At 45.0% G+C, this 62,000-nt stretch overlaps 1 protein-coding gene and 1 long non-coding RNA gene across 2 annotated transcripts; both read right to left on the bottom strand.

Moving 5' to 3' along the window:
• Positions 1 to 4,230: 4,230 nt before the first annotated feature.
• Positions 4,231 to 6,534, bottom strand: LOC147033440 (uncharacterized). The gene is made up of 2 exons (XR_015052324.1): positions 4,739 to 6,534; positions 4,231 to 4,607 (listed from the first exon to the last, which is right to left on the bottom strand). It is a non-coding gene; the product is annotated as an uncharacterized LOC147033440 (long non-coding RNA).
• A 5,730-nt stretch (positions 6,535 to 12,264) lies between these two features.
• Positions 12,265 to 54,296, bottom strand: LOC147033439 (dynein axonemal intermediate chain 1-like). Its single transcript, XM_085871615.1, has 15 exons — positions 54,159 to 54,296; positions 49,104 to 49,163; positions 48,716 to 48,832; positions 44,236 to 44,326; positions 41,529 to 41,646; positions 41,261 to 41,304; positions 34,803 to 35,041; positions 33,976 to 34,065; positions 29,243 to 29,324; positions 27,557 to 27,642; positions 24,847 to 24,995; positions 24,451 to 24,550; positions 23,989 to 24,174; positions 12,773 to 12,891; positions 12,265 to 12,641 (listed from the first exon to the last, which is right to left on the bottom strand). The coding sequence occupies exons 3-14, from the start codon at positions 48,800 to 48,802 to the stop codon at positions 12,784 to 12,786; spliced, it is 1,380 nt and encodes a 459-aa protein (XP_085727741.1). The 5' UTR covers positions 48,803 to 48,832; positions 49,104 to 49,163; positions 54,159 to 54,296; the 3' UTR covers positions 12,265 to 12,641; positions 12,773 to 12,783.
• Between the last annotated feature and the right edge of the window lie 7,704 nt (positions 54,297 to 62,000).

The raw sequence follows: 62,000 nt of genomic DNA, 5'->3' as shown, positions 1-62,000 counted from the left end.
GCAAGCTTAATCCACCATAAAACTTCGACTTTACAAAGCCTGCTGGGTGGCCCTGCTGGAAAGAGCAGTTTCATAGATACTCCAAAGCCAGGAAGCTAACTAGAGAAACGTCGGAGGTCCAAGTGAGTACCCTTGTTTATGCAATGGGTCCGTTGGCAGAAGATGTCGTGAGCACCTGTACTTATACTTCTGCTGATGATGGTGACCATCCTGGTGAAAACGAGAATGGCTTACAGAGACGGTGTTGGGAAAATGTGATTCATGAAAGAGCTCTTTTCAGATCAATGACACAGCAAGCCAACGAGTCTATGTAAAAATCTGCGAGGTGCCTGTGTACTGGTGCTGAGCACTTTTGGTTTCCATGACACCAAGGAGTAAATCCGGGATCAACTCGTCTTGAGACTTGCTAAGATGAAACTCACTCTGGAATTACAACTGATGGCAGCTCTTAGTCTGCAAAAGGCAAGAGAAAGAGAACTCATTATAGATCAGATGGGTCTTCAAGAGGACCACTCAACTGCCGTGGAAGAGTTGAGCAGACAAAAGGAAGAAAAAAAATCAGAAAAAACGTTTCAACCTCCTCCGAGGACCAAGTGTACCAGCTCCGGAGGTTTTGCACATCAGGACAGTCAGACGTGTCCTGCTGCCAAGGCAAAATGCTCGAGGTGCATGAACATGGGACACTATAGAAGGTGTTGTAACGTAAGGGGCAATTGAGGTCGTAACTCGTCACCATGAGGAAGATACCACATTTCTTGGAGTTGTGAATGCACCAGGTTCCTAAGACCATCCGTGGTCTGTGACGGTTGACTTGAGCAACCGTTCAGTGTGTTTTAAAATAGACACTGGGGCAGATATGACCATTATCAATAAAAGCATGTTCAACAACCTTGCTCCAAAGCCATAATGGGAACCTGCGAAATCAGCATTTCGAGGTGTCAGTGGGAAAATCCATTGTGATGGCATGTGTGTGCATGACCGATACTGTGCACAAGCAGAAATCCTATCATGTGAAAATATATGTGGTCAAGAACTGCAGCAATAATTTGCTGAGTGGACCAACAGCAAGTGCCATGGGACGAGTTTTGTGTCCTGGTGAGGAGAGAAACAGGGTACTGAGCATTTTTGTTGAGCAATTGCTGATGCGGGTTACCTGTGGTGCAGCGCTGTAAAACTTCAGCTCCAAGACAATTCTGTACCTAAAAGCGTTTCTACACCCAGGTGTGTATCAGCTTCTCTTTTGCCCAAGATAGAGGCTGAGCTTTAACGAATGGAAGACAAGGGTGTCATCCATAGAGTGCCTGGTGTTGGCTTAATGGTTCGGGTGGCAGCCTTGCGATCCTAGTGTCCTGAGTTCAAATCCCACTCAGCTGTTGAATTAATACCAGGTCGGGTTGATTCAGCCTTGGCAAAATCAGTACCAGCTTGCTCGGATGATTGAGCCATTCGAGTATCCTGCGTTGGAGTGGCGACCCGTCCAGGATTGTGCCCAATAGCCAAGGAGATTGCTTAGACAGCACCAATGCTCTGCATCCAGTATGGTCCCAAAGGATGGATGGATCCAGGGAGTGATGGAGCGTGGTGTGCCCCCATGACGCCTGTGCTGAATAATTTGTGTTGACCTGAACCAGTTGAACAAAAGAGGTTGGCGTGAGAAGTTTCCAATACTTAAAATGGACGAGATACTTCCCAAATTGGCTGGTGTTAGATGCTGTTTTTCAAAACTCGATGCTTCGAGTGGGTTTTAGTCGGTTCCACTCTATCCTGATTCGTGCAACTACCCGACGTTCATCACTCCTTTTGGCAGGTATGCCTTTGATAGGTTACCTTTTGGCATCACATCAGCACCAGAAATCTTTCAACAAAAGATGATGCAATTGCTGGAGGGTCACAGTGGAATCATGACCTACGTTGATGATACTCTTGTCTTTGGAAGGACTCTCAAAGAACACAATGAAAATCTTGAGCAGGTGCTCAAAACCCAGAAGAAATGTGGTCTCAAACTACCACAAAAAGTGTGGATATTGGAGGAACCAAGCCGAATTTCTGGGTCACATGATTGACCACTATTGTGTCAGAGATTTATGAGCTAAAGTTCAGGCGATTGTGGACATGCAGCCGCCTGAAAAAAAAAACCAGCTCTACAGGGTCCTGGGTATGACTAATCATGTGGGCCGCTATGTCAGTAACCTATCATCAATAATTAATGATTTAATTTGAGAGGATGCTTCCTTCATGGGTTTGGGACCAAAGCCAAATTCAGGCCTTTAAGATGGTGAAAGAACTGTTGTCCTCTTCAAGGGCCTTAGCATTATTTGATACAAACAAGGAGACAACCATGAGTGTGGATGCTAGCAGCTACGGCATTGGAGCCATCTTACCACAAAAGCAGCCCAATGGGGAGTTGAGATCTGTCTGTTTTGCATCATGCACCAGGTATGCACAGATCCAAAAAGAATGTCTTGCTTCAGTCTGGGAATTTGAAAAAAAAATTGTCATGACCTGTGGGGGCTGCAAACCATAAGGTTGGTCACTGACTACAAGCCTTCAGTGCCAGTAATCAACAACAAGGACTCCGATCAAGTGTCTTTGAGATGCCAACGCTTTCTCATGCGTTTATTGCGGTAACAGAACACATACCAAGCAAATCCATGGTTACTACCGATCAAATCCTCTCTCTCTCTCTCACCCTGGAGGCACTCCTCACTACCCCCACCCCACTCACACCTTCTTCTCTTCCTCCCCACAACCCCTCCCTTCCGTTATGTCTTGCTCTCCCCGCTCTCCTCAATTCATTAAATTTGTGCTTATTCAGCTTACAAGAAGTAAATGCTTTTCACAAAAATCACAGTTCAAAAACAAATGAACAAACAAAAAAATTCAACCACCATTCAAACAGCCAATCTACTTCACCGTATTGGGGGGCGGGGGTGGGGGTGGCTGAAGAAGATTGTCGGGTGACGATAATCAAACACAGACAGCACATTCACTTTCAGACTGGACCCTCTCACAGACATCACAATCATGACACAGGGAGATACAGTACAATCACCCACTCATACTCAGCAACCTACCAGTCCTTCCAATGTCCATGTACCCCTCTATCCCCAATGCTTCGATGTACCTATCTGATTCCAGTTTAAACCTATCTTCCATTTTGGTGAAACGACCTATTCGAGGAGATTATTCCATGCATTAACTACTGTCTGAGTGAAAGTCTTTTCGAGTCTAAGTGCAAGGTCTTCCCTCAGCCTTAAGCAAACATAATCATGACCATCGAGTTACCTGTACCATTGCACTACAGGTGCTGCCAAAGCAGATTCCTATGCAAGGAAATACATGGTTCGCCATTGCCTTCCCCATGGGATCTTGGTGACATCAGGGCAGCCAGGGTGAGGCACACAGTGGCCTACTCACGATGATAGCCAAGGTGATATCATTAATGGCCACCAGATAATGCTATCAGATGGGACAGCCTCCAGGTTAACATCCAGGTTGGAAGTGGGGGCATCCTCTTGAACGCAACATCCCACATTCGGGCCTTCGTGGGCCTTCATTAACAAAATAGGACCACTGAACCTGTAGCTTATGTGGGCCCTGGTGTAATGTCGTAACACAAATTAGGGAGCATTCTGACAGGTGGGTCTGGACAAAAAGTTTTATAACGGAATTAATGCGATTTTCCCAAAAGTTGACCAAGTCTGCCATTTTGACACACTTCCGGTCACGTGATCAGCATGACTACCGCAATTTAATTAACATCCCTACCCTGGCCTAATGCTGCAACCCAAGTTTGGTAGCATTCTGACTGGTGGGTCCTGAGAAGAAGATTTTGGAAGGAATTTGAGCGAACGCCATTTTGACACACTTCCCGTCACGTGATCGGCATGACCTCTGCAATTTAACATCACAACTCCGTCATAATGTTGTAACCCAAATTTGGGGGCATTCTGACTGGTGGATCTGGAGAAGATTTTTGAAGAAAGTTACTAAGTCGGCCATTTGGACGTACTTAAAGTCACGTGACCGGAATGAGCTTTGCAATCCCTGTTTACCAGTCAGGAGAGGAATGTTGCTGCCAAATTTCAGCCGGATCGGCCCAGCAGTTTGGCCGGAGAAGTCAAAATAGGAGATGGACAGACAGACGGTGCGCGATGACAATACCTTGTCTGGAATTTAAATTCCGGATAAGCTAATAATGAACAAAGCAATAAGGTGCGACTCATCCTCTCAAATTTTCCTTGTTTGTTTATCCAATGGGAATAAGTTTTTTAAAGTTGTCTGAGTAGGAATGCCCTGTTATGTGCAAGTGTCCAAACTTCCAAAGATATTCAAAATTAAGATTAAATAAATAATTCGTGGATTTGATACAACATTGTAAGTTTTATTCAATCTAACAACATGAGCAAGGATACATGGTCTTCGTCTGTTTAGGGCCTCCTGGTAGGACAGATGATAATTTTTAGAATAGGTTGCAATCTGTAAGGATCCCATTCGGATTTCTGTTAGGGTTCCATTAGGTCCGTTTGTTATGATTCTGTGAAGTCCTCCTGTCAGGATCTGTTCGATCCTTTGCTAGCTCCAACATGCAAGGCCCTCTCCAAAATCTGTGGGATGACACAAAGGACGATTGAAATTGAAAATAAATAAATAGCAAACCATCTCATCATTTGATCCACCTTCTGTGGTTGCATCACTTTTTAAATACCGATTGATTTTCTGTAAATGATTATCTCACCCTTTGGTTCTCTACTCTGTATATGGTGGAGTCATGGTTTTTGCAATTCTGAGGAGCTCTTCCATCTTTTCCTTTTCTGCCGTAGGCCTGTGCACCATTTGAAGCTGTCCTCTTGATGGCTACAGCACAGGAGGAGAGCAGGAAGATGGAGAGGAGTGTGGGAGGAAAGAGTGGAGAAGGGAGAGGAGGTCAGATGAAAGATAAGAGAAAAGTGGGATTCATCCAAGAAGCTTATGAATCACAGTAGCCTGCAAAAGTATTCACCCCCGACCAATAATGCCACAATTAGATGAATTTCGAATTATGTGGAAACAATTTTTCCAAATGAACTTTTTTTATTCATAACTGAAGAGATCAAACTCATCGCTGTTGTAGTTGAATGTTACATGTCAGGAATACCTGTTAAAACACATGTACAAATCAAAATTCACTGGTTGAAAAAGTATTCAGCCCCTTAGGACAGAACTTGGTGGAAGCACTTTTTGCAACAATGACTGCTATGAGTATTTTTGGGAAGGTCTCCAGTAGCCTTGCACAGTAAGATGGTGAAATATTTGTCCATTCTTCATGTGAAAATTTCTCTAGTTCTGACAAGTTTGATGGGGATCGTCGATGGACTGCAATCTTCAAGTCTCACCATAAATGTTCAATTGGGTTCAAGTTAGGAGTTTGACTGGGCCACTCAAGAACATTTATTTTCTTCCTATTCAGCCACTCCAGTGTGGCTTTAGCTTTGTGCTTCGCATCATTGTCCTGCCAAAATGTGAATCTCCTTCCCAGTTTCAGATTCATGGCTGACTCGATCAGATTTTCATCGAGGATTCTCCGATGGTTTGCACTGTCCATTGTCCCTTCTATCCTGACAAGCTTTCCAGTCCCTGCTGATGAAGAGCAGCCCCATAACATGATGGTGCCACAACAACACTTGGCAGGAGGAATGGTTATGTGCAGTGTTACCGCAGGCACCTGACGTAACGCTTTGAATCTAGACCAAAAAGTTCAATTTTCATCTCGTCTGACCACAAAACGTTTCTCCACATGCCTGTAGTATCATTAATATGATTCTTCCACAAACTCTTTACGAGCTTGTAGATGCGTCTCTTTTAGTAATGGCATATTTCTTTCTGCCTGTCCATAGACACCAGCTTTGTGAAGGGAACAGGATATTGTTGATTGATGAATACTCACCCCCATTTTGGACATTGAGCCTTGCAAATATTTCCAACTCACTATTGGATTTACAGTGACATCCTAAACCAGTTTCCTGATTGCCCAGCCGCTGAGTTTAGATGGGCAACCTGATCTGGGTAGAGACTGGGTCTTATTCTTCTTTGTGTGCAGCCAGTGGCTGCTGGTTGCATCATTGGTTGAGAGCATGGCTATGCCACTGATGCAATGCCCCTATTACCAGTACACTGGTACTCATTTCGCTGACCTCAGAAGGACGATAGGCTGAGTGAATCCCACCTGGTGTTACTTCAATGTCTGACAGGGGCTCAAATTCAGAACCCTAAGATCCCAAGCCAGCCACTCCAACCGCTAAGTCATCACCAAGCTTAGAGTCTGGGTGGTTTTATACGTCTCCACTTCTTAGTGATGGATTTCACCATACTCAAAGGCAGAATGAGTGTCTGAAATCTTCCAATAACCCGCTCCTGCATGGTGCTTCTCCGTCACTTTATGTCTGACTTATTTGGAAAGCTCCTTGGTCTTCATGTTTGCCTTGTTGGTTGAACAAGTGAGTTTTGACTTTGACAAAAAAGTTTGTAAAGACTCCACCCCTCTCTCTCTCTCTCTCTCTCTCTCTCTCTCTCTCTCTCTCTCTCTCTCTCTCTCTCTTGCAAAGTCTCCCAGCGCCCCCAGTAGAGGTTTATATCGGGGTTACACACACAATTCCTTAACCATAATCCCCAATTAATTATTACCACGCACCAGCCCCTGTATGGTGCACCTTCAAACAAGATGATTTTTAAGCTGACATTTCCTAACTTACAACATCGAGATTGGCTAACTATTCGTATAAGGACCATGCTATTCTCTACATTTCTATCTGTTGTTTGGGAATGTCGAACCCCCCTCCCCCAACACAAACGTAACATTATGTTTGATCTGAAAGCATCATGAAATAAGCTCAGGTGGCATAAAAATGTGAAAACTTTGGAGGGGGGATGAATATTTTTGCAGGCCAGGTTAAACAAGAAGGCCATAAACCTACTATTCATTTGCAATCGGTCACTGACTTTGACACCAATATAAATTTTTATTACGCACTCGAGACATCAAACAGCGAGATATATCGAACAAACAGTTTCAAATGGAGCACCTCGCCATTAGAGCATTTAAAATGCATCAGATATGGCAATAAATGTGAATTGTTGCTCTCAGCTTGCCGGCTCAATGACAGAAGACGCCATTTGTATTTCTGCCTCGTTCATCCCTACCCTATTCTAAAAGAATTCTAAAAGAATAGGGTAGGGAATAGGGATCTACCCTGTTTAGAATCCCATGCGAGTACGGGCCACTTGCTATTATCGGAATAATGATGGAAGACTTCAGGTAATGAGGCACATGTCTGACCTTGGTTCTCTCTTAGTTCAGATCCAGTCACGAAATGCTACACCAACTTAAAAGTCTACAATACAGACAGAACAAGACAGAGAGAGACGAAGAGAGAGTGGGACAGAGAGCCTCACTGGCGTTCATAGATTACGGGAGATCTGAGAACCAATGTGGACTCACTCATTCACTCACCGACACACTGCAGCTAACCTGTACATACTCTAAGTTCAGGGTTTCAGTGGGGCATCCCATTTAAATCTGACATCCTTCAGTGAAAGAGAGATCAGGGGTTTTCTGCATGTGGACCTGTGAAGGTTTAATGACTCAACGATCCCGATGCCATGATGGCTCAATTTTAACCCGCTGTGGGCTGGTCCGTGGAGGATATTCAGCTTGTCGTCTTATATCTATCTACACTTTGAGGTATTCTTTTTGCTGAACTCCCTCAGATATTCATTGGACCTGTCCGTTGGACATTGCCCTTCTCCTGTTACGTGGGAGACGATATCATCGCTGATCATTGTATTAATTTGGTGGCGCTATTTTGGTGATTCACGCGCCATCTCGAGAAGGTTATCGGTGTGTTGACCGGTGCTTACTTTCAGAGCTCATCGTCCCTCAAATCCCTCCTGCGTTTCAAGCAAATCGTCCTTTTCAGCTTGGAGTCCCCATCTTAGTAATCTGTGCTACGGCTGTAATGGTTGAAACGGGTTCTTTGTGCTTTGGTGATTTAGGAAGTCACCTTCTGAGGACTTGTTGAACGTGACTGTGTCGGCTTCACTACCGTATTTGTGCGCACCCTCCGGACTTGGACCAGAGCAAGTGGGTTCACAGCCGACCTTTCGCCCTATTATGACCTGCTGTGGTTAATGTGCAAACTCTGTGATTCGGCTGAGTTGGCACGTCGAGAGAAGTGAGTTAACTTATAGTTGGCTGATCGTATAACATTTATACTCCTTAGCCCATGCTGGTGAAGCGAAAATTGGGGGGGGGGGAGGTTGAGCAATCGGTCGCGTACATATGTATGTGTCTGCATTTTGCTCAGGATATACATCGGAAACCGTTCAAAGGAGGAAATTGAAACTTTACGATACGTTTCATGAATGACCATTTGTTATCACTCATATTGAGCAGACATCGAAAACTTCCGGTTCCGGTTTTGGAGCAGCAAGAGGTCTCCTTCGGGGCTCCCTGCTGACGTTCTCAAAGATGGGTCTTCAAGAGGACCACTCAACTGCCGTGGAAGAGTTGAGCAGACAAAAGGAAGAAAAAAATCAGAAAAAACGTTTCAACCTCCTCCGAGGACCAAGTGTACCAGCTCCGGAGGTTTTGCACATCAGGACAGTCAGACGTGTCCTGCTTCCAAGGCAAAATGCTCGAGGTGCATGAACACGGGACACTATAGAAGGTGTTGTAACGTAAGGGGCAGTTGAGGTCGTAACTCGTCACCATGAGGAAGATACCACATTTCTTGAAGTTGTGAATGCACCAGGCTCCTGAGACCATCCGTGGTCTGTGACGGTTGACTTGAGCAACCGTTCAGTGTGTTTTAAAATAGACACTGGGGCAGATATGACCATTATCAATAAAAGCATGTTCAACAACCTTGCTCCAAAGCCATAATGGGAACCTGCGAAATCAGCATTTCGAGGTGTCAGTGGGAAAATCCATTGTGATGGCATGTGTGTGCATGACCGATACTGTGCACAAGCAGAAATCCTATCATGTGAAAATATATGTGGTCAAGAACTGCAGCAATAATTTGCTGAGTGGACCAACAGCAAGTGCCATGGGACGAGTTTTGTGTCCTGGTGAGGAGAGAAACAGGGTACTGAGCATTTTTGTTGAGCAATTGCTGATGCGGGTTACCTGTGGTGCAGCGCTGTAAAACTTCAGCTCCAAGACAATGCTGTACCTAAAAGCGTTTCTACACCCAGGTGTGTATCAGCTTCTCTTTTGCCCAAGATAGAGGCTGAGCTTTAACGAATGGAAGACAAGGGTGTCATCCATAGAGTGCCTGGTGTTGGCTTAATGGTTCGGGTGGCAGCCTTGCGATCCTAGTGTCCTGAGTTCAAATCCCACTCAGCTGTTGAATTAATACCAGGTCGGGTTGATTCAGCCTTGGCAAAATCAGTACCAGCTTGCTCGGATGATTGAGCCATTCGAGTATCCTGCGTTGGAGTGGCGACCCGTCCAGGATTGTGCCCAATAGCCAAGGAGATTGCTTAGACAGCACCAATGCTCTGCATCCAGTATGGTCCCAAAGGATGGATGGATCCAGGGAGTGATGGAGCGTGGTGTGCCCCCATGACGCCTGTGCTGAATAATTTGTGTTGACCTGAACCAGCTGAACAAAAGAGGTTGTCGTGAGAAGTTTCCAATACTTAAAATGGACGAGATACTTCCCAAATTGGCTGGTGTTAGATGCTGTTTTAACAAAACTCGATGCTTCGAGTGGGTTTTAGTCGGTTCCACTCTATCCTGATTCGTGCAACTACCCGACGTTCATTACTCCTTTTGGCAGGTATGCCTTTGATAGGTTACCTTTTGGCATCACATCAGCACCAGAAATCTTTCAATAAAAGATGATGCAATTGCTGGAGGGTCACAGTGGAATCATGACCCACGTTGATGATACTCTTGTCTTTGGAAGGACTCTCAAAGAACACAATGAAAATCTTGAGCAGGTGCTCAAAACCCAGAAGAAATGTGGTCTCAAACTACCACAAAAGTGTGGATATTGGAGGAACCAAGCCGAATTTCTGGGTCACATGATTGACCACTATTGTGTCAGAGATTTATGAGCTAAAGTTCAGGCGATCGTGGACATGCAGCCGCCTGAAAAAAACAAAAAACAGCTCTAACAGGGTCCTGGGTATGACTAATCATGTGGGCCGCTATGTCAGTAACCTATCATCAATAATTAATGATTTAATTTGAGAGGATGCTTCCTTCATGGGTTTGGGACCAAAGCCAAATTCAGGCCTTTAAGATGGTGAAAGAACTGTTGTCCTCTTCAAGGGCCTTAGCATTATTTGATACAAACAAGGAGACAACCATGAGTGTGGATGCTAGCAGCTACGGCATTGGAGCCATCTTACCACAAAAGCAGCCCAATGGGGAGTTGAGATCTGTCTGTTTTGCATCATGCACCAGGTATGCACAGATCCAAAAAGAATGTCTTGCTTCAGTCTGGGAATTTGAAAAAGAAATTGTCATGACCTGTGGGGGCTGCAAACCATAAGGTTGGTCACTGACTACAAGCCTTCAGTGCCAGTAATCAACAACAAGGACTCCGATCAAGTGTCTTTGAGATGCCAACGCTTTCTCATGCGTTTTTTGCGGTAACAGAACACATACCAAGCAAATCCATGGTTACTATCGATCAACTCCTCTCTCTCTCACCCTGGAGGCACTCCTCACTACCCCCACCTCACTCACACCTTCTTCTCTTCCTCCCCACAACCCCTCCCTTCCGTTATGTCTTGCTCTCCCCGCTCTCCTCAATTCATTAAATTTGTGCTTATTCAGCTTACAAGAAGTAAATGCTTTTCACAAAAATCACAGTTATTTCACAAAAATCACAGTTCAAAAACAAATGAACAAACAAAAAAAATCAACCACCATTCAAACAGCCAATCTACTTCACTGTATTGGGGTGGCGGGGGGGGGGGGGGGTGAAGAAGATTGTCGGGTGACGATAATCAAACACAGACAGCACATTCACTTTCAGACTGGACCCTCTCACAGACATCACAATCATGACACAGGGAGATACAGTACAATCACCCACTCATACTCAGCTACCTACCAGTCCTTCCAATGTCCATGTACCCCTCTATCCCCAATGCTTCCATGTACCTATCTGATTCCAGTTTAAACCTATCTTCCATTTTGGTGAAACGACCTATTCGAGGAGATTATTCCATGCATTAACTACTGTCTGAGTGAAAGTCTTTTCGAGTCTAAGTGCAAGGTCTTCCCTCAGCCTTAAGCAAACATAATCATGACCATCGAGTTACCTGTACCATTGCACTACAGGTGCTGCCAAAGCAGATTCCTATGCAAGGAAATACATGGTTCGCCATTGCCTTCCCCATGGGATCTTGGTGACATCAGGGCAGCCAGGGTGAGGGACACAGTGGCCTACTCACGATGATAGCCAAGGTGATATCATTAATGGCCACCAGATAATGCTATCAGATGGGACAGCCTCCAGGTTAACATCCAGGTTGGAAGTGGGGGCATCCTCTTGAACGCAACATCCCACATTCGGGCCTTCGTGGGCCTTCATTAACAAAATAGGACCACTGAACCTGTAGCTTATGTGGGCCCTGGTGTAATGTCGTAACACAAATTAGGTAGCATTCTGACAGGTGGGTCTGGAGAAAAAGTTTTATAACGGAATTAATGCGATTTTCCCAAAAGTTGACCAAGTCTGCCATTTTGACACACTTCCGGTCACGTGATCAGCATGACTACCGCAATTTAATTAACATCCCTACCCTGGCCTAATGCTGCAACCCAAGTTTGGTAGCATTCTGACTGGTAGGTCCTGAGAAGAATATTTTGGAAGGAATTTGAGCGAACGCCATTTTGACACACTTCCCGTCACGTGATCGGCATGACCTCTGCAATTTAACATCACAACTCCGTCATAATGTTGTAACCCAAATTTGGGGGCATTCTGACTGGTGGATCTGGAGAAGATTTTTGAAGAAAGTTACTAAGTCGGCCATTTGGACGTACTTAAAGTCACGTGACCGGAATGAGCTTTGCAATCCCTGTTTACCAGTCAGGAGAGGAATGTTGCTGCCAAATTTCAGCCGGATCGGCCCAGCGGTTTGGCCGGAGAAGTCAAAATAGGAGATGGACAGACAGACGGTGCGCGATGACAATACCTTGTCTGGAATTTAAATTCCGGATAAGCTAATAATGAACAAAGCAATAAGGTGCGACTCATCCTCTCAAATTTTCCTTGTTTGTTTATCCAATGGGAATAAGTTTTTTAAAGTTGTCTGAGTAGGAATGCCCTGTTATGTGCAAGTGTCCAAACTTCCAAAGATATTCAAAATTCAGATTAAATAAATAATTCGTGGATTTAATACAACATTGTAAGTTTTATTCAATCTAACAACATGAGCAAGGATACATGGTCTTCGTCTGTTTAGGGCCTCCTGGTAGGACAGATGATAATTTTTAGAATAGGTTGTAATCTGTAAGGATCCCATTAGGATTTCTGTTAGGGTTCCATTAGGTCCGTTTGTTATGATTCTGTGAAGTCCTCCTGTCAGGATCTGTTCGATCCTTTGCTAGCTCCAACATGCAAGGCCCTCTCCAAAATCTGTGGGATGACACAAAGGACGATTGAAATTGAAAATAAATAAATAGCAAACCATCTCATCATTTGATCCACCTTCTGTGGTTGCATCACTTTTTAAATACCGATTGATTTTCTGTAAATGATTATCTCACCCTTTGGTTCTCTACTCTGTATATGGTGGAGTCATGGTTTTTGCAATTCTGAGGAGCTCTTCCATCTTTTCCTTTTCTGCCGTAGGCCTGTGCACCATTTGAAGCTGTCCTCTTGATGGCTACAGCACAGGAGGAGAGCAGGAAGATGGAGAGGAGTGTGGGAGGAAAGAGTGGAGAAGGGAGAGGAGGTCAGATGAAAGATAAGAGAAAAGTGGGATTCATCCAAGAAGCTTATGAATCACAGTAGCCTGCAAAAGTATTCACCCCCGACCAATAATGCCACAATTAGATGAATTTCGAATTATGTGGAAACAATTTTTCCAAATGAACTTTTTTTATTCATAACTGAAGAGATCAAACTCATCGCTGTTGTAGTTGAATGTTACATGTCAGGAATACCTGTTAAAACACATGTACAAATCAAAATTCACTGGTTGAAAAAGTATTCAGCCCCTTAGGACAGAACTTGGTGGAAGCACTTTTTGCAACAATGACTGCTATGAGTATTTTTGGGAAGGTCTCCAGTAGCCTTGCACAGTAAGATGGTGAAATATTTGTCCATTCTTCATGTGAAAATTTCTCTAGTTCTGACAAGTTTGATGGGGATCGTCGATGGACTGCAATCTTCAAGTCTCACCATAAATGTTCAATTGGGTTCAAGTTAGGAGTTTGACTGGGCCACTCAAGAACATTTATTTTCTTCCTATTCAGCCACTCCAGTGTGGCTTTAGCTTTGTGCTTCGCATCATTGTCCTGCCAAAATGTGAATCTCCTTCCCAGTTTCAGATTCATGGCTGACTCGATCAGATTTTCATCGAGGATTCTCCGATGGTTTGCACTGTCCATTGTCCCTTCTATCCTGACAAGCTTTCCAGTCCCTGCTGATGAAGAGCAGCCCCATAACATGATGGTGCCACAACAACACTTGGCAGGAGGAATGGTTATGTGCAGTGTTACCGCAGGCACCTGACGTAACGCTTTGAATCTAGACCAAAAAGTTCAATTTTCATCTCGTCTGACCACAAAACGTTTCTCCACATGCCTGTAGTATCATTAATATGATTCTTCCACAAACTCTTTACGAGCTTGTAGATGCGTCTCTTTTAGTAATGGCATATTTCTTTCTGCCTGTCCATAGACACCAGCTTTGTGAAGGGAACAGGATATTGTTGATTGATGAATACTCACCCCCATTTTGGACATTGAGCCTTGCAAATATTTCCAACTCACTATTGGATTTACAGTGACATCCTAAACCAGTTTCCTGATTGCCCAGCCGCTGAGTTTAGATGGGCAACCTGATCTGGGTAGAGACTGGGTCTTATTCTTCTTTGTGTGCAGCCAGTGGCTGCTGGTTGCATCATTGGTTGAGAGCATGGCTATGCCACTGATGCAATGCCCCTATTACCAGTACACTGGTACTCATTTCGCTGACCTCAGAAGGACGATAGGCTGAGTGAATCCCACCTGGTGTTACTTCAATGTCTGACAGGGGCTCAAATTCAGAACCCTAAGATCCCAAGCCAGCCACTCCAACCGCTAAGTCATCACCAAGCTTAGAGTCTGGGTGGTTTTATACGTCTCCACTTCTTAGTGATGGATTTCACCATACTCAAAGGCAGAATGAGTGTCTGAAATCTTCCAATAACCCGCTCCTGCATGGTGCTTCTCCGTCACTTTATGTCTGACTTATTTGGAAAGCTCCTTGGTCTTCATGTTTGCCTTGTTGGTTGAACAAGTGAGTTTTGACTTTGACAAAAAAGTTTGTAAAGACTCCACCCCTCTCTCTCTCTCTCTCTTGCAAAGTCTCCCAGCGCCCCCAGTAGAGGTTTATATCGGGGTTACACACACAATTCCTTAACCATAATCCCCAATTAATTATTACCACGCACCAGCCCCTGTATGGTGCACCTTCAAACAAGATGATTTTTAAGCTGACATTTCCTAACTTACAACATCGAGATTGGCTAACTATTCGTATAAGGACCATGCTATTCTCTACATTTCTATCTGTTGTTTGGGAATGTCGAACCCCCCTCCCCCAACACAAACGTAACATTATGTTTGATCTGAAAGCATCATGAAATAAGCTCAGGTGGCATAAAAATGTGAAAACTTTGGAGGGGGGGGATGAATATTTTTTGCAGGCCAGGTTAAACAAGAAGGCCATAAACCTACTATTCATTTGCAATCGGTCACTGACTTTGACACCAATATAAATTTTTATTACGCACTCGAGACATCAAACAGCGAGATATATCGAACAAACAGTTTCAAATGGAGCACCTCGCCATTAGAGCATTTAAAATGCATCAGATATGGCAATAAATGTGAATTGTTGCTCTCAGCTTGCCGGCTCAATGACAGAAGACGCCATTTGTATTTCTGCCTCGTTCATCCCTACCCTATTCTAAAAGAATTCTAAAAGAATAGGGTAGGGAATAGGGATCTACCCTGTTTAGAATCCCATGCGAGTACGGGCCACTTGCTATTATCGGAATAATGATGGAAGACTTCAGGTAATGAGGCACATGTCTGACCTTGGTTCTCTCTTAGTTCAGATCCAGTCACGAAATGCTACACCAACTTAAAAGTCTACAATACAGACAGAACAAGACAGAGAGAGACGAAGAGAGAGTGGGACAGAGAGCCTCACTGGCGTTCATAGATTACGGGAGATCTGAGAACCAATGTGGACTCACTCATTCACTCACCGACACACTGCAGCTAACCTGTACATACTCTAAGTTCAGGGTTTCAGTGGGGCATCCCATTTAAATCTGACATCCTTCAGTGAAAGAGAGATCAGGGGTTTTCTGCATGTGGACCTGTGAAGGTTTAATGACTCAACGATCCCGATGCCATGATGGCTCAATTTTAACCCGCTGTGGGCTGGTCCGTGGAGGATATTCAGCTTGTCGTCTTATATCTATCTACACTTTGAGGTATTCTTTTTGCTGAACTCCCTCAGATATTCATTGGACCTGTCCGTTGGACATTGCCCTTCTCCTGTTACGTGGGAGACGATATCATCGCTGATCATTGTATTAATTTGGTGGCGCTATTTTGGTGATTCACGCGCCATCTCGAGAAGGTTATCGGTGTGTTGACCGGTGCTTACTTTCAGAGCTCATCGTCCCTCAAATCCCTCCTGCGTTTCAAGCAAATCGTCCTTTTCAGCTTGGAGTCCCCATCTTAGTAATCTGTGCTACGGCTGTAATGGTTGAAACGGGTTCTTTGTGCTTTGGTGATTTAGGAAGTCACCTTCTGAGGACTTGTTGAACGTGACTGTGTCGGCTTCACTACCGTATTTGTGCGCACCCTCCGGACTTGGACCAGAGCAAGTGGGTTCACAGCCGACCTTTCGCCCTATTATGACCTGCTGTGGTTAATGTGCAAACTCTGTGATTCGGCTGAGTTGGCACGTCGAGAGAAGTGAGTTAACTTATAGTTGGCTGATCGTATAACATTTATACTCCTTAGCCCATGCTGGTGAAGCGAAAATTGGCGGGTGAGGTTGAGCAATCGGTCGCGTACATATGTATGTGTCTGCATTTTGCTCAGGATATACATCGGAAACCGTTCAAAGGAGGAAATTGAAACTTTACGATACGTTTCATGAATGACCATTTGTTATCACTCATATTGAGCAGACATCGAAAACTTCCGGTTCCGGTTTTGGAGCAGCAAGAGGTCTCCTTCGGGGCTCCCTGCTGACGTTCTCAAAGCTAAGTTTCCGGTTGTTATTTGTCCCGTTTTAACTGTTTAATTCTCTCACCTACATGTTACTGTGTGTTGCTAGTTCGGTTTTGTTTCAAAAATCGTGCTATTTTGTGAGTATTTTTGTCCACGTTCTTACCTGTGCTTGAGGCCTAGGCCTAGACTTGAGGCCTACCGGTTCCACTCGGTGTTCGATCGTTTTTTTTTTTGTTTGTTTTTTATCCCCATTACCTTCAATTTCTATCCTCCCCATTACCTTCAATTTTGATCCTCCCCACTTTCCAAACATCCCCCATTCTCCCAACTAATCTCTTTCTTATCTCAAAAAAAAAATAAATAAATAAATAAATAAATACCCTACAACAACAACAACAACAACAACAACAACAACAACAACACGCTCACCTTCTCCCGATTTTGCTTCTTCTTCTTCCTCTTAACTTCCTCCTCGTCTTCTTCCTCGATTTTTTTTTACACTTCCATGACCTAATCTGTTGAACTCTCTCATACATTATTTTTAACAACAAAAACGATCTTATAATGCTTCATCTTCCTCTCTCACACATGTGGTACTCTTTACTGTTTCACAATGCACTACTCTTCTGCTATTTTAACAGACTGCTCTCATTTCGACCTCTCCTTCATTCCTTGCCTAAAAAATCCAACGATTACAGCGCTTCTTCTCTCCATTCTCTGAATTCGCCTTCATTGCATCCATCAACAATTGTGTTAAATCGCATCTCTGACCTAAAACTTTTAAAAACCACAGTTTGCCATGGATGCTCGCTTTCCATCAACCATTCTTTTTTTCCAACTTCAGTGCCAACTCACCCCCCTCACCCCTCACTCTCACTCTCAAAGCAACCATCCCACTCTTCTCCCTCCAAGCCTCCCTCTCACCTCTCTCAAAAATTCCCCCTCACCTTTCTCCCACCTTTCATCCCCCTCACTCTTCCTTCTCAAAGTTGCCCCCTCTCTCATCCACCAACCTGCCTCCCTCCACTGCCCTCTCACCTCCATCTCTTCACTTCACCTCCTCAAATCCTCAACTGCCTTCTTCCTTGTCTCTTGTCCCCCCTCTCCCCCAGCACCACAGAGCCTTTTCTCCTCCTCATTCGGCCCCCTCCCCTCGTTATTCTGCAATACCCCACACTCCTTCAGCAACCCTCCTTACCTGCCCCCCTCGTCCCTTGTCCTACCCTCCCCCTCCCCCTCCACCTCCTGCACCCAAAGCCTCCTCCCCTTCCTCTTCATTAAAAGTGTGGACCTCAAATATCCGGGGCCTTCGCTCAAACTTTTCAGATCTTTCCATACAGGTTGCCACTGACAAACCAGACATTATCTGCCTAACAGAAACTTTCCTCTCCCAAGACGTGTCTGACTCCCAAGTATCTCTCCCTGGCTACTCCCTCTTACGGTATGACAGACCTGAGCCTCGTCCTGGTGGAGGTGTTGCTCTCTTCATCAAAGACTCTATTCCTCACTCTCCATGCACTGCTCTCACTCCCCCACACCCCCAGGAATACCTCTGGCTTCGGCTTCCCCTCCACTCCCACCTCATGTTTATATGTGTACTGTACCGTCCACCGAACAGTGATGACTCCATCTACACCTCACTATCCGAAAACATGGACCATCTTCTATCTTCTCATCCAAACTCTCTCTTCCTCTTATGTGGTGACTTCAATTGTCATCACGCCAGTTGGCTAGGTGTGGGTACCTCTCTCACCTGCCCATGGCACCTCAGCAAAAGCTTTCTGCGACTCATTGGGACTGACTCAATCGGTCAACTTCCCGACCCGGATCTCAACCAATGGTACTCCATCTCTTCTGGATCTGGTTTTGACAAATTTCCCTGACAATATCTGCTGCTCTTCCTTCGCTCCAATTGGTTCTTCTGACCACGTCCTTGTCAAAGTGGACATCTCTCTGGCTGTTATCAGAGAACCACCTCACCGCCGTCGAGTCTGGCATTTCACTCAAGCCGACTGGCAGGGTCTCCGAGCAGCCATCAAACTTACAGACTGGTCTCCTATCACTACTTTCTCAAACATCAACTCATACTGGGAATTCTTTCAAAGAAACTTGCTCTCCCTCATGCACAGATTTATCCCTTCTCGTGTTCAGTTGTCTTACCCTTCCTCCCGCCCTTGGTTTACTGAAGCTTGTGGCGAGGCAGTTGTCCTGAAACAACTTGCCTTTGCCTCATGGAAAGCAAACCCAACTGAGGGCAATCTCAGTTCTTTCCACAAAGCTCGGAACAAGTGTGTATCTACCCTCAGGAGAGCCAGAAAACAACATCTTTCTCATCTCAAGTCTGAACTCTCAAACCTCTCTCCCTCCTCAAAATCCTGGTGGCGTTTAATCAAATCTGTTTCTGGTGTATGTTCCCCCTCCATCCCCTCCCTTACCTCAAATGGCCGCACTGCTGATTCCACACGTGATAAAGCTGAATGTCTAAACTCGCTGTTTGCAGCTAAATCTTGTGTCCTAAACCCATCACTATCTCTACCCACTTTACCCAGTCGCACCCAACTGTCCCTGGACTCTGTATCCTTTTCTCCTGACAAGGTGGAGAGCTTGCTTTCAAACCTCGAGTCAGATTCTGCAACCGGTCCAGACGGCATCAGCCCACGTGTCCTCAAAGCCTGCTCTTCTGCTCTTGCTCACCCTCTCTGTTCTATTCACCCTCTCATTTGCCCAAGGTCATCTGCCATCTGCTTGGAAATCTGCTAACATCACTGCCCTGCATAAAAAAGGTGCAAAAACAGATCCCTATAACTACAGACCAATCAGCCTTCTCCCAATCATCAGCAAGGTGATGGAATCCATCATCGCTTCAGATATGAAATCCTTCCTCTTCTCCAATGGCTTGATTTCCAATCATCAATTGGGTTTCAGACCAGGTCACTCTACCCTGGATATGCTGCTTCTGCTCTCCCATCAATGGATGGAGGTCCTCAATGCCAGACAGGAAATCCGAGCCGTATCCCTGGACATATCACGTGCTTTTGACACAGTCTGGCACCCTGCCCTACTCACCAAACTCTCTTCCCATGGTATTCAAGGCCATCTCCACTCATGGCTCGCAGACTTCCTCTCCTGTCGCAGTCAACGTGTGGCCCTAAATGGAGTTCTTTCATCCCCTCTTCCTGTGCAGGCTGGAGTTCCTCAAGGTAGCGTTCTGGGCCCTGTTCTTTTTCTGGTTTTCATCAATGATCTCTCGGACTCTCTGGAAAATCCTCTATTTCTCTTTGCCGACGACTCCACCCTCTGCCGTACCATCTGTCATCCCTCAGACCGGCAAGCAGCAGCTTCTTCGCTCACTGCAGATCTGGATAAAATCACAAACTGGTCCAACACGTGGAACATGTCTTTCAATCCAGACAAATCTCACACTCTCACTATGTCTCTTCGAAAGGACCGTTTACAAAACCCCCCCATCCACTTTCTCAACAATCCTTTGGAAGAAGTCTTTTCTTTCAAGCTTCTAGGTCTCACTATCTGCCATGACCTTTCCTGGGAAAGTCACATTTCCAACCTCGCCTCAAAAGCCAGTCGCCGACTGGGAATCCTCCGTCGTGCTAAGTCCTTCCTCGGCCCTCTTGAGCTCCTGACCACTTACAAAGCTTTTGTCCGTAGCCTGATGGAGTACTGCTCTCCCCTCTGGGCTGGTGCTCCTGCCTCCCACCTTTCTCGGCTTAACGCTGTCGAAACCAGGGCATTTAAGATCATCGGCATCTCCCGCAATGAAGCTGAGTCTTTGGGCCTCTCACTCAATCACCGCAGGTTGGTCGGTGGTCTTTCTGTCTTCTACCGACTCCTCTCCAGCCTTGCCCCCCCTGCTCTCTCTGCGATTTGTCCCCACCACATTTACACAGGGCGCTCAAGGTCCGCCAACAACCCCCTTCTGGTAAAACTACCAAAATCACGAATCACTGCTCATCTTCACTCTTTCATTCCTCTTTTTCCCGCCTTTGGAATAAACTTTCTCACTCTATTCAATCCCATTCTTCCCTCCAGGCTTTCAAAACAGCTGTTCACCACCACCTCTTATCTTCCCCCATCCAAATCCTCGATCTTTTCTAATCCACCCAAGCCCACTTCCTTCATTTCTCCTGCTTTCCTTCCTGAAAGTCCCTGAAATGTCCATCTTCTCTTCGCCATGTTCCCCGTCCCATCCCCATCCCTCTCCCTTCCACAGTTCACCTAATGTGTCTGTTCCCCACTGTTTTGTCCCTTCCACTCCCGCCCCTCTTGTCTCATGCCTCCTTGCTGTGAGTTGTGTGTTTGCTCTCATACGAGCCTCGACCAAGGTATACAAAAAAAATATAAAAAAAAACTGTTCGAAATTCGTATCATTGTAATCGCTTCAGTGACTGCTGATAGCCAGTGAGTTGGTGTCAAAGCCACCCAATGCTCGCCTGTTTATGCATTTATCGTTTTTAAAAGACTCGTCTAATAATATTTTTTATAAAGCATTGCAGTGAAGTCTGATCCAAATAATTTTAAAGCAATATATGTATTTGTATATTGTAATCAGTAAAAAATAGTGTGGTAGATAAAAACATTAGAAAGGAAATAACTTGCACCAAAAACTTTAACATTTTCACGCTCACGCTCACGCCGGGGGTATCGCTATAGCTCTCTGTTCTTCGAACAGGCGAGCTAAAAAGTAATATGTAGTGTTTTGACTTCACAAATATTGAGTCTCTGAAAAAGGTGCACCAACAAAATTTATTTCATTTGCACTTCATTGCATCCCTATTAATTATAGTTATATTAAGTACACATATTAAATGAATGGCAAGCATCTAGTATAAACAGGCGAGCATTGGGTGGCTTTGACACCACCTTAGGTTGAAATAAAAAAAAAATTTTTTAAATCATTTGTTAATTTCAACTTCACTACACCAATAGTATACCCCAAAGGAACCTCCATGCCAAATACCAGTATCCAGGTACACATATTAATGAATGGCAAGCTTCTAAATAACTTGCACCAAAAACTTTAACATTGATGTGCTACAAAAAAGTTAAGTTCAAAACAGGTCAAAAATTTAAAACATTTGGAATTATTTTTTTTAATTTCAACTTCACTACATCAATAATATACCCCAAAGGAACCTCCATGCCAACTATCAGCATCCTCGTACACATATTAAATTAATGGCAAGCTTCTAAATAACTTGCACCAAAAACTTTAACATTTTCACGCTCACGCTCACGCCGGGGGTATCGCTGTAGCTCTCTGTTCTTCGAACAGGCGAGTTCAAAAGCGAAGAAGGAGAACCCGACAAACTACTTGGCATTTCAAGGATTTCCCGGTTTATACTTTATCGGTCTATTCTGGCATCTTTATCAGCCTTGTAGTTGTGAAAACACTCAAGAACGAGAATAAAATCCACGTTGTAAAGGCTTATGAATGTACTCTTCAGCAGACTGTTCAAAATATAATTGTGGATAGATGCAATTACAAATTTGCCGCCAAAAGAGTGGGCTTGCACCCAAACCTTCTCAAGACCACGTGGGGTAAGTATTCGTGCATACCATCGTGGTCACCCATCCCTCACACAACAGAAGACGGAGTTTTGCAATCGCTTCCGTGTGGCTGTTCCGTGTGTCTGTCCGGGCCGTAACTTTTATACCATTTCAGCTTTTGTCATCAAATCTTCAACAAAGCTTTGTTACGAGCATATGGAGAAGACAAATTAATAATTTTATTATCATAATAATATAATATATAATATATAATAATAATAAATAAAAATAATTTTCATCAACCAATTATTATTATTCAAACCTTTTTTTTGGCATTTTTGGCAAACACCTATCCAATTGACACACCATTTTCAGGGTAGGAGCGACCCCCGCCCCCTCCCAGCCCCATGGAGAATATCTTAATTACGATTGTGACGTTATCGGTCACGTGGTATGGCAGCCATCTTGGATTAAACACAAACAATTGCAGCATTATATTTCTGAAATCGCTGATGGGAAAAATTTGAAACTTGGCACGTCTCATCCTATTCCCAATGGGGAATACAGGATTGCCAGGATGACGTTATCAGTGAAGTGGTGGACCAGCCACCAATGTTTTAATCAAAATCCTAGTTTACCATTGAGATTCAGTGTGTTATGCCCAGGCTCTAACATTAAAAAAATTGAGCTTTTGTCATCAAATCTGCAACAAGCCTTTATTATGAGATTGTGGAGAATGGAGATTAATAAAAATGTACAATCTTTTTAAATTATCGTTTTCGTCAAGTTTAGTTAGAGTACAAAGCGGACGTGGACGGGCTGGGCATTGTCGGATGCTTTCTTGTTTCATTTGAAATTCTTCAGCAAATCATTTATTGATACATTTGATTCATGTGATTGTGCTTATAGGAGACAATAATAAGGATTATTAAATAGTTCATGGAATGTTACCCTTCTGTTTCCTGTCATTTGTTGCTTTCACCCTCAAAACAACACCAAGGACGCATCAGTGTCTTTTCTTTTCTGTCATGACGCCCTGCGGGTGATCTCTGAACAAGCTACGGTGCCCTGTTTTAAGACCTCTATTTTATTAATCAATCCATTAATGGTTACCTCCAGTGTGACCACTCCTCATTTTCATCAATGCCGAGGTGAGCCAATGAAAAAATCCAAGAATTCACAAGGTTTCGGAAAAGCGATGATAATAGAAAACCTATACGCCAAGAAAACCTATAGAAAACCAAGACGCCAAGGTGAACAACGAATAGCCAAGATCTTGTGAAAAAAGCCAAGGAGTGGTCACACTGGTTACTTCATTTGAGAAAATGAGGTCAGGCTGGGTCAAGGGTTATCAACATCTCTTCTTTAGATGGCTGTAAGCAACACAGATATATAAACTATAAGGGCACTTGGTGGAACACACACCTGCACCACATAATTCCTGATCCACGAGAACATATCGGGCCCTATACATTTTTAAAATATCATACTAAACAGTACTATATCGTTTTTGGCCTGATATCTCAATGGTGAAGAATCACTTTAAAAATCAAATAATTCTCATATCCAAATCCGGATTGGGATCTTCACCAAAATCGAATCAATTTGTCCTTGCGGCACACCAAACCTGTCCACCAAGTTTCGTCCGAATCCGTCCACAAGCTTTTGAGATATCGTGCTATATATCGGTTTCGCCCAATCTCTCAATGGTGAAGAATCACTTAAAAAAATTCTAGTCGGCGAATCCCGATCCGGATCTTCACCAAAATCTAATCAGTTCGTCCTTGTCACACACCGAACCAGTTCATAAAATTTCATCCGGATCCGTCCACAACTTTTTGAGATATCCTGTACACAAAGAAACAGACAAACAAACAAACAGAAAAAGACAGAAAGGGGTGAAAACATAACCATCACCTTCAATGGCAGAGGTAATAATGTTTTTTTTTTAAGCTTTGCTTTAGCATGCCAGGTGTAATATACTGTGTGGTGAGTGTAAGTACTTAAGTCCAAACCTTGGGCTGACAACGGAGGTTTGGTGAGAGTTTAAAGGTTGCAACATAACCTCGATCATCTGCGACAGCGATCACAGGCTCAGAGAGACTGAAAACCAGGCGGGTAAGTTTGCTCTTCTTATGTATGGCCACGAATTGCTGGCACAAGGCCTCATACTTGTTGACTGCCAAGTCGAACACGAGTACCTGAAAAAAAGGTGATACATTTGAGGCAAATTGCACGAGTATGATCAGCATTGCTGGCATTTGTTTGACCTGCAGAATATTCTTCTTCATCATTGACCTCTGTTTAAATTTATTCAGAAGTTGAACAAGTGACACGAAAGGAGGAAAAGAAAGCCCCAGGAAATGCTCAGAGTTAGAGAGATATCCATTGGATGTTAAGGTAAGGTCCTCCAAATGAAAATCCTGTGTGTTATTTACAATGCCCTCATCATTTCTATCAACGGATCGTGTACAAACCTTTCCATTGCTGGTGGCAGCTGCAAACACAGTGGAGGAATAAGGAGCCCAAACAACATCGACAATGGGGACCCACAGGTTAAATACATACAGCGGGATCCTGCCAGGGATTTGAAGAAAACACAAAAGGTAAAATTACACATTTCAGGATGTTTGGTCGAACTACAAATTTAACATAAACATGTCAGACTCATCAAGGCTGCAGATTATGCCATGGACCCGCCGTTCAGAAAGCTTCTGGCCTGAAATGGTCGAAACCTCGATCATGGCCGGTGCCCACCTGATCCAAGAACAAAATCAAACATGACCTATTGTCCATAAATATGTGTTGTGTGCTAATTAAATGATATTTCATGTTCAGTTAACATGTTGTTTTTCAGTGAAACATGTTGGTGCCTGGAGGTATGATCCCAGATCTTGATGCTGTAGTCGGCACTGCAGGAAATGAACACATTCGGATGGAAGTAGTTCCAGCGCACTACTTCCACGGCCATGTTGTGAGCGGAAAACGATTCCATGTACCGTGTACTGTACATTGTTGAACACTGCACACCCAGTGGCAAGATGAGAACACATTATACATGTAGCAAACACACTTGCATCTGAGCTATCTCGCCAAACAATAACCCTAACACAAGGCTCCGTCGGTCATGATTTTTTTTTGATATCGATATACCAGTGGAATAGTATATGTTTCGATATCTATATATTGTTGTGGGGCCGGGACGTCGGTCACGAGCACCACTGCCAGAGGGAGCCGCAAGTCGGCTCGACCGATCGCCCGGAATGTATAGGTCGTACTTCTCCAGGAAAGTCCAAACAAGTACGGGTCCCTTTCAGACCGAACTCGCCAACAGATAGACCCGCGTGGAATAGGGTGAATAGCCAAATTTCTATATACCTAAGTATCCACGCGGGAAATCTACCAGGGAAATTCACCCTCAGCCGACTTTGTCCGAATCGAGTCGCTATCGCCGACTCGGATCCGGCGTAACCGAGCAGAATAACCAAAGTCGGGCCGGACCAAATGAACAAGTTACCAACACTAATCCACAAACACGCGTCATGTCGAGCCAATAAAAGAAACACAAAACGATCTGATACATTCAACAATGGGGGTATTTATTAACAATAATGGGGGGGGGGTTAGGGGAGCACGTAAGAGGCAGAGCTAAACCGACTACAAGAAATGCAATGCAATTTATACAGCACACAGCACTTATACAGTTGCACTACTTAAAGACTGGCGCCCACACACAGACACGCACACACAGACAGAAGTGGACCAAAATGGTCTTTAATGGGACCTCTAACCCGGAGGATAGTCGGGCTGAGATCAGTGGTAGGCAGGCTACCTTGCCGCGAGCGCGCGGCTGGGCATCCCCTTCTCCCCGGAGCTCCAGTCACCGTCCGACGGACCAGCGCAGCTGAACCCAACTAAGGTGAATCGTGGTCGTCGCCCCAGCTCGACCATTTGGAGGAGGCAGTGGATGAGGGCGAGGGCCAGGGCTGACGGCGACTTTGACAGTGAAGAAATCTCTCCTCCTTTTCTCTGGCTCCATCCTAGCTCGCTGGCTCGCTCTGTCCTCTTCTCACTCCTTTTATATCCTCCGGCATGCTCCCCTCCCCCTCCTCAGCACGCGGAGGGAGGAAGCGTTGTTCTTTTCCGAGGAGGGTTGTTCTTGCAGAGAATGGTTGTTCTTGGTGGAGGAGGGCTGTTCTTGCGGAGAATGGTTGTTCTTGGTGGAGGAGGGCTGTTCTTGCGGAGAATGGTTGTTCTTGGTGGAGAATGGTAAAACCACTAACTATTAAAATAAATCACAGCGCATTTTCATTGATTTACCCTTTAGACAAGGGACAGGACCCTATCTATAAAGCACGTACTTAATGAGATAACTGAGCTTTCGGAACCTGAATGTTGTGTGCGATAGATTTCCAAATTCGTAACAATATGTCCAAATGTTTTCCTTTAATCCAATATGACTGCCATATCATGTGGCCTATGACATCAGAGTTATCAATAAAACATTCTCCATGTTGAGTCCCTCCTATGTTTGAAGTTTCGCATTGATTGTACAGGCGGTTTCAGAGAAAAACATTTTAAAGGTGAAAAAAAAAAAATATATATATATATATATATATATATATATATATATATATATATATATATATATATATATATATATATATATATACAGTTATACACGGACAGACACACCCACAAAGACACAACAGTGTTCGTTGAGTGATCCACTGACACATCTGCAAGAACTTTAATATCTCAGTCCCAGAAAAGTCTGGGAAACATGAACCAAAAGTGATAATTGAGAACAAGGAAGTAATGCGCACATGCCTGATGGTCATGTAACCTGATGATCCCAGAGCATGAACGTAGAAAACAAAGCATTGTGACCGGATGTAGTACTTGGATATAAAAAGAAAAAACGACATTGCTAATTGAGGTAGCAGTTCCCAGCGATTTTGGCTTCAACAATGGAGAAATCAAAAAAAATGACTGGATACCAAGATCCACAAAAATGAAGTGAAAATATCATGGAAGTTGAAGAGATCCAAAATTATACCAGTGATTATTGGAGCAACAGGAATGATGAAGAAGAACCTTACAGATATCTTAAAAACCACCCTTCGGAATATTGCAACAAAGGAACTGCAGTTGGAAGCTGTCCGGGACTCGGTGACAATCCTGAAAAAAAGCCCTCAGAACAAAACTTGGAGAACAAAGCAGCTTCACAGCTTCGTCCATGAATCGTGATCCCCCCCCTCCCCTCTTACCGAAATGGAGGTGGATACTTCGAGACCTGGGAGGACTCCATTTCACCTTCTGAAACCCACATATGGAGATAGCAACCAACAACACACACCAATAATCTCACATCCTCTTCCGGGGCTGACACTCATGTATGAATTTAGCAAACGCCAAGAATCGGGTCATTCTGACAGAAGAGTGTGTGGTCAATCGCGAGAGAAATCATCACTTCATGAAGACCCATCACAAACTGCTTTGGCAGGTGAACATGACATCATCTTTCCCCTTTCAATCACACATTCAACGAGCCCAGTGACATTCCAGATTGATGAGGCGTACCTTGTGGATCGTGCCCTCCTCCGTGCCGACCAGAAAGATATCATCCATTTCTCGATGCAAGTCGATGGTCGTACCACGACCTGGTACTAGAGTGAGTGGGAGATATGGGGATGGGGGGTGGACACACTCAATGCAAGTATATCATGTGGTGATGATGTTGTAGGCATTCAAATTTTGGTTTGCAATACTATTGGAGATGGACAATCCTTGTCTCTCGTGGCAAATACAAGTCACTAAGCATTTCATTCCTCATATGACCAAATATTTTAAAATTCTGAGCTTTGTATTGACACATCCAATCAATATTGGTATTGTTTGTGAGGTCATCCAATGACACAGTGCAGAGATACTTTGATAATAAACATGATCTCTTGCCTCCTTTTTCATTGTAAGGAATCGCCTCAAGTTTGAGGACAATTTCAAAGGATTCGTGACGTCACCAAATTCTCTATGGAACGAGTGGTCCAGCCGAAAAACAAAGATGATTAAAAGAAGGTTGATGCGGACGTGCATACAATTGGGTGCACATTAGGTGAAAAGCACAGAGTTGGAAAGAAGGAGAGAATTAAGGATTATTTCTGGTTCAAATGGATAAGGGCAAGATCGCCGATTCAAGGTTACGCAGGAGGTGCTATTTGCACAGCAAATGTGTGGTGGTTGTAACAAAGAGAACTCCAGAACAACTCTCCACCTTGTTTGTGAGTCTCATTGAGCCATGTTTGGCATGAAGGAACAACTCAGTTGGCCTATTCCAAGTGTAATGGGACTGTTGAATGACCAGAAAAGCTGCAGGTCATGTGTTCGAGCCTACATTACATGCAGGCCCAGCTAGGCTTTCACAACTCATTTGATCATTCCACAGCTCTTCCAAAGCTCCTTGACTCCACTGCTGCACTTAAAAAGATCATTATTCAACTTGGATCCACTAGAGTCCCAATACCAGGAAAAGTGACACCACTCATGTGAGGCCTCTTTCACTGTCTGGACCTGAATGTCTTGGTCATTCTCTGACAAGTTTAAGGCCCAAATAGTTTCTCACACCAATTATTTTGTTGTTGAGGTCCTCCATCCAAGAGAACCACCCTCTCCAGGTCTCTTCCTCCATTATAGTTTGATATGATGTGGACCCAAGTGGACTCATCCAAGTGACCAAGTCATGGTGGGTGTATCTGAGTCATCATTTCAGGAAAGAATGTTTAAATTATAATTCCCCATCACAAATGCCCCTAAACAATGTTTATCAGACTTTATTTTCATCAATTAACAAAAATCACCAAAATTATAAATCACTAAACAATACCAAATAATCGGACTATAAATAAATAAATAAATATACCTCCAGGGCTAAATTGAAGAGGAAAATCCCAATTTTCGGAAAGTACTACACATTGCAAGGTTCCACCACTCAACCATTGAGATTTGAGACATGTTTAATTGCAAAATTCCATGACTCGACTCGACGGTACTCGACAGTTGAGACCTGAGACCAGATGTGATTGTAAAATTCCACGACTCGATTCGGTACTCGACTGTTGAGACTCGAGTCCAGGTTTGATTGAAACCGGCACATTTTGACAGTATTTTTTCCATGTCCCATACTTATTGTACTGATCCAGTGATTTATTAAATAATAATAGTGTAAAACAATATGTCGACTCGGTTTTATTTCACCCCAAACTTACTTACCATTTAAGTATTGTGGATCGAGTCCCACAGCAGTAGCATCAAGTGTGAGCTCCATCACCTGAACAGGTAGACACTGTGCATCCTGCGAGTATGACACATGTTCACATGATAGGATCAAATCATATGATTATATTACAAGTAATAAAAACATTTTCAACAAGAAAAGGAGCAATCAGAGATTGCAGACCCTCACCAGGACTTGTTTTGTGCGGTGCTTGTGTAGTTATGTGTGGTGTATTTCGTGTGGTGTTTGTGTACTGATGCATTTTAGCCTGGAGAGTAACTGCTGAAATCTATCCATCTGGGTTCTTCCCGAAATCTTTGTTCTTTGTTCCTTTCACACTTCTTTCTAATTTTTTTTTTCACAATTCTCTTTATTCACTCCAATTCTTGCTTTTTCTTCTTTTTCATTTCTTTTACTCGATTCCTCTCATTTGTTTTCTATTTCTCCAGGGAGAAGTGAAATCTTGCAGAAAAATTTTCTGTGAGGCTCACTTGGCTGTGCCTTGATGGGTTTGAGGGTAGGGCTGTAGGGGAGTAGCGGCTGAAACCCGAATCCTATCCAGGTTCATCCTGATGACTCCATCTTTGCTCTTTACTTCTTTGGGTTCTTTCTTGGTGAAATTTAAAACATGTATTCCCCATCACTACTCGATGACAATTGTGAAGTTTCACGTCAATTGATTAAGCGGTTCCAGAGAAAATATTATTTAATATTTTTCTTAAATCCAATATGGCTGCCAAACCATATGACATCAATTATTCCTCAAGAACCTTGTGCATGCGTGCCTTGGGGAACATTTGTGTAAAGTTTCCCATCAATCTGTGCAGTCGTTCTGGAGAAGAAGATTTTCATAGGTTTTAGGGTAAATCCAATATGGCTGCCAAACCAGGTAACCGATGATGTCATACTTTATGTGAACCTTTTGTTCCGCAAGGATAGGCGGTCATACTTGTAATGTTTCATCTGGATCTGTTCAGCGACTTCAGAAAAGATATTTGAAGGTTTTTTTAATTTTAAAACAATATAGCTGCCGAATCATGAAATTTTTTTTCTGTGGACCATTTTATCCCAAGATGACCCTCAAAAATTTTCATACTCATCAGACGTAGCGTTCTTCATATGCAATTATGACGTCATAATGAAGACATCTGTGACGTCATAAAAATCACACTTTTTCCCCATGAGGAGTACTTGCCATGTTTAAATTTTTAACATGGTGCAGTTTCAGAGATTGAGGTCCAAAGTTTTTCCGTTTTCCAACATGGCTGCGACACCATGTGACCTGTGACATAATTATCAATAAAACAACCGAAAGGAGTGGTCGCTCCTCCAGTGAAAATTTCGTCTCAATCCAAAAAGCGGTTGCGGAGAAAAACACTAAAGTTCTGTGCGGAGAAACAAACAAACAGAGACAGACAGACAGACAAACGGACCCAAATGCAATACCCTCTCCTCCTGTGAGGGTAAAAATGCAAAAGGATGTAGGGATGTTCCCTCAAAAAGTTTGTAAATAAGGTAGGGGTGGTCATAAGAAATAATCATGTGAAACCATCCCGACATCTTTCTTTGAATAATGGTTGTCAGGAGAAACTACATTACCTGTGTGTGTATAATATATAGAACCAAAAATTATAATCTACCTTCTATAAAACACAGCATGTGTTTGTGTATTTGTCTGTCCCCCTTCATAAGGACGATTTAAGTTGGGTTTTAAAGGCCAATCTTTAACACGACTGTGCGTTCACTTCAGTCTCTTTTACAGAATTAACAAAAAAAAAAAAAACAAAAACGTTTTTCGGAAAAGAGTAATTACGTCTCTTCTATTGGAAATGGAGACAGTGACTTGCAACCGGGCCTCAAAGGCTGTGTACAGGAATGTTTAACAAAAGAAAAACCAATAATTACAAGGCACAGGGAGGAGAAAGAGTAAAACGAGTATTCATTGACATCCATAGGATGTCCAATAAATAATGAAGATGTAAGCACACCTGATGCAAGGCCGAGGCTTCAGACTTTGGCACGTTAACGAGGCTGTAGCGTCAAAACGAAACTTCCCAGAAGATAAAGAAAATAAGGTCACATTTGTACATGAAGCGTTTAAAAGAACGCTTCTCGTGATGAAACATCATATCTTCCAGTCTGAATATTTTGACTCGGCTTTCACAACTCAAAAATGGTGGGTTAGAATAAAATAATTCCAAACCGCCATTTTTGACAGGCTTTTGTACTCGCATTGTAATATAACCACAAATTATTCTGGCAATTCCGTCCAATGAATCATTTACTTTCATTGATTTACTTCCCCGAGTCTTAAACCTCATCAGTCTTAACAGTTATTGAAGATTATGTGGACGTGGAGTTTGGAGGGATGCGGACTTGGAGTTGGGAGGGATGCGGAATTGGAGTTGGGAGGGATGCGGACTAGGAGTTGGGAGAGATGCGGACTGGAAGTTGGGAGGGATGCGGACTGGAAGTTGGGAGGGATGCAGACTTGGAGTTGGGAGGGATGCAGACTTGGAGTTGGGAGGGATGCGGACTAGAAGTTGGGAGGGATGCGGACTGGGAGTTGGGAGGGATGAGGACTGGGCGTTGGGAGGGGTGCGGGCTTGGAGTTGGGAGGGAGGAGGGCTGGGCGTGGTGAGGGGTGCGGACTGGGAGTTGGGAGGGATGAGGACTGGGCGTTGGGAGGGGTGCGGACTGGGTGTTGGGAGGGATGCGGACTTGGAGTTGGGAGGGATGCGGACTTGGAGTTGGGAGGGATGCGGACTGGAAGTTGGGAGAGATGCAGACTGGGAGTTGGGAGGGATGCGGACTGGGAGTTCGGAGGGATGAGGACTGGAAGTTGGGAGGGATGCGGACTGGGAGTTGGGAGGGATGCGGACTGGAAGTTGGGAGGGATGCGGACTAGAAGTTGGGAGGGATGCGGACTGGAAGTTGGGAGGGATGCGGACTGGAAGTTGGGAGGGATGCGGACTGGAAGTTGGGAGGGATGCGGACTGGAAGTTGGGAGGGATGCGGACTTGGAGTTGGGAGGGATGCGGACTGGAAGTTGGGAGGGATGCGGACTGGAAGTTGGGAGGGATGCGGACTTGGAGTTGGGAGGGATGCGGACTAGGAGTTGGGAGGGATGCGGACTGGGAGTTGGGAGGGACGCGGACTTGGAGTTGGGAGGGATGCGGACTGGGAGTTGGGAGGGATGCGGACTGGAAGTTGACAGGGATGCGGCCTGGAAGTTGACAGGGATGCTGACTGGGAGTTGGGAGGGATGCGGACTGGGAGTTGGGAGGGATGCGGACTTGGAGTTGGGAGGGATGCGGACTGGAAGTTGGGAGGGATGCGGACTTGGAGTTGGGAGGGATGCGGACTGCGAGTTGGGAGCGATGCGGACTGGCAGTTCGGAGGGATGCGGACTGGAAGTTGGGAGGGATGCGGACTGGAAGTTGACAGGGATGCGGACTGGGAGTTGGGAGGGATGCGGACTGGGAGTTGGGAGGGATGCGGACTGGGAGTTGGGAGGGATGCGGACTGGGAGTTGGGAGGGATGCGGACTGGGAGTTGGGAGGGATGCGGACTGGGTGTTGGGAGGGATGCGGACTTGGAGTTGGGAGGGATGCGGACTTGGAGTTGGGAGGGATGCGGACTGGAAGTTGGGAGGGATGCGGACTGAGAGTTGGGAGGGATGCGGACTGAGAGTTGGGAGGGATGCGGACTGGGTGTTGGGAGGGATGCGGACTGGGTGTTGGGAGGGATGCGGACTCGGAGTTGGGAGGGGGTGTGGACTGGGAGTTGGGAGGGGGATACGGACTCAGAGTTTGGAGGGGATGCGGACTCGGAGTTGGGAGGGGATGCGGACTCGGAGTTGGGAGGGGGATGCGGACTCGGAGTTGGGAGGGGGATGCGGACTCGGAGTTGGGAGGGGGATGCGGACTAGGAGATGGGAGGGGGATGCGGACTCGGAGTTGGGAGGGGGATGCGGACTCGGAGTTGGGAGGGGGATGCGGACTCGGAGTTGCGAGGGGGATGCGGACTCGGAGTTGCGAGGGGGATGCAGACTCGGAGTTGGGAGGGGGATGCGGACTCGGAGTTGGAAGGGATGCGGACTCGGAGTTGGAAGGGATGCGGACTCGGAGTTGGGAGGGATGCGGACTGGGAGTTGGAAGGGATGCGGACTTGGAGTTGGGAGGGATGCGGACTGGGAGTTGGGAGGGATGCGGACTGAAAGTTGGGAGGGATGCGGACTGGAAGTTGGGAGGAATGCGGACTGGAAGTTGGGAGGGATGCGGATGAGGTGTTGGGAGGGATGCGGACTCGGAGTTGGGAGGGGGATGCGGACTCGGAGTTGGTAGGGGGATGCGGACTCGGAGTTGGAACGGGGATGCGGGATGTGCACAAGGAGTTGGGAGGGGGGAGAGATGCTGACTTGAAGAATGTGTTTGAGGACTTGAAGTCACATCTTACATTTTGCAGAATTTTCATGGGTCCCTGACATTATGCTGTCAAATGACATTCCTGTCGACCTCCCTAAATATTCCACATTCTATTGGAAACTAATTTCCTCACAACAGCCCAGTGAAACTGGGTTGTCTGAAAGTAGTGTAATATTTGAGTCATATATTATAATTAGGTCCTATATAGAACAATATATGAATATAATTATATTATTATTACAGCAGTGTAGTCGGACAATATAGTACTTTCCTGTAAAGAAAACTAAGTGATGTAAACAAACCTTTTGCATCGTCCACGATACAATTTGACCATCGGAGGAAACGGAGAAGAATTTTAGATTATCATCCATGTTATTTTGCTGCCATTTCACCTGGATGGACAATTCAGGAATGAATGAGAGAATAAACATTGAAGGAATGAAAATATTAAATACGATGATTGGAAGAACGACAATGATGAAACAGAATAGCATTGATGATGTGAGCTCACGTTAAAACCCAAAACACTTATGATTTGTCTCATTTTTATAATGTTCTGTAAATGAATGTACAAGTGAACTTGTGTAATCTTCCATGATCTTTTCTACCCCATTTACTCTTCCCTATCCAAGCTCTCCCACTCACAGGTTACTACGTTCTTTCCCCCTTTCCTCTTATCTTTCGTCATTCATTCAGCCACTCCCTTCAGGCTCGTCACGTCCACCTATCACCCCGTCACATTACCTTCCCTCGGTAACATTACGTTACTTCGGTCACGTTTCCTTCCCCACTCTTCCATGGCCCACACTTTGCATGCAAAAAGAAAATTAAATAAATCCCTGCTAAGATCCCAAAATCCACTGCCTGAGTGGCAAGTTCTAAATGCCATCCTGTTGAACATGTGATGAGGAATGTGATGAAAATTGGGTATTCAAAGATGACCAATTTCATCACTCAGGTCATTCAACCCGGAAAGACGTGAAGCGCTTGACAGGCTACGCTTGTTCACGAACCCGGAAACATCCCATTGAGAGGAACCTGTGACCGTGCACTCGAGTGGTCTACCTTGTTACGGAATCATGATGACGTGATGTTAATGACTGAGTGAAAATAATTTGGACACGAATACCTGCCAAACAGGGAGCCTATGGACTCCTCTCTTTGCCACACATTGACGCGTCGGCTTGTCCTGAAGAGACGTCACGACCGGGAATCCATTGTAGCAACCCAGCACGGCTAGGTGAGCGACGGTGGGGTGGATGTCGATGGAAAGGACTGCGCTCTCGATGGGAAACACTGCTTCAGGGTAATATTGATTCTTGAAAGAGTAGAGTACGAGTATCCCCTCCGACTCTCTTTTCCTGTTATCTGAGGAAGAGGGAAGTAAAAAGCAGAATGAACGATTCAATATTATTTTGACCTGAGAGTGTGGGATTGTTGAGGGATACATCAAAACCTTACATGCACATATGTTCCTTGATATAAGGGTAATTTAGCAGTCATTGTCCTCCTGACTCTGAGTTGTTAATTGTGGACAAAACCAGCAAAATGAAAATTGGATTACCATCCCTGACAACCAACAAATTGAGCAACGATTAGGGGATGCTTTTTTGCAGCGGATGTACCCCCCAACACAAGTCGGGGGCCAAATATTCCCCATTCTTCCTGCTGCCCGGATTCGTCAAGGCAGCGCGATCACGGTTACAGTGTCGATGGTCCCTTTGGACAGGTCCTTTCCCTCCTGTCTCTGCCTCTTCTCCCTCTCTCTCTCTCTCCATAACTTTGTGAAGGTGGAGATACACCATCCTGGATGTGGGGGATCTCTGGGTTGCTCCAGGGAGATCAATCAGCTGTCTCCGTGTCGCGGGTTTGTTCGAGAGAACTATCCAGGCATTTACAACACCAACCATTAAATTGATTGGATCAGTAAAGGAAAGGTCGTGCTAATCTCCTTCACCTTCTGTGGATACAACCTCGGCTCATGGAGAAGTGATGTGATGGAGGGGGAAAGTAATACACCGAATTGTGGGATGATGTACAATTCATGGATAGAACAAGGTGGTGAAAGAACAGGAGGAAAGGAGAGAGAAGGAGAGAGAGAAGGAGAGAGAGAAGGAGAGAGAGAAGGAGAGAGAGAGAGAAGGAGAGAGAGAAGGAGAGAGAGAAGGAGAGAGAGAGAGAAGGAGAGAGAAGGAGAGAGAGAGAGAAGGAGAGAGAGAGAAGGAGAGAGAGAAGGAGAGAGAGAGAGAAGGAGAGAGAGAAGGAGAGAGAGAGAGGGAGAGAGAGAAAGAGAGAGAGAGAGGGAGAGAGAGGAGAGAGAGAAGGAGAGAGAGAGAGAGAGAGAGAGAGAGAGAGAGAGAGAGAGAGAGAGAGAGAGAGAGAGAGAGAGAGAGAGAGAGAGAGAGAGAGAGAGAGAGAGAGAGAGAGAGAGAGAGAGAGAGAGAGAGATCGAGAGAGAGAGAGACAGAGAGACAGAGAGACAGAGAGACAGAGAGACAGAGAGACAGAGAGACAGAGAGACAGAGAGACAGAGAGACAGAGAGACAGAGAGACAGAGAGACAGAGAGACAGAGAGACAGAGAGACAGAGAGACAGAGAGACAGAGAGACAGAGAGACAGAGAGACAGAGAGACAGAGAGACAGAGAGACAGAGAGACAGAGAGACAGAGAGACAGAGAGACAGAGAGACAGAGAGACAGAGAGACAGAGAGACAGAGAGACAGAGAGACAGAGAGACAGAGAGACAGAGAGACAGAGAGACAGAGAGACAGAGAGACAGAGAGACAGAGAGACAGAGAGACAGAGAGACAGAGAGACAGAGAGACAGAGAGACAGAGAGACAGAGAGACAGAGAGACAGAGAGACAGAGAGACAGAGAGACAGAGAGACAGAGAGAGAGAGAGAGAGAGAGAGAGAGAGAGAGAGAGAGAGAGAGAGAGAGAGACAGAGAGAGAGAGAGAGAGAGAGAGAGAGAGAGAGAGAGAGAGAGAGAGAGAGAGAGAGAGAGATGAAAGAATCATAACAAACTGCAAATAAATTGGGGGGAGGTCGAGGAAGGTTCATCAGAGAAACCATCATGGGTAGGGGTGGAGATTGATCCGAGGTGATGGTTTCCTGCCAACTTGAAATGCTGAAAACGAGCATGGGATTGAAGAGATTGAGCAAGAGGGTTCTATGAGCAAGGAAGAGAGGAATGAAGGAGTGAAGGTGAGTTTATGTTGATTATTTAACCACCATTACCCTTTTGTTTTAGCCTAATTATTTGAATGTTTGCCAGCAGGCACCATTAGCATAACAACAAATTATTGAATAAACAAAATTGAGCACTTTATGAATCATGTCTCCAAGGTGTTTCACATACATCCACATTGTCTTAATATAAATACTGTTCTTACCTTAATATGGGCTGGCAGGTGACCTCGAGGTACGCACACTCACCTCTAAGCTGTCTTGCCTGGATTTGCATCTCGACCCGGCTATAAACTGTCCTGACAACAGCACCATCATAGGATTGGGCAAATATGGGCAGATTCTGCAATCCATTTATCTCCAAAGCTTTATTTATGGCAGTATAAAGGCCTTCTGCATTTTTGAAGACGAGCAAATGACAAAGCGCACAAACCTTTCTCTGATCTCAAGGTTTTCTGAGTATCTGGTACAAAATGAAAGCTGCTCTGTCTAAAACGATCTGGATTCATCTGCCAAGACAGAAAAAAACCCGGTCTTATTCACTGCCTGTACAATTGCTTTGAAAATCCATCCATCCATTGGGACCAGGCTCTGTGCAGAGCGTTGGTGCTGCCGAAGCAGTCTCCTTGGCTGTTGGGCACAATCCTGGATGGGTCGCCACTCCGACAGAAGATACCAGCAAGCTGGCACTCATTTTGCCGACCTTGGAAGGATGACAGGCAGAGTCAACCCCACCTGGTGTTAATTCAACAACCAAGTGGGATTTGAACCCAGGATCCTCGGCTCCCAAGCACACCACCCAAACCGTTAAGCCAACACCAGCCATATACTTTGAAAAGAAATCACAAAATTCAAGAAATTCCCTTTCAATTTAGCTTCCTTTCTCTCATCGTCCCCACAAAGTGGTACGCCAAGCTTTGAGGGAAACTTGATGTCACAAACCTCTGCAAGGTAATACCTGTTTCTCTCAACGGTCCTTTTATGACTTTCTGAAAGTGGGGGCTTTTATATTTATGGCTTTCACTGCTACTCGTCCCGTTTCTTCACTATCTTTGAAGCATTTATACTTTTCCACATATTCCAAATTAACCTGGGTAACGGCATGTTTAGACAATTTTTCAGAGTTTTCCTTCCAATCCTGCACGCTTTTTGATAAATGAACCTTCAGTGTAGCTTGTTTTTGAGTGGAAGTGATGGCAGGGAAAGCAGAAAACAGCATCTTGTTTTTTTTTGTTTTGGATATAAAGTCAAGGTTTGTGGAAGAGCCAGAATACAGAGCAGACTCTAGCTTCCACCAGACTGAACAGTTGACATTTTCTATCCCACTGATAGGGCGGATCTGCATCCGGACCTGAACCAAAATCTAATCAGCATGTTCTTGTCACCGAACCAACTCATCTACCTTGTTTAGTCGTAACCCATACACAACGTGTTGAGATATTGTGCTATACAGTACTGCATATCATTTTTGGCCATACCTCTGAATGGTGAAGAATCACTCAAAAAATTCCAGTATCCGGATATGGATCCGGATCTTCATCAAAATCCAATCAATTTGTCCCCGTCAAACATCTCACCTGTCCACCAAATGTCGGCAGAATATGTCCATAACCTTTTGAGACCTCCTGCTCACAAATAAACAAACAAGCAGTCATAGACTGGTACTTACGAAATCGTCAACTTGACCTCTGACCTTGTCTAATAAAAGCTGTCTCCAGAGAAGGTAGCGACGCAAACCAGAAGTTTTTACGATGATTCTGTACCAAACCATCAAAAATCGAATGTTTGACCTCACTGCGACCTTGTCCTTTGACCGATTTTGACCAAAATCTAATCAGCGCTAGCCATCACCCTCTTGAATCACGTGGTATAATTCGATATTGGTAGCTTCTTCCGTTCTCGAGTTATCGTGCCTACAAACAAACACACAGACACACAAACAGAGGACGGAAGTCATCAATATACTTACATCAATAAAGACAAACAGGGCTGAATAAATAACCTCCGTCCATGTTTGGTGGCAGAAGTAAATATTCAACGCAAGGATGTTGTTGAACAGAATATTCAACCCAGGGAATTTGTTGTTGAAAAAAACAAAAAAAAAAACGACTGTTTTTCCCAAATATTATCTTTGGAAAATCAGTCGGATGTGGTTGATGAGGTTCAATGGTTTTCTCTGAGATTGTTGGAAGATTTACGCTTCTATAATCATCTTCAGTTGTTTGTGTGCTGAGAGAACCCTGACTCGCTACATCCAAAGATTCGTGATCGTCTTGCTGTACTTGCGATGGTACGGCGTCAAGAGCAGAGGTAAGCGGCAGTCCTACCTGGAGCAGTTGTTACGACCTCGCACTCGAAGCTTAAAGCGGGGTTAAGCAATTGGTTCACTCCGTCCGTCTGTCCATCTGTTTATCGACATCAATCTCCAATCAAGGAACAACTTCATTTGAATTGAATTTTATATTTTGATCATTGGAGAACATGTGAAAACCTGGTGTTGGCTTAGTGGTTAGGGTGGTGGCTTGGGATCCAAAAGGTCCTGAGTTCAAGCCCCGTTGGCTGCTGAATTAACACCAGGGGTTGACTCAGCCTGTCATCCTTCCAAGGTCGGCGAAATGAGTACCAGTGTACTGGTCCCGGTGTATGCCCCGGTTAGAATAGGTGTACCATATCCCTGTGTGTCGTAAGAGGCGACCAGGGTTGGCATCAGGAAGGGCATCCGGCCATAAAACATTTCCTCAAGAAAAAGCCAACCCCTGCACAGCAGGGAAAAATGGCTGTAAAAACGGTCATTTTTTTATTTATTGGAGAACATGTGAATCGGAACACAAACCTGCATTTTAGCAGTCCTTTGGTTCTGAATTCGGTTGATTGCACGGAATTTCGTCCCGAATGTGCATGCGCACACACGATTAAGTTAACTGTTTTCCTGTGTCTACCTGTGTGGCAGTCAAACAAAATTGAAAATCATTCCAAAAACTGGAGAACACAATTGCCTTGTTGGCACCTCCAGGAACCCCCCAGGTAAGCAGTACTTTGACAAAATATTACGCCATTTTATGGCATCCCAAACAATAAAATTTGCCACTTGCGCTCTCAGGGCGGTGGAGTACCGAGATTCATATGAAAATCACGGCTCGTATGAAATATACAGAGTTGGGAGGGATGCGGACTGGGAGTTGGGAGGGAAGCGGACTGGGAGTTGGGAGGGAAGCGGACTGGGAGTTGGGAGGGAAGCGGACTGGGAGTTGGGAGGGATGCGGACTGGGAGATGGGAGGGATGCGGACTTGGAGTTGGAAGGGATGCGGACTGGGAGTTGGGAGGGAGTCGCTTTACCCTTCTCCATGAAAGCATTCATTTTTAAACGATTTCAACATTCAGGATTCATTGTGCAGTTCCTTCATTAATTAATCAACCATCGTATCTGTATGCACTCCATCATTCTCCTTGCACCACTGAATTTGTCTCTGAGACATCTTGCGGAGCATTTGTCGAGTAATCTGTGCGAAAGAGGCCACAAGTCAGCACACAATTCTTCAATCGTCCTATCCCAGTTTGTCGACACGTTCTCCTTGATGAAGCCCCACAAAGCGATGTATGGAGTCGTTAGATCCGCATACCATAGTGGGAGAGAGAGAGAGAGAGAGAGAGAGAGCAGAAGGAAAGGGAGAGAGGTACGAGGAAAAGGAAGGAGGTAATTTAGCAGGGGTAACGTGACTTTCAGGCCACCCTGTGGATTGTGCATGGAAACGCAAAGCAAGAGTTGAAAAGACCCTTCGCGTGTCCTTTTTCTCAAGTCAGGTGTTATTTGAACTCTCTAGTTTCCTGCTATGAATCATCCGCCAGTGCTTCAACAGTCACTTTCACACAAAAAAAACTTCCGAATGTCCATTTTAGCTTTTCTTTAGAGAGGTCCATCAAATCATTATTCTCAGCTAAAACTGTTAAAGCTCAAGTTTGATATTAGTGTTCAGTCCCATTCACTCTCATGCCATGTACTTGTGCTCACTGTTCATGTAATTTGAAAAAGGATGCAGCCAGTCACATCCCACTCTGTAAATACCGTAATATCTCTGTGACTGTGAGACAGAAATCAGCGCAGTTAGATTCTGTTTCACTTTACCACTTACGTTAGGATTTGCAGGTGCATATAATGTAATGTTTTGTTGTTTTAATTGTAAACTGCTGAAAAAAACCCATCCCTTTTGGGGGGATGGGGGGGGAATTGCCCCTCCCTCTCCCCCATGGTCTCCCCCCAAATCCACCTGTGTCACATGTACATTCCATAACCCCATCATTTATTAAGTGAAACAAAAAAAATACAAACAATGGAATGTTGTAATGCAAGTATTGTATCGGTGAAATAGTCATTTAAAAGAAGGTGATGTCCAACTTACATGAGCTATATCCAACCACAATGAGGTCTTCATAATGCGGGCTCCTTGGCAGATTAAATACGATGCCAGAGGGGGTAGAGAAGAGTGGTAAGAGTGGTGTCGAAACACGTGCCAGTCGGGGAAGGAAGCACAAGACAGGTAACAAAATAGACATAAGTGTGTGTGTGTGTGTGTGTGTGTGTGTGTGTGTGTGTGTGTGTGTGTGTGTGTGTGTGAGTGTGTGTGTGTGTGTGTGCGCGAGCGCGCGTGTATGCATGCTTCAACATACCAGCAAAGTGCAGTGACAGCCATCTTTTTAGTTTTCTCATTGCAGAAAAGCCACAGAGGTAGAAGAGTACCTGTTGTGCCTCGAAATTCATCTGATGCATCTTCAAAGTACCTGTAATCTGTAAATAAAATAATGTTTAATATTAGATACTTGGAATCTCTAACACGATTAAACAATCAAATTTAGATCCCATTATTGCTGTTGCGTGAATGTGATATTGCGATAGGGGTTAAAGGGAATAACATAGAATAGTTATTTCATTCGTAAATGTTGAGCAGAAAGCATAGGTTATTTGTACACAAGGCTCATAACGTGTCAGGGTATGTCGAGACAGGGTTAAAGGTCTCCATTACATAATGTATAATTCTTCCAGCATTCCTCCCAAACCAATACTTTAAATCATTCCCTTTGTAATCTGTCTCAATGTGCTTTCCTCTTTTCATGATCGGTTTTTGAACACGGTATTTGATGTCCACGCCGTTTCAACTCTCGCCCACCAGAAACCAGAAGCTGCAGGACGAAACCAGAAGCTGCAAGAAGCAACCGGCAACAGCTAGAAGTGCCAAGAAGTGCCGGGGGAAGGCCACGCGATGAGCCAATGAGCGTGCGAGAAGGAGGGGGGATGGGGGGGGGACAAGCAGAGCCAAATAAAAAGGCATGGGTCACTCGCTGGATGATCTGGATGGTTTCTTTATGCATCCTCTTGTGGAGGTGGCTCCCCAAAGTTAATGTACGACACGAACCTCACTGCGCAGCCAGTGTTCTGGATAAGGGGGGAGACAAAACCAGGTAGGTGTAGTGCCTACCAAGACCCAAGGAAACATTTCCACACAGACATCACTTGGGAGAAGGTTCCATCTTGTCTACTATCTCTGAATTAAAAGCTGTGATGTGAGTGGTTAAGTTTTGCGATGAAGCCAACGTGGTTTCGTGAGCGTGTGGAGAATTATTGCTGTATCTGCTTGTGAATACTGCCTGTACGTACGTGCTCTACCTTGACTCATCTTCCCTCCCCATGTCATCTACAATCTACATAAATATTTTCAAGTGTTTGTTTGCACGTTTGTTTGTACCTTATTCTTTCAAGGCCAAACCGTAGCACCGAGAGGCCCCAGATTTTGGGTGTTGCAACATCAGAGTTGGGGCAAAGATTTAAGCCAACTACCTCCCCCCAATCGAACCCCAATCTCTTTACAGCAGTGCTGGGGTTACCCTGCTTCAAGTCAAGGGCACAAAATTAAAAAAAATCCCCCCCAAAGTTCCCCTCCCTGACCCCCGAAACAAGGAGATTCTCTATGTATGTTTATGTAGTTCTGAAAATCATTAGAAAAAAATGGTTGGGGCAATCTCCTTGCACAAGTGCTGGGGATATCCAGGATTAGGTCATTCGTGCAAAAAAAAAACAACCTCCCCCTCTACAGGTGTTGCATGGGGGAAAAACAACCCTGCATTCGAGGTTCTGGCCCACTTGCTCTCACCGAAACTCACCGAAAGTGGAATGGAGGTTATGTTTTCACCCCAGTCTATCTGTCTGTTTGTTTGTTTGTGGACAAAATATCTCAAAAAGTTGTGAACGGATTCGGACGAAATTTGGTGGAGAGCTTGAGTATGTGACCGACGAAATGATCCGATTTTGGTGAAGATCCGAATCTGGATTTGGATCTGAGAATTTTTAAAGTGATTTTTCACCATTGAGTGATAGGGATAAAACGATATATGGCACGATATTTCAGAAGATTTGTGGACAGATTCGTACGAAACTTGATGGATGAGTTGGCGAGGTGACGGACAAGGCGATGAAATTTTAGTTCCGGTCCGAATCCAGATCATAGCCATCAGTGAGATACAAAATGTAAAGTAATCATCTTGGCGGAGGTACGCGCTCCACCGATTGCCCTTCTAGTTTGTGTTTTTGCATTTGTTTGTGAATCTTTCACTGCAGAAACGTCCACCTGGAAAAGCTCATCCAGTCAAGCAGTGCAGGGAACCCCCTCCTCCCCCACCCCTGCAACCCCCACGGGCAACGCCGGGTTGCTCCGAGTGTAAATATAGATGTGACCTGTTCTCTGGATGAATTTTGGTTGTCGTAGTGGCTTCATCTGGTGGCCTTATAAATCCAGTTAAAGGTGGATTGGTTGTGCAGTCTCCATACCACCAGACAATCACGCCACATGACTTCGGTTACTGGCCGAAGATTAAGATCAGTCACGTGTTCGCCGATCGGCGTGGCCCTCACCCACTTCACGGTCTCCAATCTGTACAGAAATGCAGTCGGCAGACGCATATCCGACAACCAGTCTTTGAGATGGGTGACAGTCGTGGTCATTTTGACATGACTCACCGGATTCAAACTGGGCAACCGGTACAGAGTGGTGACTGTAGCAATATCTTACACTGTCGTTGTCCTTGTCTCCCTTTTGTCTATCCATTTGTACGTCCTACCGATTGATTTGTCCTCTCTCTCTCTCTCTCCCCCAAGACAAATTTCCTCCATTGGGAGTAACATGGGTTTCATTTTTGCATCATCTATGCTGCCACAGGTAAAAAAGCACCGTGCACATCACACCGATTGTCCACGTGATGTAATTTTATAACTCTCCTCAAACACATTCTCAATTCATATTGTGAATGATAACATGATCAATTTTATGTATTTTACGCTCTCTAAACTGTATTTTTAACCACTTTAATTCCAGGTAAATCTCACCTTGAGCAATCTCTTTGTCGGCGTTCATGTTCACCACTCTTTCTATGATCTTCGCTGCTTTTCCTATATTGCTGAGGTCGTCGCTCTTCAACTAGGAGTAATAGGCCATGCATGTGATCAGTTACTGTGGTGCATACAACATTAACTTAATAGATATTTTTTCCTGAATGATGAATCACGACTTCTTATGCGATGCCAGTGAGAGTCTATGTACAATAAGCCTGACAGAATGAGTTACATAAGAATGAGTCGGTTGTCCCAAGGTGGGACGGCAAGAAATGTTTTTTTAACTTTACACCAGAATCCATGATGTAATGGTTAGAGCATCCGCTCCGAATATGGGAGTTCGGCAGTTCAAACCCCGCCCAAGTCGTACCAAAAACCCTGTCCGAGTCTTCCGTCATCGAGCCGGCAAGATGGCAACAACAATTCGCATTTAGTGCCACCTCTAATACAATTTAAATGCTCTAATGGTGGCGAGATGCTCCATTTGAACCTATTTGTTCAATTTTCAGGAGACTCTCATGTAACACGGGGGATGCGTTCCCACGAAACACCGAGTTTTCCAAAAATGTGTTTTGGGGTAATATTTAACATGTAAAAATCTGGGTTATGTTCCATACTGGTACGATTTCAACCTTTTAAGGTTGAAGACCATAACAAAAACCTTTAAAAAAGCAGTAAACAATGCATAAATAAAACACATAACAAATAAAAACATTAAAATGAATTACTTTTTAAGAAGTGTTGTCATGATTGGGGTTAGATACAGTACATATTGCTTGTGGCAGGCCTATTCAGGTATGGCAAGCTGTCCAGTTGAGGTTGAAGGCTCAGAAGCTGAAATGGAGGCCAATTCGTTTGGGAGTTTTTTGAAGAACTTCATAATGGAGACTTGAGTGGCAGCCTTCATTTTCTATTTGTAGACCTCCTTGAAACATTTCAGGACATTCTCCATCTCCCTCCGCACCTTGAAACTTCTCATGCAATTTTGATCGTGTTCATCAAAGATGGCCATGGCTTCATCGACCAAATTGAAACCTTTAGCTATGACCTTCATCGTGAGGGTTTTAACAGGCAAAACCTCCTCGGGACTTGATTCTGATTCCTCTCTGATGCGCTCCTCCTCCAGAGCCAGAAAATCTTCATTGCTCCGCTCCTCCCTGTGTGAGAAGGAAATCCTCAACATCATCTTTGTCGACCTCCTCAAATCCCACTTGCAGGACCATGCCCACAATCTGTCACCTTGCTTCGCTGACTTAAACCTCCGTGAAACCTCTGAACTCAATCATTGCCTCAGGCCAGAGTTTTATCCACACTCCATTAATGCACAGACATGTGACTTCATCCCAGGCATAGCCGGTGATATCAATCGCCATCTTGATGTTAAACTGGCGCCAGAATGTCGTGATGCTGAGCTCCATCATCTGCATCACATTCCCTGATAAGTCTGGAGAAGGTTTGACAGAGGTAATCGGCCTTAAAAGTTGCTATGACCTCTTGGCCCATTGGCTGGATGAGCAATGTGGTGTTAGGAGGAAGAAACAGAACCTGAATGTTACCGCTCATATCAATAACGTTTGGAAGATGGCCAGGAGCATCATCCAAAATAACACGAATTTTAAAGGGAATCCTCTCCTCACAATAAGATCTCAATTCCTTGTGGAGCTCCCTTGAAAAATATTCGCTGAAGATCATTGAAGTTATCCAGCCTGTCTTATTTGCTCTCCAAACAACAGGGAGTTTTGTTTTCACACATCCCTTTTTTGTCCTGCATGACAGACCACGAATGGCTTTAATTTGTATTCACCTGAGGCATTGGCTCCCCAGAGCAAGGTGAAGTGGTCCTTGGCAGCATTAAATCCAGATGCTGTCTTTTCTTCGATGGAGATGAAAGTGCAGCTGGGCATGTGTTTCCAATAAAGTTCAGTTTCATCGAAGTTAAACACCTGGCTTGGTGTCTTATCTCTATCCGCAATCACCAATTTGAAGAGATCTGGAAATTGTTCGGCAGCAGCAGCTTCCCCAATCAACTTGAGATTGTGGAATGCATGGCGACTCTTGAAGCGCTTGAACCACCCATGTCTGGCAGCAAAAGGCACTGGATCATTGGTATCTTTTGTTAGATCACCATACAAACTCCTTGCCTTTTCTTGAATGACCATTCCAGACAAGCGCATGTTCTGTTGGTGCTGATGCTGAAGTTGGTCCATGTGGTCAGCATCTTCTCCATTTTCTCATTAGCATCATGCCGGGATCTTGCAGTTCTGGTAACACTGAGATTTGTTGTTGTCTGAGTGCTCTTACGGATTTTATCCATAAGAGCATTTACGGAGTGCACTTGATTGAATTCCATCAGACCACGACCTCCTTCTCGTCTGGGCAGGTGCATTCTCAGGATGTCTTGATTTTTGTAGACCATTTTGTGGATGGTGAGAAGTTTCCTCGTTTTGATATCTAGCTTATTGGTTTTACTTGTGGCCAATTTATTATTCCACAGTTGTATTGGAACACTGGTCCTGCAATTTGGTTGATGGCTTTGATTTTGTTTCTTGGGGAGAGGTACGTTTTCAGGATCAGCATCGTCGGCATTCTTTGGCAATTGTTTTGTGAATTTGCTTGTGACATATTTGGTGGCCCTCTTCTACTCAGAGGTATTTGTATGATACTTTGTTGTTTAGTTCCTGTATTGTTGTATCTTGGTCCATTTTTATGTTGCCTGTTTTTGTTGGTCTACCTCAGTGGTTTCCAAACGTTTTTTGACCACGACCCAAAATCTGAAATCACTTTCGCCTCGTGACCCAAATGGTACCAGTACCTATTTGGAAGTGGCACTTACGATAAAAATTGTCAGAGTAAACGCTTTCGACATGAAAAAACCCCCCTAAAACCAAAAAATTCAGGATTTTGAAGGGGGCTTTCCAAATTCGGATCACGACCCTGGGCTTGGAAACCCCTGGTCCACCTCGTACAAATGTGCACATGGCATACTTATCTAAGCCAAATTCCAGTTGAATGTTGGCGGAGTATCGCTTCACTAATTTCAGTTGTTTTGTCATTTTTTTGTCATTCTGTGCAGAGTTTTAGATCATCCGTGTGTAGTAGATGTGTCACCTTCCGTGTCTCTTTGGACGTTCTCTCATTGGATGCGAAGGTGTACCCATGTCCTTGCTCATTCATGAAGTTGCTCAGTGGTTCCACCAACAGGCAGAACAGGAGGGGTGAAATGCTATCGACATCTAAGATCCCTTGATAAATCTTCACTCCTGGTATTTTGAGATTTCCTTCCAAGTGCTGTTATATCAATGTGGTGTTCCAGCGCTCCATTGCTTTCTCGATGAGTTGTATTATTTCAGAATTGATATTGTACAATTGCATGCATTTTATCATCCATGAATGTGGAGCAATAATAAAAGTTTTTTTTTGAGTCTAACCAGACTGTGGACAATTTGTTTCTTTTCATTTTATAGTTTGTGAGTATGTCCTTGTTTCGTAGTCAGTAGTGCATTGTCCCGTAGCATCCTCTCTTACATCCCTTCTGTTTTGCCTCGAAGCCTCCTTGTTGTGCTCGGTGGTGGTACATCATTTCTGTGATGATTCCCATCAGAAGTTAGTATTTTGATGGTAGACATGCAATTGGTCTATACTTATGAGGTAGTTGGGTTTGTCCAGATTTTGGGATGAGATATGTGTTGTCTTCTGTGAGGTAACACCTCCCTTATCCCAAACTTGGATAAGTTTGTTGAATGCTTGAGCAAAGTTATTGTGGAGAACATCCATTTGCTTTCACCAGAAATGTGGAATTTCATCTGGGCCTGGACTTTAAAAGTTTGGCATTTTTGTAAGTTGTTCTTTTATTTTTGCTTCATCAAATATCAATGGGGGTATTTTCTTTTAGTGTCACTTATTCTTTCACAACTTTTGAATCCTTTCCGCCTCCTTATTACGTTCTTTTGCATTTTCGTCACTTTTTCATGAATGAGAAATACTGCTGCTGTAAAGCTCACCGTGTTGATTTTTTCAAGGTGGCTGAGCTTGGTATAATTTTCTGCGTGCTCTGTTGGTTCTCCTTACCATTATTTTTGTGTTTATTATTTTCTATTCTATGTAGTCGTGGTCTTTCCCTGAGGGGTATCAATCTCATCTGTGTGTAGTTATTATTATTATTTTTACACAAAGAGAATTACCGAAATAATATAATGGAGTTGAATACAAGGAAGCTGTTTGACATGTCCCACACATGGGGTTCCATTTTGTAAGTCTTTTACAAGAGGTATAAATACAAGTGACTTCATGACTAATTTGACCATTCACATTCCACTTAACCTTTCATTGCTCATTGCAACTCATGATATCATCAGACTGGTGAGATTGATGGAAAAACAAAAAAAATATTGCCGATTATCTGGACAACTTGTGTGCACCTGTTGAAGATCGTTGCAATGTATAACACCTATATTTTCATCATAATCATGTTCACCTGGACAGACGTCGATTTGAGCTTTTTACTGTCCCTGCGGGAGGTTTTTGCCGTTCTTCGTTCCTTCTTGTTCTCGTTCTTCATCATCTCCTCTTTACAGGCATCATATATCTTCCACTGAGTACATTCAAGTGAATAAGTGCACACAGGTACCACTCAATAAGTGTGTGTGAACAATGTTGTTGTACATAATATGTAAACAGGGATAATTGCAAGATGAAGGTTCTCTTTCATCATTATGTTCATTTGATCATAATTTAATGTTTTCCATTTTAATTAGTGTAATCATCAAATGGGTAATATTAGCTTATTCACCCATTCCTATTATAGCGTAGAGCCACCTGTCTCGATATGAATCCACCAAACCAAACCTGATGAGAGTGTGTACCTGGTTTACGGTGCTACCGAAGTTTGCTTTCGGTAGAGTCTCCACCTGGCTTGACTGCTCCTGTTAGGTCAAAGGAAATAAATAAAAACCACAAAGTTGGAGCAGGATTGTTGATTGTTGTACAGTGACAAGTTTTTAATCACATAGCTTTTCACCTGAACCCCAATAATGCATCACTACTGCACTGTACCTGTAACAGAAGTAGGTGGTGTGCCTTGTGTACCCCCTCCCCCCTCGCTTTGTGGCCAGATGGGATTTAATGAGCCCTGGTTGTGTCACCCTCTCCAATCTCAGGTGTTTCACAAGTAGTGATCTACCTGACTAGCTGCTGATGGAAAACAAAGTTCAATCATAATTCTATGTTCGTGCGATACCTAAATTATGTCATTACAAATTAACCTCTCAATCCAAAGAGTCTTGGCTGATTTATCAAATTTATTTTTCAGGTTCGATGAGCCGGAGGCCCAACTAATAGACTTGCACCTTAACTAGCCCCCATGAGAAGAAATCACATGGTTTGAGAAAACATCACATGATGAAAACTAATTTTTATTTCAATTAACACCACAGGGGAAGGGGTCGAGACCAAAAGAGAACAGGATTGGTTTGCTTGAATACAAGCAACCTGAATAGAAGAGCAAAATGATTGGTCCAAAGTAGAATTAAAAGAGCAGGTGAGGGTCTTCAGGAAACCAGGCAGACAAACAAGGACCATTTCCGATGTGATAAACAATACATAGTTACCAAATCTACCGCTTTTGATGGTATTTGTATCCTTGAATCGGCCAACAATTTTATTGGCCAATAATAGAGAAAAATACTGCTTTCATAAAATAATGTCATTGAAGTTTTTGATAGAAACCTTGTCACAAAATGAAAATCTGTCAGCCTTTGGAAGGTTTGAATCGATGCTGCATGAAAAATCATAACCGTAATCTCATTGTATTTGATTGGCGACAGCGACCATTCAAAGTACGTGGCAACAAATGACAAATGCTGTCAAATTTACAAGCACTACTGACCAACGAAATGTTGGATGTTTATCATTGGTTAACCGACGTGATGCAACAAAGAGGAAAACATTGAACAAATGAGAACCGCATCTGCTCTGAGTTGGCCGCATGCACGAGTCGCTTGCAACGCTTTTGGCCAAGGCGAAGACAGTGATCTACCACCATCTTTGTGCTTGGTCCCAAGTATTCCTGTCAGGTCAGGTCAGGTTTTGGAGCATGCGCTACAGCAGTGCGTCACTGTGTAAACTTTTCGGTGGCACTCCAGGGGTCTCCGTCTGGCCATCCCTCAGGCATATGCCTGGCCCATCCCCATCTCCTTGAGATGCCGATCAACCTGCTGCAACCCGTGATCCAGTGAACCCATGACTCCCCAGGCACAACGCAGAGTCTATTGACCTCTTGCTCACTGCAAGCGGAGACATGAATATCACTGCGAAGGGAGTTGAATCTCTCCATGACCTCAACATCCTCACCACAAACAGGTACAAACAGGATAGCAGCATCCAAGATGCGATTGAAAGGCTGGATCTTAGTTTTTACCCAGGAAACCCATAATCCCAGTGGCTCAGACTCCTCATTCAGTGCATCGAGGACCCCCAAAGGATATCCAGCGTCTCCACAAAGATGACTGCATCGTCTGCAAAATCAAGGTCAGAGATCTCTGATGCAGCACAACTTGATCTCTCCAACACCCTCCCCAGAATCCAGTCCATAGAAGCGCTGAAGAGTGTGGGGGCCAGTACACACCCCTGATGAACTACAGCAACAAATGGAAAAAAGTCAGAGATGGAACCACCACACCTCACAGCACTCTCAGCCCCAGAATATAGTTCAGAAATCAAATTGATCAGTGTTGGTGGCACCCCACGAAGACCGAAAATCCTCCAGAGGGCATTCCAATTCACTGAATTGAATGCTTGGCAGAGATCAACATAGGCTGCATGCAGCCCCTGCCGAAACTCTAGTCCGCATTCAGTGAGGACCCGAAGAGCAAGGATACTGTCAATCGTTGACCTACTGTCAATCGTTGAACTGTTTGGTGTAAAGCCCAACTGTTCTGAGCACTGGCGCTCAAGAATTATCCGAGCAAAAGTCTTGCCTAGCACTGAGAGCAGCATCACCCCTCGGTCGTCGTTGCAGTCCTGGAGATCACCCTTCCCTTTCCAGTGAGGGACAACAAGGCCCCTCTTCCAGTCAGTTGGGATTATGCCTGTGTTCCAAACAGAGCACAGAACTGCATGCAATGATAGGAGTACAACATCTCCACCAGCCTTGAGAGGTTCAGCATGAATGTCAGAGATCCCAGGAGCTTTACCCCCTTTCAACCGATTCACTGCAGCCTGTGTTTCCACAAACAAAGGTGATTCAAAGTTGAGTGGTGGCTCAGCAATAGGAATAACACCCCTGACATCCAACTCAACAGCTAATGGGTCAGCCTGGTACAACTGCTCAAAGTAACCGGCCCAGCGGGCCTTCACTTCGGACTCCTCTGTCATGAGCTCACCGTCCTCCACTCTAACTGCAGTACACAGACGGATGGGATTGGAGGAACGCAAAGCACAAATTCCTCTGTGAGCAGGATGAGAATCACATTTCCACAGGTGATGCTCTACCTCTTCGCAGATTCCTCACACATCGGCCTCCTTGTTCGCCATCAACGCACGCACAGTTTTACACCTCAACTCCCTGAACATCTCAGCTCTGCCATTAAGCCTGGCCCTGCGACTCTGGTCAATAGCATCCAATGTCCCTTGGGAGACAAAGTTCTTCTCCACCTGACAGTGGGTTCCAAGACATCCACCGGCAACATCAAGGATGGCAGTCTTGAGGGCACTCCATAACTTGTCAGGATTCCCCAAAGCACCCAGACCCTGCAAATCCCCACTCAGCCTGTACGCAAACTCCTCAGCTGTCGTCTCGTCCTTGAGCTTGCTGACATCAACCGAGGCTGGGATGGTACAATTCTCTTGGATTGAAGCTGGAACATCAGAGCTGCTACAACAAGCTTGTGGTCGGTATTGAGGAACTGGGACCTCCAGTCGACCCTGCAGTTTTGAATCATCCTGCAGTGACCATCAACAAGCACATGGACAATCTCCTTTGCCACATCACCAGCATTGGAATACTAAGTCCAGCGATGACTCTGTGAGCACTGAAACCATGAACCGGCCACCCTAAGTCCACGACTTCTTGCAAAGTCAAGGAACCCAGTGCTATTATGGTTTACAGTTGTAGACCCATGGGGATGAACATATGTCTCATAACCATCCCCATCAGTGCCAGTTGATGCATTGGAATCCTCCAAGACCAGAAAAGTATCTCGCCTCGGGCACGGCATAGAATGCCTCCTTCACAGTGAGATCACTTACCGCAGTCAGAGTATATCCAGAGACCAGGAAAATGACACCAAAGGAGTGATGAATCCTTTGTCTCATAATACACTCGTTGACCGGTGTTACCTCAATTATCATGGGAGTCAGCTTATTGGACACAGCTGCAGCAGGTCCTTTGGCATGATAACCATCACAGCGACCAAACCAGTAGTAGGGGTTACCACCCACCATGATCTCCCCACTATCCGGTCTCTGAACCTCAGAGAGTGCTGCAAAACCGATGTTCAAACGCTGGAACTCAGATGATAACGGAGACAGGCAATCATCCTCTATTAGTGGAAGGACATTCAAGGCACCCACCCAAAGGGACAACCTCAGGTTAACCCGAGGAGACTGCCGTCTGGTGGACGACACCTTAGTACCACCCTGCCACACACTACCGCAATCTGACCCAGCAAGTTTACCCCGTGATTTTCCTCCCATCATCAAGGAATGTGGATCCAGGAGGCGTTGCCCCAATCCCGTCATCTGGTGAGCTACCCTGCAAAGGGCAGCTGCACAGGAGTTACTCCCACGGAGTGGGTTTTCAGTTTTCTTTGCGTTTATGCGTTTTGCAGAGTGAAGCATTTTGCGGTGCCAGAGTGCAAATCCTGCCACCAACCTCCTTAAAAAAGTAACCCAACTGCAGGAGGACGTTGGTCACCAAAAATGGATGGCCCTTGGCTCAAAAGTAACTCCTCTGCCCCTTGACAGGTTTTGTTTTTAATCCTGCTGGGTATCCATATGTATACACCCACCCTCCTCACCAGGAAACCTGGTGGGGAGATGGTTTCGTCACCGACAACCCAACCATTAAACAGGTTAGTACAGGTTTACATGATCCCTGTGACATGAGGTCATTGCAGTAGATCTACCTATACACAAGCTGTTGGCCAAGGCGATGATCACTGTCTTCATGCTAGGTCCCAAGTATCCCACTGACACAAAGTAATTTCAGTAGATCTACCTGAAGTCTGTGTTGGAGAGTAGATCAGGGCCAAGTCTGAGTTTATGTTTAAATTTCAGTTTATATTTTACTCATTACAACATACAGAATGTTATACCGTACAGTGTACAATGGAAAGTCCAAAACATATGCAAGAGTTACTGGTTTGAAAAAAAAACAACTGAAATTCATCAGGAAAATAGGATTCTGCATTTATTTTGCATAAAAGAGTGACTTTGAACGTAAAATTTAAGGTTAAATTACAATATTTCCCTGCCGTAGGACGGGAAACACTCGCTCCCAGATCCTCCTCCCCCATCGGTCGCTTCGCTCCCTCGCACCACAGATCCTTTCCTCCATCCGACCTCCTTTGCTTCTCTCAATGTTGGCAAATATGGCATTCGTGTATGTAATACATAGATGGGTTAAAGTGTTAATGGGTTTGAGGAACATGAACCGGATACTCACGAAGAACAACTGCTGTATTTGAACAACTTGATGGAGGGTTTCCAGTTGAGGAAATGAATTGGTTTGAGAACAAGAGAGAGAGAGAGGGAGGGAAAGAGAGAGAGTGTGTGAGAGAGAGAGATAGAGACTTTAACCCCCAGTACAGCGACATCTGAGTACTTGTCGCACTCACAGCTTGAGGCCTTATCCAACCTAAATGCAATGTGTGTAAAAAGTTTGTTACAATGTTGTCAGAGTGTGCACGTGTGGTCATTACCTTCCGTGGCTTGCTGAAGGTCTGTGAACCTCTGTCCTTGTAAATTAACTTGTTCAGAAACTTTGGGATGCGTTGACCATCGGGACGTTCATAACCAATCGTCTTCACATCTGTGCTCTGGACAAGACACGGAACATCAAATTATTTTTCAACATTTCAACTCCCAGTTCATTCTTTTTATCTTTTTTCATTTCATTTTGGTTTATTTTATAAAAAGCATCCTTGGTAAAGACAGTCAGAAGATGGATAGATGCATGGTTACATCAGAACAGCAAGAAGAATCATGTTAATAACAAACATAAAAGAATGAAGATCACAAGCTAAATTAAAACACAATTCAAACAAACATTATACATGTAATTGATATGAACATCGACATAACAAAATTAAACATTTTAGTCAAAAAAGGAATTGTTGAATTTTTATACCTTTGAGTCTTACACTGAGGTCGGTCAAAATGTTGAGCATTTCTGAGTTGACTATTATGTCTAGACACAGGTTGAGGGGTGAAAGGAAGAATGCTACGGTGACGCTCAGACTTCAGAAGACCAAGTCCAAAATGCAAGAGAAGCTCATTCCTGCGTTCACTCAACAATTGTACATCAAAATGAGTAAGTTGTGCGTCGGACTGAATCGATGGGTCTGCAATAAAGTAAAGCGCACACCTCTGGAGTCGTTCAATCTCATCACTCTGAGCCATAGACTCCTATAGAGAAGGACTGGAACCTCACGATCTCGGGGTTTGTAACTTGAGTCTGAAGGATTAACTTGAGTCCGGGGCTAAAATGACTTCTAGAAGGGCTAGATACACGATCTCAGGATCCATATCGGGGTTTTTGAGGATGGCGAGTTCAATAGTGTCATTTTCAACACCACCTGAGGTCATCTTCAATGTCAAAAGGTCATATTTCAAGGTCAAATTACTGAATTTTGGTATTTTTTTCCCGTTTTTGTGTCCAACTCAAAGAGGAAAACTTTTGTAAAGTCGATGACAAAACATGACATTGTGCACCTACTGCACCTACTTTTGATTTCTATCATCGTTAACTAATGTATGTTTTGTTTGTTTCTCTTTCAGAAACTGTCCAGCAGGTGATCTCATCGGATCTTTGTGTTGTTTCCTGCTTTGGTGACAATATGCCACGTCGTTGCAGCTGCTTTGGTTGTAAAGGAAAGTATGATGGGACACCTTATGTAAAGGTCATATCCTTCCCAAAAGATCCTGAGGAGAGAGAGAGAGAGAGATGGATATTGGCAATGCCAAATGAGAAAGAAAGCTTGAGGTGCTCAAAGGATATATATATATATATATTTGAGAGACACATTTCAATTGTGATTGGGTGTCAGTTAGGGATGGCAAACGACCCAAAGACCCCCCATCAATATTTCCTGGAGTACCGAAATCAGCTTTGAAGCAGGTGACCTCATCCCCATGCCCAACATCATATTCAACGTCAGAATCAAGAGCTAAGAAGATGCAGGCAGCTGATGAGGCTGCAGACAATATCCAAGATTTCGACCACTTCTGTGCTAAAATCAGCTCCTATTTTCATGGCTTTAACGTCATAAAAGACCAGGAAAACCTTTACCTATCACAAACTGATGCTACTGGACAAACTGTCAAGCAGTTCTTTCATTTCCAACAAGTTCACTCACCTTTTGGTTTTCTATTCTTGAATAAAGTTGAGAAAGATGGCATTGAGGTGCCCAAACGACTTTTTCCTTTGCAGAAGAACAGCTTGCTCTCAAAATGGTCCCAGATTAGATCCATATCTGACCAGGTAAATATCTATGAATGCACAAGCAAGGAAATTCTTCAGCTTGTAATAAGCCAGCTCTGTTGGATGACTGAGGCTCACGAGCTTCCTTTCACCTTCCTTCTGTCGCAGCTGCATATTCTGGCAGAGAAAGACTTTGACTACGTTCTTCCTGCTATATTTGCAGATGAAGCCTTGGAAAAGTTTTTCGGCCAAGCCAGGCAAAGAAGCGGTGGAAACTTCTACATTGACGTAGTTGACATTATGGCTGTAGCTAAAATTTTAAATTTGCAAACACTCATTAAGCATGACATTATGCCCCAATCTAGTTCTCGTGTGATTGATTGCAACAAGAACTGTACAACTTCCATAAATCCAGATGAGCGAAGTGAACTCATTGACGAGATTACTCCTCAAGACACTCAGGATCTCTTGGGGTCTGACGATGCCCTTAAGCATAAAGTAGTTTCTTTGGCCAGACTCCTTGTTCATAAATATGGTGATAGCACTAATATGGAGGAGATCATTGATGATGAAGATGGTAACGAGTCGTTGCACTCGTGTCGTTGCACGTCAGTCAGGTCAGGTTCGATCTGTGACCTGCTACAGGTACCATGTAAACCTGTACTAACCTGTTCTATGGTCGGGTTGTCGGCGACTAAACCGTCTCCCCCACCAGGTTTTCTGGTGAGGAGGGTGTTTGGATATGGACACCCAGCAGGATTAAAAACAAAACCTGTCAAAGGGCAGAGGAGCTCCTTGTGAGCCAACGGCCATCCATATCTAGTGCCCCACTGTGTCTGCGGACATCCTCCTGCAGTTGGGTCACTTCTCATTAGGAGGTTGGTGGTAGGATTTGCACTCCGGCCACTTTAAAACCCTTCATTCCGCATAGCAAAAACGCAAAAAAATCTGAAAACCCACTCCGTGGGAGTACCTCCTGTGCAACTTCCCTTCGCAGGGCAGCTCACCGGATGACGGGATTGGGGCAAAGCCTTCGGGACCCCCAATCTTTGATGATAGGAGGGAAACCACGGGGTAACATCCCTGGGTCAGATTGCGGGAGAGTGTGTCGGAGTGGTGCTGAGGTGTCGTCCACCAGACGGTGGTCTCCTTGGGTTAACCTGAGGCGGTCCCTTCGGGTGGGTGCCTGGAATGTCCTATCCCTAAGAGAGGATGATCACCTGTCTCTGTTATCATCTGAGCTCAAGCGTTTGGACATCGGGATTGCAGCTCTCTCTGAGGTTCGGAGACCGGATTGCGGCGAGATAATGGTGGGTGGTTACACCTACTATTGGTCTGGTCGCTCTGATGGTTACCATACCCAAGGAGTTGCTGTAGCTGTGTCCAATAAGCTGACCCCAATGATAATGGAGGTAACACCGGTCAACGAGCGTATTATGAGACGAAGGATTCGTCACTCCTATTTCCCAGGTGTCATTTCCCTGGTCTCTGTCTATGCTCCGACTGAGGCGAGTGATCTCACCGTGAAGGACACATTCTATGCCACGCTCGAGTCTGTGTTTGATCAGTGCCCCAGACGAGATACACTTCTAGTCTTGGGGGATTTCAATGCATCGACTGGAACTGATAGGGATGGTTATGAGGTGTGTGTTGGTCCCCATGGGTCAGGAACTATGAACCAGAATAGCACTAAGTTCCTTGACTTTGCAAGAAGTCAAGGACTTAGGGTGGCTGGTTCATGGTTTCAGCGCCCACAAGCTCATCGCTGGACTTGGTATTCCAACGCTGGCGGTGTGACAAAGGAGATTGACCATAAAGCTGCACCTTAAATCCTGGAGAATGGTACCATCCCAGCCTAGGCTGGATGTTGCCAAGCTCAGGGATGAGAGAGTAGCTGAGGAGTTTGCGAACAGGCTGAGTGGACACTTGGGGGGTCTGGGTGCTTTGGGGGGTCCTGAAGAGTTGTGGAGCGCCTTCAAGACCAACGTCCTTGATGTTGCCGGTGGATGCCTTGGAGCTCACCGCAGGGCAAAGAAGAATTTTGTCTCTCAAGGGACACTGGATACCATTGACCAGAGTCGCAGGGCCAGGCTGAATGGCAGAGCTGAGCTGTTCAGGGAGCTGAGGCGTAAAACTGTACGTGCACTGAGGGTGGACAAGGAGGCCTATGTGCGAGGAATCTGTGAGGGGGTAGAGCATCACCTGTGGACAGGTGATTCTCGTCCCGCTTACAGGGGAATTCGCGCATTACGTTCATCCAAGCCCATCCCTCGGAGCACTGCAGTTCGAGCAGAGAGTGGTAGGCTCTTGACAGAGGAGTCTGAAGTGAAGGCCCGCTGGGCCGGTTACTTTGAGCGGTTGTACCAGGCTGATCCCCCAGCTGTCGAGTTGGACGTCAAGGGTGTTACAATCCCTGTTGCTGACCCTCGAATCAACTGTGGTCCACCTTTGCTTGTGGAAACACGGGCTGCGGTGAACCAGTTGAAACGGGGCAAAGCTCCAGGGATCTGTGGCATCCATGCTGAACTTCTCAAGGCTGGTGGAAATGCTGCACTCGCGTCGTTGCATGCAGTTTTGTGCTCTGCCTGGAACACAGGCATCATCCCAACTGACTGGAAGAGGGGCCTTGTTGTCCCTCTCTGGAAAGGGAAGGGTGATCGCCAAGACTGCAACAACTACCGAGGGGTGACGCTGCTCTCAGTGCCGGGCAAGGTCTTTGCTCGGATAATTCTTGATAGCGTTCGCCACCATCTGCTTGAGCACCAGCGTCCAGAGCAGTCAGGCTTTACACCAAAGAGGTCAACGATTGACCGTATCCTTGCACTTCGTGTCCTCACCGAACGCAGACGAGAGTTTCGGCAGGGGCTGCTTGCAGCCTATGTTGATCTCTGTAAAGCGTTCGATTCAGTGAATCGGGATGTCCTCTGGAGGATTCTTGGTCTTCGTGGGGTGCCACCAAAACTGATCGATCTGATGTCTGAACTCTACTCTGGTACTGAGAGTGCTGTGAAGTGTGGTGGTACCATCTCTGACTTATTTCCAGTTGTTACTGGAGTTTGTCAGGGATGTGTACTTGCCCCCACACTTTTCAGCACTTGTATGGACTGCATTTTAGGGAGGATGTCGGAGAGATCAAGTTGCGGTGCATCATTTTGGAATGTCAAGATCTCGGACCTTGATTTTGCAGATGATGCAGTCATCTTTGCGGAGACTTTAGACATCCTTTTGGGGGCCCTCGCAGTGCTGAATGAGGAGTCGGAGCCGTTGGGATTACGGGTTTCTTGGGTCAAAACTAAGATCCAGGCTTTCGGTGACATCTTGGATGCTGCTGTCCTGTCTGTGTCTGTTTGTGGTGAGGATGTTGAGGTCGTGGAGAGATTCACTTACCTTGGCAGTGATATTCATGTCTCTGCTGGCTGCGAGTCAGAGGTCAATAGACGTCTGGGTCGGGCCTGGGGAGTCATGGATTCACTGGATCATGGGGTGTGGCGCTGCCGGTACCTGTGCGGGAGGACGAAAGTCCGAGTCTTCAGGTCCTTGGTACTTCCAGTCTTGCTCTATGGGTGCGAGACTTGGACTCTGACCAAGGATCTGAGACGGACACTTAATTCCTTTGGTACCAGGTCTCTTCGGAGAATCCTTGGCTATCGCTGGTCGGATTTTGTGTCCAACGAGCGGTTGCTGAGAGAGACTCGGATGAGATTTGTTACCTGCATAGTCCGTGAGCGTCAGTTGCGGCTGTATGGACATGTGGCTCGTTTTCCTGACGCTGATCCTGCTCACCAGATTCTCTCAGCGAGGGAGTCTCATGAGTGGAGGAGGCCAGTGGGCCGACCACGTGCCTCATGGTTGCAACAGGTTGACCATCATCTCGAGGAGATGGGGATGGGCCTGGCATCTGCCTGGGGGATGGCCAGACGGAGGTCCCTGGAGTACTGGCGGAAAGTGGACGCAGCGACGCGCTGTTCTGGCACATGCTCCCATACCTGACCTGACCTGTCATCTGAGTTTCTAGATAATTTGAATAGAGGTGGATTGAGTGTGCCGACTTTGTCAACCATCTTTTTGTACATAATGCCTAAAATTTGTATGACAAGACTAAAATGCATTGCCGATTTCATTTTGCTGAGCTGTTATCCTCTGCAGATGCACGTTGAGCTCGGAGTAATGCTGCATGTACTACTTTAGCTAACATTCTATTGAAAGCTTATGTCCTCAATGTAAGTGACAAAGAAAAAGCTTTGTGATGCCTCAGGAGGCAAGAAAAGCTCTCCAACTCGTGATAGACATAGACATAGTTGTAATAGGCATAGTGTTGTGACATGCATATAATGTTTACGTAATATGATATATGACAATAAATATCAAAGTTTGACAGCTCTACACACTTGCATCTTATTACAATCAGCCATCTCTCACCGTTTATGAGTTAGACACAAAAACGGGCAAAAAATCCCAAAATTCAGTAATTTGACCTTGAAATATGACCTTTTAACCTTGAAGATGACCTCAGGTGGTGTTGAAAATGACACGACTGAACTCGCCGTCCTCAAAAACCCCTATCTGGATCCCGAGATCGTGTCTCCAGCCCTTCCAGAAGTCATTTTAGCCCCGGACTCAAGTTAATCCTTCAGACTCAAGTTACAAACCCCGAGCATGGGAGGTTCCAGTCCTTCTCTATAGGAGTCTACGCTCTGAGCTCAAGTGATGCCAGAACCCCACACGGGCATGCCAAACTCCAGCAAAGGACTGATGAACACTTTGTATATTTCAACAAGATCAAGGGCACTCACACCATATTTCTTCTGCGGTGAGCTCCAAGACATTCACCAGCAACATCAATGATAGTGGTCTTGAAGGCACTCCACAACTCTTCAGGACCTCCCAAAGCACCCAGACCCCCCAAATCTCCACTCAGCTTGTTCGCAAACTCCTCAGCTACCCTATCATCCTTGAGCTTACCTCCGTCCAGCCTTGGCTTGGATGGTGCCATTCTCCTGGATTTATGGTGCAACTTCAGAGTTGCTACAACAAGCCGGTGGTCAGTATTGAGGAAATGAGCACTCCGGTAGACCCTGCAGTTCTGGATCATCCTTCAGCAACCATCAATGAGGACATGGTCAATCTCCTTTGCCACACCACCAGCGTTGGAATACCAAGTCCAGCGATTAGCTTGTGGGCACTGAAACCATGAACCGGCCACCCTAAGTCCATGACTTCTTGCAAAGTCAAGGAACTTAGTGCTATTCAGGTTTACAGTTCCAGACCCATGGGGACCAACACATGTCTCATAACCATCCCTTTCAGTTCCAGTCGATGCATTGAAATCCCCCAAGACTAGAAGTGTATCTCATCTGGGGCATTGATCAACCACAGACTCGAGCGTGGCGTAGAATGCATCCTTCACGGTGAGATCACTCGCCTCAGTCGGAGCATAAACAGAGACCAGGGAAGTGACACCCAAGGAGTGATGAATCCTTAGTCTCATAATATGCTCGTTGACTGGTGTTACCTCAATTATCATTGGAGTCAGCTTTTTGGACACAGCTACAGCAACTCCTTGGGCAAGGCAACCATCAGAGTGACCAGACTAATAGTAGGTGTAACCACCCGCCATTATCTCGCTGCAATCCGGTCTCCGAACCTCAGAGTGAGCTGCAATACCGATGTCCAAACGCTTGAGCTCAGATAACAGAGACAGGTGATCATCCTCTCTTAGGGATAGGACATTCCATGCACCCACCCGAAGGGACCGCCTCAGGTTAACCCAAGGTGACCGCCGTCTGGTGGACGACATCCCAGCACCACTCCGACACACTCTCCCGCAATCTGACCCGGGAATGTTACCCCGTGGTTTCCCTTCTCTCATGAAAGATCGGGGGTCCCGAAGGCTTTGCCCCAATCCCGTCATCCGGTGAGCTGCCCTGCGAAGGGAAGCTGCACAGGAGGTACTCCCACAGAGTGGTTTTTCAGCTTTCTTTGCGTTTTTGTGTTTTGCAGAATGAAGGGTTTTATTGGTGGCCGGTGTGCAAATCCTACCACCAACCTCCTAATGAGAAGTAACCCAACTGCAGGAGGATGTCCGCAGACACCGTTGGGCACTAGATATGGATGGCTGTTG

The sequence above is a fragment of the Eptatretus burgeri genome, chromosome 2, assembly GCF_056783735.1.
Source record: "Eptatretus burgeri isolate ZD-2024b chromosome 2, Ebu_testis_v1, whole genome shotgun sequence".
Classification (NCBI taxonomy): Eukaryota; Metazoa; Chordata; class Myxini; order Myxiniformes; family Myxinidae; genus Eptatretus; species Eptatretus burgeri.
This window is presented reverse-complemented; position numbering and strand designations above follow the sequence as displayed.

Coding starts and splice junctions, on each gene's coding strand:
- LOC147033439 (XM_085871615.1), bottom strand. CDS start 48,802: ATGATGAAGAACGAGAACAAGAAGGAACGAAGAACGGCAAAAACCTCC. Junction 29,325..33,975: donor TATCGTGGACGATGCAAAAG/GTTTGTTTACAT, acceptor TCATACTCGCAG/GATGCACAGTGTCTACCTGT. Junction 24,175..24,450: donor CTGCCACCAGCAATGGAAAG/GTTTGTACACGA, acceptor CCTTTTTTTCAG/GTACTCGTGTTCGACTTGGC.